At 43.2% G+C, this 72,089-nt stretch overlaps 1 protein-coding gene across 2 annotated transcripts; it reads right to left on the bottom strand.

The window, feature by feature from the left end:
- Positions 1 to 32,214: 32,214 nt before the first annotated feature.
- On the bottom strand, positions 32,215 to 69,648 carry NABP1 (nucleic acid binding protein 1). 2 transcript variants are annotated; one of them, XM_073633095.1, is made up of 6 exons: positions 69,285 to 69,648; positions 69,001 to 69,139; positions 59,274 to 59,345; positions 34,917 to 35,010; positions 34,316 to 34,355; positions 32,215 to 33,757 (listed from the first exon to the last, which is right to left on the bottom strand). In XM_073633095.1, exons 1-6 carry the CDS (start codon positions 69,373 to 69,375, stop codon positions 33,579 to 33,581), a joined length of 615 nt encoding a protein of 204 aa, XP_073489196.1. In that variant the 5' UTR covers positions 69,376 to 69,648; the 3' UTR covers positions 32,215 to 33,578. The 2 variants fall into 2 exon arrangements, with proteins under 2 accessions (XP_073489196.1, XP_073489197.1); XM_073633096.1 differs by having other exon boundaries at positions 32,216 to 33,757; positions 34,340 to 34,355.
- Between the last annotated feature and the right edge of the window lie 2,441 nt (positions 69,649 to 72,089).

The raw sequence follows: 72,089 nt of genomic DNA, 5'->3' as shown, positions 1-72,089 counted from the left end.
AATTCCTGTTCCTGCTGTTCAGGGAGCACCTTGAGTACCTGTTTCAAATGGTCTCTCAAGGACTGACATACCCCAATTGCCGCCACTGCAGGTTGAGCCACTGAACCTGCCAGGGAGAAAATGTTTTTTAGCAGGAATTACAATTTTTTATCAGTTGGATCCCTAAGCATTTGCGCATTGTCAACCGGACAAGTCAAACTTTTATTCACAGAGGATATAGCAGCGTTAATTGCTGGTATACTCCACGTCTTAGTGAATTTTTCCTCCATAGGATAAAGTGTTGAAAACTTCTTAGGAGGAAAAAAGTGCTTATCTGGGTGATTCCACTCAAAATACATATGGATGGACTGGAAAGGCACGCAAGGCTTGCGGGGGCTTTAGTGAACCCAAACAGGAAGTGGGCTCTTCAACCGACTCCGTTAAGGGTAGCTTAAATGTGGCGCGGACCATTTCAGTAAGAGTATGCACCAGCAACTTCTCAGCATGTGAAGCTGAAGAAGGTCCTTCCCCACCTGATTCCTCGGAAGAGGAATCATCAGCCTATTCACTGTCCCCTGAGGGGGATTCATCTTCCCCCTCCCACAGTTCCTCCGTTTGGAGATCCTGGGTGGTAGAAGGGGACCTAATGCTTTTTCTTCCACTCCGTGAAGAGGCAATTAAAGCCACTAATCTTTCCTCTAACCCACTCATAGCTGAGGAGAAAACCTGCTCAGTTATATAGACAGGGGCTGAAGTGTCACAAGCAATTGCAGCCCCTGATGACCCTGATGGCTCACTCTGACCAGCCTCCTTAGTACGGGATGGTGTTGCAGAGGGAGGGTCCTTAGGAGCTGAGGGCGACCTCTTTGTGTCCTTGGTCTTTGTGGCATTTGAACCACCTCCTCTGGTCATAGTGCCAAGCACAAACGCAGAGGTACCACCAAAAAATGCACCCACTACTGAGCAATAGTCCAGCAACTGTCGCTGCTATTAAGCTCAGCCTGATGCTTAAAGTAAATGTGCCTGGGAATGCCTGTTACTCACTCAGCCTGATGCTTAAAGTAAATGTGCCTGGGAATGCCTGTTACTCACTCACAAGCCACCCATCCGCTCTGTGTCCCTCCTAGCTGTATGCACCTGAAAAAAGGTGCATTTTATAGCTATGCAGCCCGCATTGTGGACGCTAAATCATGCCAGCGCTGCTAAGCCCCGCCCCCTTCCTCCGACCACCCATCGCGTCCCCCTCCCTCATCTATTTTAAAATAGAACGTTTTCCCGTGGGAGTGGGCTCCGATCCTGACCGGAACACATGGAGGAGGGTTGGGGGAGGAGAGCTGCCGAAGGGAACCGCCGTAATGGCGGCAGGAGCGGCGCAGCATACCGCCATCTGATGCCATGCTCCCACTGCCTGGAGGAAGGCTATCCAGGTGGGGGAAAATTCCTAGGAGAAGAAAACCCCCTCTCCTACGACTTTACCTGGAGCCTGGGCTAGAGGAAGTGTGCAGCTTGTACACAGAGGCGAGACTAACGAGCATGGAACAGGTACGTGCTCTTGACGGCCCCCGGGGGTGACTATAGGCATAGCAACATTTACTTTAAAGGAGAAATACCCACAAGAATTAGAAAAATTCCTTAGGAATCTCCCTTACCTTATCCAGCTGCAGGGTTCTGTGGTAACAGACCCAATCTTCACCTTTCACGGTGGGCTCCATTTAGAAAACCTTCAGGGACTGGGGTCCCCTTTTTTATCGGGGATCCACAGGCCTGGGCCTGTAAAAAGCACCCCGCCAGGAATATGGCTGAAAAAAACAAATACTGGATCCCCGGGGTCCAGCTCTCTAAAAAGAGAAGCAGTACAGGAAAAACCTTGTTTCTTCAGACATGCGTGGAAAAGACACTTTGAATGGATCCGGTTGCATTGCTTGCCCCAGTAAGGAATATTTCAGCGGAGCTCAGCACAGCATATCTTTACTCGTGACCAACACCTAAGACACTGGCAAAAAAACTGAGGCACTCCCAGTAAGGGAAGGGGTTATATGGGGAATTGAACTTCCTGTTTAGGGTATGCCAGTGTCCATCATCTGAAGGTGCTATATAACCCATACAGTTAATACTGTGGCTCTGTGTCCCGTGATGTACAATAAATAAAATTGTTATGTTCAAGGGCAAACTTTATAATATTAAACAAGAATTGGGCTTGTTTATAATTAAATAACTGATCCTTAGAAAGTATTCAATAGCCCTTAATCCAAACTCGTGTTTGATTGATGTATACAGTGAAGCTATATCAAGAGAAAGCCATCTGTAACTCTGTTGCTATGAATAATGTGACAGGTTTTCCAGCATGTGGCCGGAATCCTTGACCTAGGAAGGGGGAGGTGCGAAACTAGGTCCTGTAAAAATAGTCAATATAGCAACCCAAGTTGCTGGTGAGACTATCCATGCCTGCTATAATGGGGCATCCCAGAAGGTTGGTAGGGTCTTTATGGATCTTAGGGATGTATGGGGTGGCTGGATGTTTTTTTAAATAAAAAGAAATATTAATCTTTGGTTAAAATGCCATCTACTAACGCCATATCCAGTAGACTCTTAAGATATTTCTTGTATTGTAAAACTTGGTCACATGGAAGCACCCCATAGCTGTCCCGATCTCCCAGGAGTCTCAGAGTCTCACTGATATAAGCATCCCTATCCTACGTGACCAAGCTTCCTCTCCCTTATCGGCTTGTCTAATAATGACCTCTGTATTGTTATGTAGTGTATTTATGCACTGTGCCGCAGTACAGAGTGGAATGTACCCTGTTGAAGTGTTTGTTTTTGGTATATTTTCTTGCAAAAGAAAGTATACATTTTCAACCAGAAATAATGGCCTCTGTATTTTGTTTAATGTTATGAAGAGGGGCCAAGAAGAGGATCAGAGTCAGGTGGAATTTGGTTATTTTTGATGTACATGTTCTTAAGTTGGTTAAATACCACTTCGTAAAAGGCAGGGATGTGATTGCCTTTCACCCAATGGGTAAAATGTGGAAACTGGTTTGTATGGAGTATGTCTTACATGCTTTTGAAATAGTCCTGAAAAAATGTCACTGGACATGGACTCTATGTCAATGTCCTCACAGAAACCCTCAGAATACAACTCCTCAAAGGTTTTCAGAATGGAGTGATCAGCATTGGACAGAGAAAGGTTGCAGGTGGTGGATCTTGTAGGATTGTCGTCTGTATGGGTCTTAAGTAAATAGAATCTTTGGACTGTAAGGTTTCATATAAATTTGTTCAGGTTGATAAACAGTTCGAAGAGGTTAGGTGGATTGAGGGGTGAAAGTTCAGACCTTTCCTCAACAAAACGAGCTCGGTGTCAGTGAACACTGAGCCGGAGAGGTTAAAGATCTTGATGGTACTATGTGAGGGAGTGGTCATCTTCTCCTTCTTTTGTGTAGCCTTGCCTCCTCTTCTGCCTTTTCTCAAACGTTTTCTCTTTTCTTTTGGTTAGTGGAAGTGTATGTCTGGGTCTGTATCAATTTTTTAGTCCCCAAGGCTTCAGGCGTTCAGACGGCTGCAGCCTTGGGGACTAAAAAGTTGACATCATCTGTACCATTAGTAGGGGAAGGCTAAGCAGAATTAATCACGGACCATGATTCCGTGGAAATAGGGTTGGAAATAGTGTTTTTAGTACTCTTAGATTGTGTTCCAGATGTGGATGCTGTAAGTGTCGGAGTTGTGGTAATGGAGGTCACCCCTTCATTTAGATGTTCTTTGGGGATATTGTTGATTTGCTCCTGCCTGGGAATGGGGGGATTATTTGGAAGCTCTTTATTAGGCCTGATGTGCATGGGAAGATGACTATCATACGTGGTTGATATATTACTATAGGGAGGATTGGTGTTCTTGCGATATTGCTTATGGGGGGGGCGATCATGAGTTCCTGTGTGATTTGTTATTCTTATTGGAGTGTTAATAATTCCATTTATTGTGATTAGAGTAATTATTCAATGTGTCGATTATGATTCTTATTATACTGTATGATCTTCCTTTATTCAGTGTCAGACCCACAGGGTGTTTGGGAGAGAAATATTGCAGTCTCTTGTGTGTTATCAGAGTGTTGCAGTCTATTGGATTTATTTTTTAGTTTCCAATTAAGTTCCCGCCCATGCAAATAGTCAAGCCTATCCCTCTCAAATTTGTCTGATTTTTTGTTGATGAGTTCTGTTTCAAAATTCATAAATTGTTTGTTCACTCTATTATCCCAATCATCAAAATTATTGATGTCTGTATAGAAACTTAATTCATCTTGTATGTTCTGGATCTCTGCTAGAATAATAAGCATTCTTTCTCTCTGTTGGATAATAAGGTTAAGCCATGATCGATTGCATTTCCTTAGGTTATCCAACCATTCTGCTTTCGGGTCTTCCTCGAAGAAATCACAGTTTGGTGATCCTGAGCTCTCTCGGGACCCTGTTCACCTCTAAATATTTCTGTAGAACTAAAATATCCCACCATTGTACTAATTTTCTAATCCATGTTTTAGTTTGTAAAATAAGGACACCATTTCATGCTCTTGGCAATGTAAATTGGAGGTGCTGTTCTGAGTCTCATTGGTGAGCATTGTGCTTTGTTGCTCAAAAGAGTCAATACTATTTGCAAATCCTTTGGCCAAAGAAGTTCTCCTTAATTGTCTCTCCTCAATGGACAAAACCATAGTGGAACAATGCTAAATCAAGATCCTGCCACTATTCAAAAAGGAGAAAGCATTCACACACTCTCATCTGCTGGAGCCCCACAAAGAAAAAATCACAGTCAAACAAAATATCCTGCGTTCAATAGTAGTGCGATAGCAATGGAAGAAGCCTGGAATTCCTATGGCTCCCAGTACATGCACAGGCCTTTCTGCCCCCAAGGGTCAGGGGATACCCAACAGGAACGCTGTAAAATAATGAAGAGAGGGCGCACCAACCTTGCGCATTACCCAAGTAATATTTATTAAAATCAAAAAGAAGGAAACATACTCTCAAACAAGGGGATAGTAAAAGCATATCAAAGTCCACAATGGGCAAAAAGCAACCAGGTAACCAGGACTGTGTCTGACACGCCGGAGGACCTTCCAGATGGTTGACGTGTTTCGAGGGGAGATCCCCTCTTCCTCAGGGCTCTGCTTCATCAAGCCCCATCCTAGCAGTTTCCTTTGTTGCCCCGATTCTGAAGGAGTGAGACGTGAAGCAAAACTGACTTAAGCCAATTTGCTTGACCACACTTCTTCCACTTCTTCAACTGTAATTAATTTAATACATTTATTTTGTTACCCAGTGGCCGCATGCCCATGCATGCGTGACCGAATACTGGTCACGCTTTGATCGTTCTTTTTTTTTTTTTTTTTTACAACTTTTCTGTAATACAAGTTAACATGAGGGGAAAAAAAGGACAATGACAATACTAATCTAGAACTACAACTAAGCTAGAAATGTCATGAACAGCAGCAGTTATCACCAGATCAGCATCCCCTCTCCCTACTGAAACTGGGACCCCCTGACACCAGTATGGATGTCTGCATTAGCCATTCTTTGCTTGACCTGGTGATCATCAACGGCTTTGATCAACAAAGCCATATTACACAGCTATCAGATTTTATTAAAGCTAGCACTCCTCCCTCCTATCGTTGCTTTAGGCTGGGTTCACACTGTCTTTGCAAGCGGCTCGCTGTAGGGGTCCATTGCGTCCCTGTTCTTCATTTCAGGGACGAATCGGGCCTGAATTCGGACCTGAAAACTGAGCCAAAGATGCACAGGACCCCTTTGCAATTCGCTCCACAGCCACCACAGAGATGTGTGAACCGGCTCCATTGAGAGCTGGTCACAATCTCTTGACATGCAAATTGGATGCGGAGAAACCCACATCCTATTTGCACTAGTGTGAATCCAGCCTCAAAAAGTAAATGAATAAAGGAAGATGAAAGAGGACTCCCCATGGCCCATAAATCAAAGTGACACTAAACTCATACATTGTTTTACATTGATCATTATTGAACATGAAGTATAGCTTGGTGTGTTTTTTTCCCAAGTCACTTACTGTTTTCACAATGAATTTGTGTCCTGTGCACACATATGATCCACGGCTGATGGGCCTCTCCACTGGCAGCATAGATGGAACAGTCTATCATATGCTCTGCTACTTTCTTACTACATTTCCCATGGTTTTCTGCTATAGACTACTCCTGTGCAGAAACAAAAACACATGCCAGCTCAGCCCACCCTACTCCCCCTGAGTTCAGAGGCAGTGGGAGCAAGAGATAAATGTGTATGCTGTATTTGCCTCTATGTCTGTCAATCTGGAGCCCTGGAAAAAGAGAAACGTGGGAGATGATAAGTGAAAACAAGGGACCTTGAGGACTTTATGTGCCACTGCTGAATGTGTCGGCACATAAAGGAGTTAAAGTGGTTGTAAACCCTTACATATACCCAGTGAAGTGACTAGCCTCAGGTGATACACAGATGAAACAAATCCGCCTACATAAGTTGTACCCATTTATCTTCAGCCTCTCTTCTCTACATCCGTTCAAAGTTCATCATTTATAAAACTTGTTTGAGAGTTCAGAAAAAAGGGGGCAGAGAGCTGAAGTTACACTCTGCAGAGCTCAGTGAGGAGAGCTGATTGGAAGGAAGAGAAACACCCCACTTCACACAGCTCACAGAAACAGAGCTGAGGCTGTCAATCAGATGGAGGTCCCTCCCATGTCACATTTTTTCTCTTGGTGTCAGGAAAACTTGTCAAAGGCGATTCATGCTGATAAGAGGAATAAAACAGCAGACAGAAATGACACTTACAACGGTGCAATTTGACTGTTCCAAATCGCATGACAAGTCACACCCTATTGCCAGCAAAGGAACTATTTATGTTGCAGCGATTATGAAAAAGGTACCTGCACTACAATTTACCCATTTCATTGCGACATGCATAGACTACTGTTAAATGAAGTCGCAATGAAATCGGCAGTGCAAATCGCACTGATGTGTGGCTTTGAAATCTCGCTGAAGCAGCGCAATTTCAAAGCCGCACTGGTGTGAACCAGGGCTTAGAGCTCTTAATTGAGACAAGTACACTACAGAAAGATGTTCATTTGTTCATATTTCATGTCTGAGCCAGCAGGAGTGGAAATTTGCCTGGCATCGGTGGGAGTAAACAGTATAGTATTAGGTGGAGGAATAGTAACCCAGCTATGGCATCATTGGGAGGAATAGTGCCCCATTGCTGGTGCCAATAGGAGAAATGGAGCCCCATTGTTGGTGGCAGTTGGCAGAATAGTGTCTCGTGTTAGTGGGAATATTGCCCCAGGGGGCGGATAAAAGCAAGCAAAGGGCTGCAGTTTGGAGACCTTTGTACTACATGAATAATTGCTTTTGGGTGTAAAGCTAGAGGTACATAAGCACTTTTCTAACAGGACTGAAAAGAGGGGAAAAAATTGCAACAAAAGAACATTCCAAACGTAAAAACAAGAGGAAGAATTATACTTCTATACATCGATCCTAATCACCCCATTGAGGTAAATACCTCTGGATCAGGCAGTCAAAGATGGCGGATCACTCCTCCCCACACATACATTGAGAGCCACCCAGGATTAGACAGGCGGGAACACTGAGGCCAAAGAAATGGGGGGCCAGTCTAAATGCAAAAGAATAGCAAGAGAAAGTATTTATATAATAGTATATATTATTTACATTTTTTTAAATTTCTTTAATTTTTTTCAAAAACCCCTTATTGGGAAATATACTTGTTTGTGTAGCAAACAGATGCCATCAAAGTAAGTACCCGATTGAAGTATTTGAAGTGTTAAGCCACATTAAGGACTTATATAGTCATCTGGGTCATACACAAGTTCACAAGTTCAGTACAGGCGGTCCCCGGGTTATAAACAAGATAGGGTCTGTAGGTTTGTTCTTAAGTTGAATCTGTTTGTAAGTCGGAACAGGTAAATTTTTTAAGTGTCGCTCCAGCCAAAGAAATAATTTTTTAAGCGTTTTGGATAATATACACTGCTGCCATCTTGATATCCAGCGTTTGGCGATTCATCTCAGACTTCGGTAAGTATGAGGTCTCTGCATCAGGCCTCTCTTGTCAATCATTCCATCTGCCCCCATTTACCAACCACATACATTTATTGATCTTATTACTTACATTGCAGATACAACATTCATGCATCCGCCCCTGAAGAAGCGAGCAGGGTCTCGCGAAATGCATAGGGCTTCATTGATGCTTGTTTTATGCCGGTACATGCTGGGTATTATTGATGTCTGCATTATGTTTACATACTTCCCTGTCCACATGTATGTACATTTTATCATCTTATTTTGTATGTGTACTTACTGACCCAGCAACTTTCAAGTTTTATTGTTGCTCATTGATGTATAACATTTGTAATAAATCTTTGTATATTTACGTTCATCTGTGTTGTGTACATTGGCTATTATGCCTGGTAACTCACAATCATTGTTGTTACCGCTCCGTTACATAACATTTGGAAATGAATAAATTGATTTTGTCTCAGTGTTCACTGTGGACATTGGCTAAACCTCTCTCACCTCATCTAAAGTCCCAGGGCTATTTTTCTTGTTTTTTTGTGCACTATTAGGGATGGAGGTGTCAGAGGGGTCACACCAGACCTTAATCTTCCTTTTTTTGGATAATATAGGGAAGGGTTAACACCCCTGTAACATTTGTTTTGTTGTCTGTGCCTCTGTTCAGAAGATTTTACCTCACTTTCTGTCCCAATGACAATTGGATTTTGAAAATTTTGTGTTGTTGTGGAAACAAGCCTTGGTGATAAAGCATCAGTGAAGGTACCTTTTTCCCCCATAATAATGCCCTGTACACACAGGTGGACTTTTCGGTAACAAAGGTCCGACAGTCTTTCCGACTGATTTTTGACGGACTTCCAAAGGACTTTCTAACGAACGGACTTGCCTACACACGATCACACCAAAGTCTGATGGATTTGTACGTGATGACGTATGACCGGACTAAAATAAGGAAGTTGATAGCCAGTAGCCAATAGCTGCCCTAGCGCCGGTTTTCGTCTGCCGGACTAGCATACAGACGAATGGATTTTTCGACTGGACTCGAGTCCATCGGACAAATTTGAAACATGTTCCAAATCTAAAGTCCGTCAGATTTTCGACCGAAAAAGTCTGCTGCAGGTCCGATGGAGCCCACACACGGTCGGATTGTCCGCCTGATTCGGTCCATCGGACCAGTCCTGTCAAAAAGTCCGCTCGTGTGTACACGGCATTACAGGAGTGAATTTCCCTTCCTAGGGGTACATTTCCTCTCACTTCCTGTTGTCTCCCTCTGTTTGTAAGTAGGAGTCGTTTGTAACTAGGGGACCGCCTGTATCTATATAATAGAAACCATTAATTATATTTAACCCTGCCTAGATAAATAAAGTATTTAAAATGTACAAGATGTTGAGAAAGTATCAATGTGGCATAAAAGGTTTTTAAAAATAAATAAATTGTTTACCTTCAACCAAAATATGGGCTGTCAGTGAAAATGCTAGTAAAATGGTTGACAAAACTTTAAAACCTTTTGTGTCCTCATTACCATCATACCATCATAAAATTCATCCTTGAACACAACATTTTTACATTTAATGGGTCCCACTACCTCCAGATACAGGGGGTAGCGATTGAGACATGTTGTGCCCTGTCCTATGCCAACCTGTATCTGGGGGAGTGGGAACAAATGCTCTTTACAGACGATTCCTTGATGTATGCGAGCCACATTTGTGCGTGGTATCGTTACATCAACGACATTTTCGTTATGTGGAATGGACCCATCAAAACACTTGAACAATCTTTATTAAGATTAAATAAAAATGATTTCAATTTAAGATTTACTATGTCTCACAATGAGAACAGTATTGCTTTCCTCGACATTTCAATCTATCGGGGACCTGGGGGGTCCCTCTGCAGCAGCCTGTATAGAAAACCAACAGCGGGAAACAATCTTGCATGCCTCTAGTTTCCATCCGAAACCTCTTATAAATTCGATACCGTATGGTCAGTACTTGAGATTAAGACGCAACTGCTCTGAAGATCAAGCATTTACTACAGAGGCAAACTATCTCCAAGACAGGCTGCTGCAGAGGGGCTACTCACGCCTCCCTTAAAAGGGCTTCTAAAAAGGCAATGGCTAAAACTAGAACACATGTACTTGATTCTCAGAAAACGATTAAAGACACTGAACCTGTAAGAATAATCACTAAATTTACTAATCAACAGGATAAAATCAAATCAATCGTGTCCAAATATTGGCACATGTTAATCATGGACCCCATACTTAGATAACTGGTCCCTGAATTTCCATCATTCACATTTAGAAGACCAATTAAGGACCATTAAGGACCAACTCATTTGCAGCGAATTTAGGGGTGAATTTCACAAAGATCCTTGCAAAACTTTTCAAAATTTACAAAATAATTTTGCAAAATTACCTTTATATGTGGGGCATGCAATTATTGTAAATAGATGCTTACCCAGAAGGACCCAATTCAACCTAATGGAAGAATTTTTCGACCTAAGCACTTTGCCAAGTGCAAAACCCTTGGGGTAATTTACCTCCTGTCTTGCAAATGCGGGTGCTTTTATGTGGGAAAAACCAAGTTACAATTTTGGAGACGTGCATATAGTCACGTTAGAAGTATGTAAGTCGCTAATCCAGACTTGCCATTTGGTTGGCATACCCAGTTAGTACATGGAGGCAAATTTCCAAAAATTTAATTTCTGATTTTGGATCGTATCCATCCTGATCCAAGAGGGGGGGACTGGAACAAAGCCCTTCTCCAACTGGAATTAAGATGTATATACAATTTAAAAACCACATGCTTACCAGGTCTAAATGAAGCAATATGCTTCAAACCTTTTTTGGAAGGTTTTTCTTCAGGGGGGAATGGAAAAATAGAAATTTGATAATCCTCTGATCTGCCCCGTTTTGACTAGCCTTTATGAATGAATGAATGATATGTATAGCGCTGCAAATGCGAACTGAATCGCCTCAAGGCGCTAGATCCGTCCTGTGTTATCCAGCTTCTTAGAAGAGGTAGGTCTTGAGTTTCTTTCTGAAGGCCTGATGGTTTTCTTCCATGCGAATGTGAGTAGGTAAAGCGTTCCATAGCCGTGGTCCTTGGACTGCAAATCTTCGTTCTCCCTTTGTTTTGTAGCGGGTTTTTGGAATAAGGAGGAGGTTTTGGTTAGATGATCGAAGACTGCGATTGGGTGTGTAGCGCTTTATTTTGTCGCATATGTATTGAGGAGCGTTTCCTGGTATACATTTGTGAGTGAGGCAGAGGGTCTTGAAAGTGATTAGATTTTTTACGGTTAGCCAGTCAGTGTAGGTTCCTCAGGGAGGGGGAGATGGATTCCCAGGGTTTTTTTCTTGTTAACAGTCTTGCCGCCGTGTTTTGGATGAGTTGCAAGCGTGCAAGCTGATATTGGGGTAGTCCTATGTAGAGGGAGTTTGCGTAGTCGAGTCTGGAATTGATGATTGTTCCAACTACCGCTGCTTTGTCCTCTCCTGGGATGAAGGGGATGAGTCTACGTAGCAGGCGGAGGAGATGGTGAGATCCGCTGACTACTGATCCTATTTGTGCATCCATTGACATTTCTGAGTCAAAAATGACTCCGAGACTCTTGGCTTTGGTGCTTGGAGAGATGGTGTGTCAAAAGATGGTGGGCGGTGTCCATGGGGTCTTAGTCTTTGAATTTTGGTTTGCGTGTAGGAGAAGAAGCTCTGTTTTTGATCCGTTGAGTTTGAGAGAGCTAGTGGTCATCCAGTCGTCTATCAAAGTGAGGCATTTTTCCAGTCGCTGATGATGGTCTTTTTGTCTGGTGATGTGAAAGTAGATTTGGGTATCATCAGCGTATGAGTGGAAGCAGAGGTCCGATTTTCTGATGATTTTGAGGAGTGGGCAAATGTAGATGTTGAAGAGCACTGGTGACAAGGGTGAACCTTGAGGGACTCCACAAGAGATTGCACGGGTTTCAGAGGTGAAAGGTCCTAGTTTCACTGTCTGAGAGCGATTTCCTAAGAAGGATGCAAACCATTGTAGGTCTGAATCTGTGACTCCTGCTACTTCTGTGAGGCAGATGAGTAGAGTATTGTGGTCCACTGTATCAAACGCTGCACTGAGGTCCAACAGTACCAGGAGACATGATTCTCCATCATCAGCTGCTTCAAGGGCGTCGTCCCATATTTTGAGAAGTGCCGTTTCTGTGCCATGGCCTGGGCGGAAGCTTGATTGCAGAGGGTCCAGGAGTTTGTGTGTGTCTAGGTGGTGTTGTAGCTGTTGTACTACTGCTTTCTCAATAATCTTGGAGATGGTGTTAAGGCTTGTTATCGGTCTGCGATAGTTAGGGTCCTTAGGGTCGAGGTTGGGTCTCTTTAGGAGGGGTTTGACGATGCCATGTTTGAGGGCGATTGGAACAGTCCTTTCTTTGAATGACTGGTTAATGAGGTGTGTTATAGTAGGAGCCAAGATGTCGGAACATTCTTTCAGGAGTTTTATAGGAATGATGTCGTTTGGTGATGTGCGTTTCTTCTCCAGGCTCTTTCAGCTCTTCTGCTTTCCTGCTTTAGTAAAGTAAGAGTGCCATTAAACCATCCAGAGTTTATCTTGTGGATGTGTGTTCTACGTTTTGGAGCCACTGAGTCCGCTGTTTGTAGTAATGCCTTGTTTAAGGAGTTGAGTGTTTGTTCGGTTGAGTGGTTTAAGTTTGGCATTGCTATTTTGTTTGATAATGTGGTTTTGAAGAGTTCGGAGTGTAGTTTCCTCTGAGATCTTGTCCAGCGTGTTGTAATCGCCTGTTTCCGTTTTTGGAGGGTGGTGTTGGTAGCGATTTTAAATTTGATAGCGTGGTGATCCGTCCATGGTAGCGGTAGGTTGTCGAATATGTTGACGTCCATATTTTGTTTGAAGATGAGGTCCAGAATGTGTCCTGAACCATGCGTAGGAGCATTTATCAGTTGCTGAAGACCTAATTCTTCCAGTTGGTTAATGCAGGCGGTGGCGATAGGGTCTTGGGTGGAGTTTGCCCAGAGGTTGAAATCTCCACGTGCCAAAAAGTTTTTGGTTTTCAGGGTGTGAGTTGACATGAATTCTGTGAAGGGTGTAAGGAGATTGGTCCTCGGTCCTGGTGGTCTGTAACATAGAAGTATGTGGATAGTGTCTTGGGGTGTTGTTTGAAGATGTAGGGTGAGTGTCTCCATGAAAGGTACTGAGTTCTGTACCATTGGTTTGGTGAGCGCGAGGTGAGATTTGAAGATCACTGCTAGGCCTCCTCCTTTTTTTCCTGTTCTGTGCTCCGTTAAGATCCTGTAGTTCTCAGGTACTAATTCGGTTAGGATGGCGTTGCAGTCGGGTGTTAGCCAGCTTTCCGTAATGAAGAGGCAATCTATGTTGTTTTGGGTGATGAAGTCGTGGACTTCCAGTCTGTGCTTGACTGCAGACCTGGTGTGGAATAGAGTGCATGCTAATTGTTGTGGTTGAATTGTTGTCTTCCTATATTTGAAGGTTGATTGTAGGTTGGTCTTTAGTAGTTGTTCTTTCTGTAGTATTTTATAAACGGGAGTTGTTAATGTTGAGGTGGTATTTCTTAGCCTGCGGAGAGCGTCCGCTGAGTACTTGAAGTTGCACATGGCGAGAAAAATTGCTGAAGGTAGGATGATGCGGTGATGAAACTGATGTAGCGATGGTGAGGTTGCTGAGGAAATGATGGTCCTGAAGGGTGCCGCTGCTTCTTTTGCAGAGAAGATGATGGTCTGAAGAATGCCGCTGCTTCAGGGGTGGCGTTGATGATGGTGCGAATGGACCTATGGGTGGTGGTGGAGGGGGGGGGCCACGCGGCCTGGTGGGTCCTGCTGTGGAGTCCGAGGATGCGCTCCGGGTGGCTGGGGAGTGCTGCTGCCACGTCTGGGTGTCCCAAGATGGCCGCCGGACTAGGCCCGAGCCGCGGTCTGTCCAGAGGTAAGGATCCCTGGAGCGAAAACGATCGCGTCAGCGGCTGGTGGGTAGGGTACGAAGGGGGGGAGGGTTGCGGGTATGCCGATTGGGTGTGGAGGCAGGGGGAGGAAGGTGACAGGCCGGGCTAGGGCGGAGTGCTAGGCCGGAGCCGCGGTCTGTCCTGGGAAGCTGTTGGGCTGGAACTAGGCGTTCAGAGGCAGCGGACGGCGCGATGGAGACTGGGGGCTGAGGTACTCGCTTCTGTTCCTGGATGTTGCTAGGGGCTGCTGGGGGACCCGGTCAGTCTACTAGTCTACTAGGAATCCACTGGGGAGCCTAGGAAGAATCCTGGATGGCCAGATGGCCGGTGCTTCTAGCATACACGTCTGTGTGTGTCATGCCCCTCTTCCTGCCTTAATGTCATTGCCTCTCCATTTAGGCATTAGTAATTACTTTATTCTTGTTTTGTTATTTATTAATATACAGCTTACTCTGTTATCCAATATAAAGTCTATATTTTAGCTTAATTGAGGCCATATTTAACTATTTTCTATGCTGTAGATGTTACTCTGCTATATTGTATTTTGTTTTGTAGTTCTATAATGTGCCCTCTAGGGGGCAATCACTTTGGCTCCGCTAACACATTGATACTAAAGTGAAAGTATTTGCTTCTATTTTACATATTCTGTCACCCCATTTTATTTCAGCTGTCAATTTTCCTCCTTTCCCCGAGTGCACTGACCTTGGGTCGATCGCCCTCCATCTTGCTACTCTGGCAGACATGCGTAGTCTGCCGGTGAAGCCTTGCGTGTCGGTGGGCGACGCGCGCAGCACTCCTCCCTGCCTCGCTGACATTGCGCATGCGCGGCTGGGGTGTGGAGTGGCCAGACTTGCTGATCAACACAGCTGACATTGCTAATTGCTGAATCAACACAGCTGAATAATCAGATATAAAGCACACAGCAGTCCCACAATGGCACCCACTCCATTGCAGATGGATGTCAGGACGCTGTGTGCTTTATGTTTTTGGTTGAAGGTAAACAATTTATTTATTTTTAAAAACCTTTTATGCCACATTGATACACTTTCTCAACATTATTTATACTTTATTTATCTAGGCAGGGTTAAATATAATTAATGGTTTCTATTATATAGATACTGAACTTGTGTATGACCCAGATGACTATATAAGTCTCCACTATGGCTTAACACTTCAAATACTTCAATCAGGTACTAACTTTGATGGCATCTGTTTGCTACACAAACCTGTATATTTCCCAATAAGGGTTTTTGAAAAAAAATGAAAGAAATTAAAAAATTGTAAATAATATATATTATTATATAAATACTTTCTCTTGCTATTCTTTTGCATTTAGGCTGGCCCCCCATTTCTTTGGCCTCAGTGTTCCCGCCTGTCTAATCCTGGGCGGCTCTCAATGTATTATATACAGTAGAAGAGGAGGTCCCCCCTCCTGCTCATATTACTCTAACAATACACCTGTAACCAGAAACAGAATTAACATGAACTAATTAACTAATCCCTTAAAGCAGCCAATGTGACTCTGTGCCCTCCGGAGCATCGTTATGATTAATCAGGATTTCACTACAGGTCAGACTTGTTGTCACCGAGCTTCACACATTAGTATAAACACAGGACACCTTCTCACAATAACAGGAGCTAATTACAATTAACAATACAAACAGTGATCTCCCCCCCTCCTCAGCCAAGTAGGCAACAAACTATAGCAGGAGTAGACTGTCCGGCTCCTACCCAGTTCTAGAGGCCAATGTGATCAGCTCTCTCAACTAACATGAGTTCAGAATCAAACAAACCAAGAGAAGTCTTTACATATATCCTGGGAGATATTGTGGATAAATATTACTGTCCCATTTTAAGTAATCCAAGATATATTTTCTCAGTCACCCTGTGCCAGGATGACACAGGGTGACTTAGATATGAGAGGTGCATGGGGAGCTGAAACACGTGTGTCCCAACTTTTCCAAGGGATTCTTGGTCCCTCCCGTCACACTCCCCATTTTCAGTCAGTGGAATGAAGTCAAAACTCTAGGTTTCTTACCCTCCATTGAAAGGAAAAACACCTAAAGAAATGCACCCATGGGCATGTCCAGCAAAGTTTTGCCAGTGTCCAATCACCTGATGGTACCAGCCTATAACCCAGGTACTATGAATATCTAGCCCATGCCCTGTACTGTACTGTACTGTACAACCTGGATATGCCATTTTCCAGGGCCAGTGACAAAACACTGTAGGAGCTCTGCATTCATACTACATTTCAAATCTGCATGCTTGTTATAGGCTGGTGACTCAATTATTAAAGCCAGGCAACTAGCATTTTCAGAAGGAGTGATAGCAGATGCCATGCCCCTCTTCAGGTTTTCATCAAAATGCTAGCATGACAACCTGAAGCCACTCTCAATAAGATGACAAAGGACTAAGAAAGTTACACAGACATTCCAAAAGTACTGCTACAGTACTTTGTAGCACTCATGGCCTAAGCTGCCCTAACATTGCCATAAGTCTCCAGACAGGGGGTTGTGATTGAGCCCATCATAAGAGTAACAATGATTGCATCCAGTTTGATTTAGATAGGTGGCTCAAAGTGGAAGTCACATTATATCCGCGTGCACTGCCTTTATTTCTTCAGGAATGTGAAAAAAAGCTTCAATCTGAAACAGTTTTTTTATTTCCAATTTTCACATTCCTTGGAACGCTCCACATTTTGCATTTACAATCTGGACTTAAAGGGTAACTCCACTTTCATTGGGAATTAATGAGTAAATAACATAGCATATACAAATGTAACACAAGTCATTGTAATTAAATGCTATTAAAAAATTACCTTTCCTTTTCAATCTGTAGTGCTGTAATTTTCTGTAGAATTCAATACAATATGGCTACCTGGAGGTGTTCTGAACACAGATGATGTACAGAACGCCCCATAAAATGTAATTTCCTGCTTGTGTGATTGGCTTACTGATTTTTCCAGAAGTCTGTACTAAAAAGCAAAACATCTCCTGCCAGAAAAATCTAATTTTTGGTGTGATGCGCTCAAAGGGAAATCACGTCTAAAGGGATGCAGCCCCAATAGCTTTCCTCATTAGAACCCTGTAGATGCAGCAGCTGATAATTCTAAAACCTCTTCCATACAGACTTACCCAGCACATGGACAGACAAACAGCAATTTCTTTAGAATAAGAAAAGTAGGAATCTGCATCTTGTGTGGTGTTGATTGGTCTCCTAGTCTCACATCAGCGTCTTCACTAGCAGACGCTGATGTGAGACTAGGAGACCAATCAACACCACACAATATGGCTTTAAACCTGAGGTGCTAGCCTCTGTGAGCCTCCAGATCAATCTTTTACAATGCTTAAACAGACTCTATAATCAGAAGAACTGCTGGCTCTATCACCAGCACCTGTGCTTTTCTAGGTCTGTGTTTGGTGTTCATCTCTCCCTGGACATATCCATACAACATTGCTTACCAGCAATATACTACACTACTCTTTTTTGCGTCTGACAATTACACGACTGTCATGCTCCTGAAGAAGCGTATCTCTACGCGCAACATGTTGAGCAACTGAGTGAACTTTGTGCCCGGATACACACCTTGACCCACAGTATTCCTCACTTACATGGATAGTATTTTGGGAATTCTAATTGCTTTCCTTTTGAATGTATTACTGTACCTTGGTATTATAATAAGAGGTGTCAGAGTTTATGTGTAGGGCTTATAACATCAATTTCATGAATTTTACATGTATCTATATGTAATATCTATTTTTTTAATGAATTGTCTATAAAATAAACCAATTTATTACTTTTAGATGGTTTATCTGTGTGCCTATAAAGTCCACTCTTTTAGCTAGCTTTTTTCAAATGTCCACCATTGGGACGTTGGCACACTGCTATCAGTGTACTCAGTGTCACCCTGTGAAAGTACACACCAATCAGATTTTTCTTTCCAATTGATGGAAAGATAGATGGAGCCAAATACAGGGCAATCTTAGAAGAAAACCTGTTAGAGTCTGAAAAAAGACTTGAGACACGGGCAGATGTTCACCTTCCAACAGGACAACGACCCTAAACATACAGCCAGAGCTATAATGGAATTAATGTAATTTGAAAATAATCCATGCTCGGTTATGTAATATGAAGCTAGCAGCAGCGCTAAAGTAAATATATTTGAAAAAAAAATGTATTTAAAAGTGTGAATCGTGCAAACATCTCTTAAAAAAAAAAAAATACCATATAACAAATTGTAAAGTGCAGAGTGCAAAAAGTAAATATGTAAAAAAGGGCAAAAGTCCACAAATATATAGCTGTAGATAAAAAGCAGTGATTGTGTAAAAAAAAAAAAAAAAAAAGTCCAAGTACAGAGAGTTAGAGAAGATTCATTCCGATAGTAGTTATGAGAGACCACCAATATCCACTAAAGGAGTCACTATGGCACATGTATCAACCACTCAGGAAAGTAAACACTCTTACCAGAATATATGGACACAAATGCCAGCAGCAATGAGTCAAACAAGCATAAGGATAGCGTATTTCCAGGATGATGGTCAAAAAGGATATTCTCTGAGGATCGGACACCATCTGTCTCCAAACGACCAGCCCCCTTACTTGATCATGAAGTCCTTGCAAGTGGACCTGTAAACTAATACAGGCTTTGAAACAGAACAGCTTTGGAATGTCTTATGCAGCGTACACACAACCGGACTTTCTGGGAAACTAGGTCCGATGGTCTTCCCGGCGGACTTCCGACGGACTTTCTGATCGGACGCACTTGCCTACACACGACCGGACTTTCCGGCAGACTAGTTCCGCTGGCCTTCCCGACAGACTTACGGCGGACTTTCCGAATGAACAGACTTGCCCACACACGGACAAGTCCGTTTATTTTGAACGTGACTCGGGTACGACGGGACTAGGAAGGAAGTCAATCTAGCCACTTTTATCGGCGAGATTGACACCTTGCAAGCCCCGTCGCAGGGCATACCAGGCCGTTAGGTCTGGTATGGATTTTAAGAGGAACCCCCTACGCCGAAAAAACGGGTCCCCCCCAAAATCCATACCAGACCCCTATCCAAGCACGCAGCTCGGCCGGTTAGGAAAGGGGGTGGGGACGAGCAAGCACCCTGCAGCCCCCCACCCCAAAGCACCTTGTCCCCATGTTGATGAGTACAAGGGCCTCTTCCCGACAACCCTGGCCGTTGGTTGTCGGGGTCTGCGGGCGGGGGGCTTATCGGAATCCGGGAGCCCCCTTTAATAAGGGGGCTCCCAGATCCCAGCCCCCCACCCTATGTGAATGAGTATGGGGTACATGTATTTTCCGTTTTTTCGGCGTAGGGGGGTTCCCCTAAAAATCCATACCAGACCTAAGGGCCTGGTATGCCCCGCGCTCGCCGCAATAGGAATTTTTTTTTTTCCTATTGCAGCAAGTGCGAGATGCAGTACCCTGCCCTTGCGTCGTATCTGGTCCATCGGAGTTACGACGTAAAGATTTGAAGCAAGTTTCAAATCTAAGTCCGTCGGATTTCCGACCGAAGCGGTCCGTCGGAAGTCCGATGCAACCCACACACGGTCGGATTGTCCGCCGGATTCAGTCCATCAGAACAGTCCGGTCGGAAAGTCCGCCCGTGTGTACGCAGCATAACTCTTTACCTGGACTCCTCTGCTACACAGTTGCTGCTTTTTATCTACATATAAATATATTATATATACAATGGGGACGGAAAGTATTCAGACCCCCTTACATTTTTCACTTTCTTATATTGCAGCCATTTGCTAAAATCATTTAAGTTCATTTTTTTCCTCATTAATGTACACACAGCACCCCATATTGACAGAAAAACACAGAATTGTTGACATTTTTGCAGATTTATTAAAAAAGAAAAATGGTCCTAAGTATTCAGACCCTTTGTTGTGACACTCATATATTTAACTCAGGTGCTGTCCATTTCTTATGATCATCCTTGAGATGGTTCTACACCTTCATTTGAGTCCAGCTGTGTTTGATTATTCTGATTGGACTTGATTAGGAAAGCCACACACTTGTCTATATAAGACCTTACAGCTCACAGTGCATGTCAGAGCAAATGAGAATCATGAGGTCAAAGGAACTGCCTGAAGAGCTCAGAGACAGAATGGTGGCAAGGTACAGATCTGGCCAAGGTTACAAAAACATTTCTGCTGCACTTAAGGTTCCTAAGAGCACAGTGGCCTCCATAATCCTTAAATAGAAGACGTTTGGGACGACCAGAACCCTTCCTAGAGCTGGCCGTCTGCCCAAACTGAGCTATCGGGGGAGAAGAGGCTTGGTGAGAGAGGTAAAGAAGAACCCAAAGATCACTGAGGCTGAGCTCCAGAGATGAAGTCGGGAGATGGGAGAAAGTTGTAGAAAGTCAACCATCACTGCAGCCCTCCACCAGTCGGGGCTTTATGGCAGAGTGGCCCGACGGAAGCCTCTCCTCAGTGCAAGACACATGAAAGCCCACATGGATTTTTTTAAAAAAACACCTGAAGGACTTCAAGATGGTGAGAAATAAGATTCTCTGGTCTGATGAGACCAAGATAGAACTTTTTGGCCCTAATTCTAATGCCGCTTACACACGAGCGGACTTTTCGACCGGACTGGTCCGACGGTCTATCCGACGGACTTCCGACGTACTTTCCGAACAAATGGACTTGCCTACACACGATCACACCAAAGTCCGACGGATTTGTACGTGATGACATACGACCGGACTAAAATAAGGAAGTTGATAGCCAGTAGCCAATAGCTGCCCTAGCGTCGGTTTTCGTCCGTCCGGACTAGCATAAAGACGAGCAGACTTTTTGATAGGAACTGGGTCCAGCGGAGTTCCGACGTAAAGATTTAAAACATGTTCCAAATCTAAAGTCCGTCCGATTTTCGACCGAAAAAGTCCACTGCAGGTCTGATGAAGCCTACACACAGTCGAATTGTCCGCCGGACTCGGTCCGTCGGACTAGTCCGCTTGAAAAGTCTGCTCGTGTGTACGCGGCATAAGTGGTATGTGTGGAAAAAAACAGCCACTGCTCATCACCTGTCCAATACAGTCCCAACAGTGAAGCATGGTGGTGGCAGCATCATGCTGTGGGGGTGTTTTTCAGCTGCAGGGACAGGACGACTGGTTGCAATCAAGGGAAAGATGAACGCGACCAAGTACAGGGATATCCTGGATGAAAACCTTCTCCAAAGTGCTCAGGACCTCAGACTGGGCCGAAGGTTTACCTTCCAACAAGACAATGACCCTAAGCACACAGCTAAAATAATGAAGGAGTGGCTTCACAACAACTCCGTGACTGTTCTTGAATGGTCCACCCAGAGCCCTGACTTAAACCCAATTGAGCATCTCTGGAGAGACCTAAAAATGGCTGTCCACCAACGTTTACCAAACAACCTGACAGAACTGGAGAGGATCTGCAAGGAGGAATGGCAGAGGATCTCCAAATCCAGGTGTGAAAAACTTGTTGCATCTTTCCCAAAAAGACTCATGGCTGTATTAGATCAAAAGGGTGCTTCTACTAAATACTGAGCAAAGGGTCTGAATACTTAGGACCATGTAATATTTTATTATTTTTTTTTTTTTTAATAAATCTGCAAAAATGTCAACAATTCTGTGTTTTTCTGTCAATATGGGGTGCTGTGTGTACATTAATGAGGAAAAAAAAAATGAACTCAAATGATTTTAGCAAATGGCTGCAATATAACAAAGAGTGAAAAATTTAAGGGGTCTGAATACTTTCCGTCCCCACTGTAATATATATATATATATATATATATATATATATATATATATATATATATATATATACACACACACACATGTACATATACATACATACACACACACACATTGTCTATATATATATATATATATATAATGCCATATAACAAATTGTAAAGTGCGGAGTGCACACACACAGTTTGTGTCACATTTAGTGCAGCACTTATTTTATACTTTGATATACAATACCCTCTCAGGTTGTAGTGCTAGCAGCTGTCTTTGTAATATGACACCATTACAGTAATTTTATACGGATATCTCTTTAACCACTTGCTGACCGAATGGCACAGGCAGGTGAATCGCCGTTATGCTACGCCGGGCGCATGGCTGGCAGGGGGGCACGCCAGCCGCGCCGATCGGATTCGATCAGGAAACAATCAATCCCCAGGCCCAGACCAATGAAATCTGGCCTGGACCTGGTGATCGGACCTGACGAATGATATCCTTCCCCTGTCTGTGTAACTGTAAACACTGACAGGGGAAGTGATGTCATCTCTCCTCGTGTCGGTCTTTTCGTTCCAGACCGAGAGGAGAGAGCATCAAACAGTGAGTTGCACAACACTACACTGACACCAGGTCACGTAGGCACACATTCACCCCCCGATCACCCCCCCAATTAACCCCTCCACCACCTGTCACTGTGTCACCCAGTACAGCAATCAGATTATTTTTTGATTGCTGTACTAGTGTCATTAGTGATAAAAATCAGTGTTAGGGTAATTTGTTTTAGGCTCAGATAGGTCTAGGGACCCCCCTAACCCCCCCATTAAGGTTTAACCCCTTGATTACCCCCTGTCACCTGTAATCACAGTATAAGTGTCACGGGTGACGCAGTTTAGCTAGATTTTTTTTTATAGCGTCAGGGCACCCGCCATATTTTACCCAATAAAGGTTTAACCCCCTGATCACCCGGTGGGTGATCAAAGTTAGGTTTTAGCGTCAGATAGGGTCTGCATCGCCCCAGGCAGCGTCAGATCAGTGCCAGTACCGCTAACACCCAGGCATGCACCATACGCCTCCCTTAGTAGTATAGTATCTGAACAGATTGATATCTGATCAGATCTATATTAGCGTCCCCAACAGTTTAGGGTTCCCAAAAACGCAGTGTTAGCTGGATCAGCCCAGATACCTGCTAGCACCTGCGTTTAGCCCCTCCGCCCAGCCCACCCAAGTGCAGTATCAATCGATCACTGTCACTTACAAAACACAACACACATAACTGCAGCGTTCACAGAGTCAGGCCTGATCCCTGCAAACGCTAACAGTTTTTTTTGGTAGCGTTTGAATCAGTTGCTAACAGTCAGGAGCATGACAGATAGTGAAGAGGATGTCACTCATCTGTCAGAATACGAACCTGTAGACAGCAGCGGCACCCTGACAGATAGGTCTGACGACGGAGTTGTGGTCCCTGCCAAGGTCAGGCGTACCAGACCCCGATCTTCTGCTGTCGTTGAAGTGCAAGGACCGCAGGTCCCTCATATGGAGCAGAGAGCCAGTGCTAGCGCCGCTATTCCTTCTGGTGAACTGGCAAGCACTAGCGGCCTAGTACATCCTGGTCATACATCCAGCACTGCAGTAACACTTGGTGATGTGGCAAGTCCCATAAGTGCAGTTCAAGCTGGTGAGGTGGCAAGCACGAGTAGTGTCACGCTGCCACCAAGAAGACAAAGACAGGCCCGTCGAGCCCATAGTGCCCTTCCAGCTGCATTCGCCAATCCTAATTGGGAACCCACCACTTCTGCAGCACCCGTACTTCCCCCATTCACTGGCCAACCCGGAATTCAGGTGGAAAGTTGATTTTACGTCACTTGATTTTTATTCGCTGTCTTTCACCGAAGATCTCTATAGATCTATTGTGGACCAAAGCAATTTATATGCTGGTCAATTCATCGCCGCTAATCCCCAGCTGACCCTTGCCAGAGATTGGAGACCAATTACAGTCTCCAAATTTAAGACCTTCCTGGGCCTATCCCTCCTCATGGGCATAACTAAAAAGAGTGAGTTGCAGTCATATTGGTCCACTGACCCAATTCACCATATGCCCGTGTTCTCTGCCTCCATGACCAGGACACGATACAAGCAGATCTTGTGGTTCATGCATTTCAACAATAATGAACTCTGTCGTCCTCAGGGTGACCCTGAATTTGATCGGCTCTACAAAATTTGGCCCCTCATAAACCACTTCAACCAACGTTTTGCAGCCTTGTTTACTCCCCATCAAGTTGTCTGCGTTGATGAGTCCCTGATTAAGTTTTCTGTCCGCTTGTCATTCAAACAGTATCTTCCCAGCAAGCGTGCCAGATACGGGTCAAGATGTATAAGCTTTGTGACAGGGCCACAGGCTATACATATAGTTTTATGGTTTACGAGGGAAGAGATAGTTACGTAGAGCCGGGCCCTGACTACATAGGGAGCGCTGGTAAGATTGTGTGGGACTTGGTGTCACCCTTATTCAGAAAAGGGTACCACTTGTATGTGGTCAATTATTACACATGCGTGCCACTTTTTAGTCACTTGTTTGATCATCAAATTGGCACATGTGGCACCGTGCAATCCAATCGCCGGGGCTTACCCCAGTGGCTTGTAGAGTCCAGTCTTAGGCTGGGGGAGAGAGCCTGCTTGCGATGTAATAATTTGCTCGCTGTGAAGTGGAGGGATAATAAGAATATTTTCGTTCTTTCCTCCCTTCACGCAGACACGACAGTCCAAATTCCTATGGCAACCTTTTGTTCTAGAGAAACCCCTCTGTGTCCACGTATATTAACCTTAATATGGGAGGGGTGGACCTCAACGACCAGTTGTTGGAGCTGTATCTAATTGCCCGTAAGGCCAGATGCTGGTATAAAAAAAAGTGTCTGTATACTTATTTCAGTTGGCTTTGCTGAACGCTCATGTGCTATACAGAGCTTCAGGACAAACTGGATCCTTCCTTAAATTCCAGGAAGAGATCATCAGAGCCCTTGTTTCCAGACGGTGCTCTGGCCCAACTTCCCAACACAAATGCAGGAAGCCGGCTGCATGAGAGGCATTTTCCCCATGTCCTCTCTGGTACCCAAAGAAACCCCCAAAGAAGATGTTGTGTCTGTAGAAAGCGTGGATTTAGGCGTGACACCCGCTTTTATTGTCCCTCCTGTCCCGACCAACCTGGTCTTTGCTTTGGTGACTGTTTCGAATGCTATCACACACTAATTGATTATTAGGTACGCCATTCAGCTGCAGCGCGGATTTCATTATCTTGCTAGCAAGAGTGTTTGCTCCCACCATACATAAAGCAGTGATTCCAGCGCTGTAGGCGGTGATTTCACCACCACAGTAAAAAAAAAGAGCATATATGCCAAAGCATGAGGGCAGCAGGGGTGGAGGAGCGATTTTCCTAACTTTTGGGGCGGATGCCCCCATGCTTTGGCATATATATATTTTAGGCACAGATTGAGTTAAAAAATGTTTTTTTTTTGTATTTGCAGGTATGGTATGTCTTACTGTAATGTTACTTTGTTTTATTGTTAAACATCATTTGCTTAGCAGGTACGCCATTCAGTTGCAGCGTGGATTTATTTGACAGCAACAGCATTTGCTCCCACAATACATAAAGCCATGACTCCAGCGCTGTAGGAGGCGACTTCACCACCACAGTTAAAAACAAAATGGTGCATGTATGCCCATCATTAGAAGTGGGTGGATGAAGGGAGGTATTCTAATGGTGGGGATACTCACCGATCAATCTTTTTTTTGTTCAGCCCACAGGCTATACTGGTATGTTGCTGGACTTTGAGTGGTTATACCAGAATGATGCCTGCAGGTTTAGGTATCATTCTTTTCAGCCAGCGGTCAGCTTTCATGTAAAAGCAATCCTAGAGGCTAATTAGCCTCTAGACTGCTTTTGCAAGCAGTGGGAGGGAATGTCTTCCCCCCCCCACCGTCTTCCATGGTTTCAGAGACCAGAACAGCTCCAATCATCGCTATGGCCTAAGAAACCGGAAGCTACAAGAATTTCATGACTTCGATTTCCCCAGATCGAAACAGCACCATTGGGAAATCATCAGCGTCAGATGCTTTGAGGGCATAGGAGAGATCTAGGGTCTAATAGACCACAATTTTATCAAAAAAAGTACCTGTCACTACCTATTGCTATCATAGGGGATATTTACATTCCCTGAGATAACAAATAAAAATGATCTAAAAAAAAAAAAAAAAATGAAAGGAACAGTTTAAAAATAAAATAAAAAAGCAAAATAAATAAAAAAAAAAAAAAAAGCACCCCTGCTCTCAAGCAAAGGCGAACGCAAGCGTCGGTTTGGCATCAAAATGTAAACAGCAATTGCACCATGCATGTGAGGTATCACCGCGAAGGTCAGATCGAGGGCAGTAATTTTAACAGTAGACCTCCTCTGTAAATCTAAATTGGTAACCTGTACTACATGCATGTAGTTTGTTGCCGCTGCACGTTTGTGCGCAATTTTAAAGCATGTCATGTTTGGTACCCATGTACTCGGTCTAAGATCATCTTTTTTATTTCATCAAACATTTGGGCAATGTAGTGTGTTTTAGTGCATTACATTTTTTTTTTTAAAAAGTGTTTTTTCCCAAAAAAAATGCATTTGAAAAATCGCTGCACAAATACTGCGTGAGAAAAAGAAAAATGAAACACCCACCATTTTAATCTGTAGGGCTTTGCTTTAAAAAAATATATAATGTTTGGGGGTTCAAAGTAATTTTCTTGCAAAAAAAAATTATTTTTTCATGTAAACAAAAAGTGTCAGGCAGGGCTTTGTCTTCAAGTGGTTAGAAGAGTGGGTGATATATGACATAAGCTTCTAAAGGTTGTGCATAAAATGGAAAGTAGACACCTCAAGCTATTTGCTGGGAGGCATGTCGAGTCCATGCATTATTTTATATTTTGACACAAGTTACAGGGGAAAAGACAATTTTTTTTTTTTTTTTGCATAAAGTTGTCACTAAATGATATATTGCTCAAACATGCCATGGACATATGTGAAATTACACCCCAAAATACATTCTGTTGCTTCTCCTGAGTACGGGGACCACATGTGAGACTTATGGAGCCTAGCCGTGTACAGGACCCCGAAAACCAAGCACCGCCTTCAGGCTTTCTAAGGGTGTAAATTTTTGATTTCACTCCTCACTGCCTATCAGTTTTGGAGGCCATGCAATACCCAGATGGCACAACCCCCCCCCCCTCAAATGACCCCATTTTCGAAAGTAGTCAACCCAAGTCATTCATTTGCTGAGAGGTATGGCGAGTATTACGTAGACCTCGCTTTTTGTCACAAAGTTTTGAAAATTGAAAAAAAGATTTTTTTGTCCCATTTTCAAAAACAAATGAGATGCAAAATACTCACCATGCCTCTCAGCAAATAGCTTGGGGTGTCTGCTTTACAAAATGGGGTCATTTGGGGGGGGTTTGTGCCATCTTGGGATTTTATGGCCTTCAAAACTGTGGTAGTAAGAAGTGAAATATAAAATTTACACCCTTAGAAATGCTGAAGGTAGTGCTTGGTTTTTGGGGCCCCATACGCGGCTAGACTCACAAAAAGTCCCACACATGTGGTATCCTCGTACTCAGGAGAAGCAGCAAAATGTATTTTGGGGTGCAATTCCACATATAACTGTGGCATGTGTGAGCAATATATCATTTAGTGACAACTTTTTTTGTCATTATTCAATCACTTGGGACAAAAAAATTTAAATATTCAACATGCCTCTCAGCAATTTCCTTGGGGTGTCTACTTTCCAAAATTGGGTCATGGGGGGGGGGGGGGGGGGGTTGTACTGCCCTGCCATTTTAGCACCTCAAGAAATGATAGGCAGTCAAACTAAAAGCTCTGTAAATTCCAGAAAATGTACCCTAGTTTGTAGACGCTATAACTTTTGCACAAACCAATAAAAATATATACGCTTATTGAAATTTTTTTTACCAAAGACATGTGGCTGAATACATTTTGGCCTAAACGTATGACTAAAATTGAGTTTATTGGGGGTCTTTTTATAACAAAAAGGTAGAAAATATCTTTTTTTTTCAAAATTTTCGTTCTTTTCCGTTTATATCGCAAAAAAAAAAAAAAATCGCAATCAAATACCATCAAAAGAAAACTATTTATGGGGAAAAAAAAGGACGCAAATTTCGTTTGGGTACAACATTGCATGACCGCGCAATTATCAGTTAAAGCAGCACTGTGCCAAATTGTAAAAAGTCCCCTGGTCTTTAGTCAGCCAAATGGTCTGGGGCTGAAGAGGTTAAAAACCATAGGAGACATTAATCCATTATAAATAAATTGGAATTGTGCAAATGACCAACATATATGAATTATTGACCAAATGAATTGTGAAAGTCCATAATAGTGAACATTCCAAAGGTGAATAAATCAGTCCATCCACAGAAGTGCAATGTGAACCAGCAAAGCATGCCGTTTCCAAGCCATGTTAAGGTAATACTTGTCACTACTTTTAATAAAAAAAAGTTTCATCTTTTGATGGGCTTCACTGTGGGACTTTTTCTTTAACATTTGGAGAAACTAATTGCAAACCACTGCTGACATAATGACTGCTGCTCTCTGCTGGATGATCAGTTATTTATGCTTTGTCTTAAGCGTTTTTGACCATTATAATCTATGGTCCTGCTTATCTGGTAAAAGTATGTCAAGACTGTGCTTCTGGTGGCAGGTCCCCTTTGCTGGTGCACATTGCACTTCTGTGGATGGACTGATTTATTCACCTTTGGCATGCCAGGGTTAGCAAGTGTGCTTGGCCAACTACTTTTAGTATTTTCTACTCTACTCCCCTCTATATAGAGTGTGGTTTACTACATGTATATATTTTACAGGAATCTGTCACATCTGCTCCTGATGAGTGGAGAAAACAATCCACAAAACACATCAAACTAAACTTGATGCTACAGATTTATCCATTACACCTCAATGTTATTATTTTAATATTATTATATTATAATATTTATATATATATATAGATATATATATCTATATATATATATAGATATATATATATATCATGCGATTATACAGTTACCAGGCATGCCACTTTTGGCACCTGTAGGCCATATTGTTGTCTCGTACTAATACTACTCTGATTATTATTCATTCATTATCATCATGTATTTATTTGCATATACTCTTATCTATCATGCCTACACTTAGTGCCATTATATGTGTTTGTACATATATGGAATTTTTTCTACTATACCTGTTATGACCAATAAATATATACTTTTACTACACCCTCCGCATTTCAACTGCTTCATCTAAAGTCCCAATTTCCTGTTGTAAATGGGGCCTAATTAGCCATTTTCCCTCCCCGGTGGCATGTGACTCGTTAGTGTTACAAGGTCTCAGGTGTGTCAAATTTGGTGTTATCACTCTCATACTTGTCACTTGAAGTTCAACATGGCACCTCATGGCAAAGAACTCGCTGAGGATCTGAAAAAAAGAATTGTTGCTCCACATAAAGATGGCCTAGGCTATAAGAAGATTGCTAAGACCCTGAAACGGATTTGGAGCACGGTGGCCAAGACCAGACAGCAGTTTAACAGGACAGGGTCCACTCAGAACAGGCCTCGCCATGGGCGACCAAAGAAGTTGAGTGCACATGCTCAACGTCATACCCAAAGGTGGTCTTTGGGAAATAGACGTATGAGTGCTGCCAGCATTGCTGCAGAGGTTGAAGGGGTGGGGGGGGGTCAGCCTGTCAGTGCCTAGACCATACGCCACACACTGCATCAAATTGGTCTGCATGGCTGTCATGCCAGAAGGAAGCCTGTTCTATAGATGATGCACAAGAAAGCACGCAAACAGTTTTCTGAAGACAAGCATACTAAGGACATTACTGGAACCATGTCCTGTGGTCTGATGAAACCAAGATAAACTTATTTGGGTCAGATGGTGTCAAGCATGTGTGGGCTGCAGCCACGTGAAAAGTACAAAGACAAGGGTGTCTTGCCTACAGTCAAGCATGGTGGTGGGAGTGTCACGGTCTGGGGCTGCATGAGTACTGCCGGCACTGGGGACCTACAGTTCATTGAGGGAACCATGCATGCCAATGTGTACTGTGACATACTGAAGTAAAGCATGATCCTCTCCCTTTGGAGACTGGCCGCAAGGCAGTATACCAACATGATGACCCAAAACACAGCTCCGAAACAACCACTGCCTTGTTAAAGAAGCTGAGGGTAAAGGTGATGGACTGGCCAAGCATGTTTCCAGACCTAAACCCTATTGAGCATGTGAGGCATCCGTAAATGGAAGGTGAAGAAGAGCAAGGTCTCTAACATCCACCAGCTCCGTGATGTCATCATGGAGGAGTGGAAGAGGACTCCAGTGGCAACTTGTGAAGCTCTGGTGAACTTCATGCCCAAGAGGGTTAAGACAGTGCTGGAAAATAATGGTGGCCACACAAAATATTGACACTTTGGGTCCCGTTTGGACATTTTCACTTAGGAGTGTAAGTGAGTTTAGACATTAATGGCTGTGTTTTGAGTTATTTTGAGGGGACAGCAAATTTACACTGTTATACAAGCTGTACATTCACTACTTTACATTGTAGCAAAATGTAATTTCTTCAGTGTTGTCACCTGAAGATATGATAAAATATTTTCAAAAATGTGGGGGGGTGTACTCACTTTTGTGAGATACTGTATGTCCGTTAGGTTTGTACTTTTAAAGAATTTTTTTAAACATTTACTTAGTGCTGGTTATAATTTGTTTTATAATGGAATGGTTTAGTTTAAAGCATATTCATGTGTTAGAATGGCCCAGTCAAAGTTCAGACCTAAATCCAATTGAGAATCTGTGGCAAGACTTAAAATTGCTGTTCACAGATACTCTCCATCCAATCTGACAGAGCAAAAAGAAAAGAATGGGCAAAAATTTTACTCTAGCTGTGCAAAGCTGGTAAACACATATCCAAAAAAACTTGCAGCTGTAATTGCAGCGAAAGGTGGTCCTACAAAATATTGACTCGGGGGGCTGAACACAAATGCATGCCACACTTTTCAGATAGTTGTAAAACATTTGAAAACCATTTATCATTTTCTTTTCATTTAATGATGTGCCACTTTGTGTTGGTCTATCACATAAAATCAACAAAATACATTTATGGTTGTAACATGACAAAATGTAGAAAATTTCAAGCTGTATGAATACTTTTTCAAGGCACTGTACATTGAATGTTTTTTCTTAACATAAATGGAGTTTGTTTACACATTACATATTCAACCTAAATTTTTGTCATTTTCATTGTGGCTACTGTTGATCTCCCTCTGAAATTGTTAGTTGCCTAGCTTTGTGGCCTGAATAAGTGTACTCAAGTCCAAAATAGCCAGTAAAGTCAAATTTCCCCTTACCTGTATACTTTTTAAGGTCCGTGCTCCAAAAAGCATTCAAGCCACATAACCAGGCAATCAGCAAAATGACAGCCAACATAATAAAGTATACTTTCTTTAATGGAGAAAAGGCAAGTTGGTTGCACAATTCCCCCCCCATCCCCCCCCCCCCCCCAAGCTTGTATGGCAATGTCCCATAATTTTCCTCTTCCTTTTGGCCTAGTTCTTTAGGTTGGAAGGGAACCATTGGTAAGCAGCAATATTAAAGCCTCGCTATGGATTCTCTATTAGACTGTGGTCTTGGCTTTGGCTGGATCATTCAGGTTCTTTGATTTAACCATGTCATTACAGCTTTGACTATGTTTAGGGTCATTTGTATCCTGCTATAACGTGAAACTTCTCAAGTCTCTTGCACATTTAAACAGGGTTTCCTCCACAACTGTCTGATACTTTACTTCATCTATTTTGCTTTAAGGCCTCATTCCCCAAGCACCTCAAAAAAGCCACTTTTACAGGCGTTTGACTTTTTTCCCTGTGTCTAATAGCCCTCTATGTGAGCCTGTGTGTCCATGCACACACAGGAGTTTATAGGCTGAAAAATAAAAGCACTACCAGCACATTCAGGAGAAGATCATTTGGTCAGAAAAAAGAAAACAAACACCACATTCATACGTTAATGCATTTTAAAAGCCAGAATATTCTGGCCAATAGAATGCATTAATGTCAAATGCACATGCGAAATGCAGCATTAGACATGTTTTTTTCAGCTGTACCTTTGCTCCAGGCATGAGCCCTAGATCTTGGAGCAGTTTTCCAGCCATGGCTAATTAAAAGCAGATCTTTAATAGAATATTACACTACTTAGTTGGGTCTCAGGTTGATGAGTAGTGTTGGTTTCCCAACAAAGCACTTTGATCCAAATAAAAAAAAAAAAAAAAAAAAAAAAAAACTATGTGGCATCTTCAACATTACAGTTAAACTCTAAATTGGATTTGATTTTCTGCAAAAGGTTTTTCAATACTCTTCCATAAAGCTCAGCTTTGGTGAAAAATCTACTGTGGTGCTGCCCCCCCCCCCCCGAGCCCCCGTTTTACTTACCTTACCCCGATCTTTCTCCGGCCAGGAACGAGCACACCAGCACTAGCTGGTGTCTCGTGTCCTGATTGGATAGATTGATAGCAGCACAGCCATTGGTTCCCGCTGTTGTCAATCAAATCCAATGATGTGGAGCGAAAGGTGGGGCCGAGTCCTGAATTGTGTGAATGGACAGATGCAGGACTTGGAAGCGCGCCTGCACAGGTGTCCACCAAGGAGAGCGCTTCTCCAACGCGGACACTCAATGTGGAGAGGACCCCAGAACAGGAGGATCAGGGTTCACTATGTAAAATAAACTGCACAGTGGAGGTAAGAATGGCATGTTTGTTTTTTTAAAAAAACTAGGGTTTACAACCCCTTTAAGCATAGATTATAGCTGCTTGAAGACTATCACCTCGATCTAAGATGCGGAATGTTGAAGAGCCCTTAGTGTTTCCTTTGGCCTATTGGTTGCTTCTATTACTAATGCCCTGATTACCCAATCAGTTTTGATGAGCAAACTTCTCTAGACAGAAGGGCAGAGGTGTCAAAAAAAGGGGAGAAATATTCAACATCTGGGATTGTTATTTATGTCTTTAATCAAGCTACAACTTGCATGTTTTGATAGCACCAGGAAAAACAATGAGCTGTTTAGCTACATTTTAAAACTCTGGGCCTTTGAGAAACCAGTGTTATTTTAGATTGTAGGACACAACTGGATAATCAACTAATTATGGCTTCCGAAAGGCATGGGGTCCTCCAAAATGCATTTAAGCGTTTCACAGCATAAGCAGTGAATTATACATTCTATTTCTAAACTTGAAATTTGTTGATTTTACACTTAACGGTATAGACCCATTTTTAATCAAATACAAAAAGGTCAAAACATTGCAAAGTGTAAAAATCAAAGGGGATAATACTTACATAAAAAAGCAATTTATATGGGAGTGTACATGAAGCTAATGCAGAGCCCTAGTTTTTTTCAAGCAGAAATGTTTTACTTTTCAAAATAACCTGGACAGCAATTGGCAGATCTCTCATCTTACAAGCTTCATATGGGCAGGAGAAACCCATCCTTTTCTGGCAGCCAGGAGGCAGCCAAAAACTGAATGCATGTGTTGTGATAAGGACCACTTTATATGAACTATTTCAATTTCAGGGCAGAAAGAGAAATCAAACTTATTTGCCCCACTAAAGTATTGCATATAAATCTACCCTCAAGCTTTATAACTCAAAATTTGTTTTCAAAATGTTTCAAGCATCTAGGAGATTACAACTTCACATTTAACCACAAATAAAAGTGCAGTAAGCATTCAAGTACAGTCTTGTATGGAGTTCAAGATTTTGAGGAACATATGCATGTCATCTTTTGGCTCTTCTTGGGTCTCTTCCATTACTTATGGTGGCAACTGTTGGCTGTGTTGGAGCAGCTGGTGGAGTCCCTGGGTGCAGATTTCCAGGCCCACGTTCATTTACACGGCCACCAGTGATATGATTGGGGAAAGAATTATTGCATCCTGGTAAAAACAGTGACCCATTACCTGAAATGAAAGGAAAGTTTTTCCAGCATGAGACCCTTTTGTTATACCCCCATTACTTTCAATTGACTGAGCTGTATGGCAGACCCCAAAAGATAATTAAAGTGGAATTACTGGCAAAACTTATTTTTCTCATTTTGGACAGAGTAAGAGGGTTATAATTCTAAATATATTTTTGCCAGCTTTGTCCCATTGGAGAGATTTCCCTTCACTTCCTGTCCCATAGCCAAATAGCAAGTGAGAGGAAATTCCTGCAAATTAAAAGAATCTCTTGAGGACCCCCAGGTCACCAGAACTAGTGTCCCCAATTGGAAGATTTCCCCTCTATTACTTTTCTGGGGACAACCCAAAATAATAAAAATGGGATTTTCTTTTACTTTCATTGACAATAGTAAACAGGACAAATAGCGAAGGTGAATTTCTCAAATGAGGGCAGAGACAGCAATAAAAACTGACAGGTGTTCCAATTCATCTCCACTATCCAAAACTAAGGAAAAAAGTTTTGCCTTTAGTTGTACTTTAACCACCACTGCCGTTTTCATCCAACATACTTTATCCTACCTGTGTTTTGTGGAATGTGATTACCTTGATCTCCATGCACCTGCAGAAAACAAAATTAGACCCGTTAACATTCTGTATAGCATTATTGCCTTAAAAAAATGTCAAGCCTAGTTACATGGACATTTGCAGTAGCATAATTGGATCCTAAAACGGTTTAGGCTCACACGCCCCTGCCACACTGCATGGCCAGGATGGTGACTGCAGAGATAATAGCGTTCAGGCAATTACACTAGCAATATTGTAAGATTTCAGGTCTTTCCAAGGGTACATACTTAACTATATAAAAGATGAAGTCATCAGAACTGAGATCTTGATTTCAACAATTAAAAAAATCAGCATGCATGCCTGCCTTAGTTCTACAAAGCACCATCATTGCAAGCACCTTATTGAAACGGGAGAAGCACTGTAAAATGTGCAGCTCAAAACAAGCCTTAGTACGCTTTTTAAGCATGTTGCAGGTTTACCTGGGTTAAGCCAAGGAATGGTCCACTTTCAAGTCACCATCATTTAGCAATATTGTATCTATTAAATGTTTACTGAACACACTATTTCTAACATGGGGGGGGAAAAAAAAAAAAAAAAAAAACACACCACCACTTACATTCTTGGTTTGATTTGTCTTTGGTGGTGGCTGGCCAGCAATGTCTGGATTTGGGTCACTGAAGTTTGGCAACTCTGAATATACCATACAAAATCTAAAGGGAAAAAAAAAAACAGATGGATAAAAAAATATTTAACAAAGATGACCTGCCACCTCAAAGTTTACATGTAGTGTATGTAGTTTACATCCACAGTCATCTCCAGAGGCTTTAAGGCTATAAACACAAGCACATGCATTAGTTTTTATATTACTAAAAAAAAACACATTCAAAAATATGACTGGCAGAATTTAAATGCTGTAAATAATGGCCAAACGAGAAACTCACCACTGTTCTCTAAACATCAGTCAAAAACATTATACATCTAATTTACTAATGCAAAAGAGGCTGATCACTGTGCAAAGAATATTCACTTTGGGGCCTAACTCCAGCTTTCTGTCGCTTTAACATCGTTCAAACTACTACCTTCACTAACAGATGTGCCTGCTGTGCTGTCAGAGCTGTATAAGCTATGTAGCATCAGCTACATACAGTACACAGAGCAGTGTTCAGACATCAGGATGGGTACTTCCTGAATCGCTCGCAGAACAAAACTGAGTCAGTCTGAGCACTGCCCAGCCATTCAGAAAAAGTGCTTTATTTTCTGAACACAAGGTTTCTTCTGATTGGCAGAGGTGGAGAGGCAGGCAAGAATAAGTCACATTCTCTACTTCAGCCAATTAGAGAAAGCCTTATTCTCATTCAGAAAATACAAGGCTTCCTGTGAATGGCTGAACAGCACTCAGACTGACTTGCTTTTGTTCCGGGAATGGAAAGAGAAGCCCCACCCTGCTGCCAGAACATAGCACTGTATGCTGTATGTTGCTGATGCTACATAAAGTTTATATAAGGGGTCACAAACTGTTGACCCTCCAGCTGTTGTGAAACCAGTCCCATGAGGAATTGCAAGGCTGACAGTTACAAGCATGACTCCTACAGGCAGAGGCATGAGGGACGTGTAGTTTTACAACAGCTGGAGGGCCACCAGTTTGAGACCCCTGGTTTATATAATGCGTACAGCAGGCATATTGGTTAGTAAAAAGGTAATTGCTCATTTGGACCAAACTATTTTAAAAAGTGACAGAAAGCTGGAGTTTAGCTTTAAAAAGGGTGTACAATTTGGAAAATAAAGACAAGGCTGTGGTCACAAACAAACATGGCACAACTTCTAGGGCAAGAATTATCCTTAGAGAAGATGTAGGACCAATCTTACCGTTCGAAGAATCTAATTTTTATATGCTGGTTGGGCTGTACTATAGTTTGAAAAACAAAAAAACAAAAACCCAAGCTTAATTTAAAATCATTGGCAGGATACAGATCTGGTCACATGACTTGACCCTGAACACATGGTTTGGTATTTTAAAAATATGGCCACACCCCTATTCACAGGTATGTTATGTCTGTCTGGCAGCCAAGCAGTCCAAATCAAGACTGCAGGGACTACGTGTGTAGAAGCAGTCACTGTAAATCTGTTTCCATCTCAGGTGTTCAACATTCAAGAGCATTCAATATGTATGTAACGTTCAAAATTTATCTTGGCCCATTGTTTTCTGACTTGATAAATTGTGTCTTATTTTATTAGGATCCTTCCTTAGTGTTTCACAAGATAAAGATAAAGCAACTATGTATACAAGACTGGAAATAAAAATGTACATACACACATTCTCCATAATATGAAAAACTCAGCATGCACATCACTTAGGTATAGGTAAAGTATTTGAACTTTGCAAATTGATTGAACTAGGACAGGCCTAGCATGACATTTGTTACCTTTTCACAGCCCTAGAGGGGGGTCCCTCCGATCAGGGTAGTGTGTGGAAGCTCGCATTGCGGCTGCCTGCACCGTACCTGGCCTGTGAATAAATAGAGGACTTCAATTTTTCAAAATGTCAGTCCTTTAACATTACGTCATAACAATACTGTGCATTATACAAATGTGTGCAAAACAAAGATTCACACACAAAAGAATGTCTAGATGCCACCTAAAATAAATGTTTTGAATGCAGGAAAAAGACATCTACTTCCTACTGAAAAACTGCCATCCTTGACAAAGCGAATGCGTGCAAAATACTGTGAGCGCTGTTTGCATTTTTTTTTCTTGCATTACCATTACTCCATGGTTCTTATCCACAGTGGCCCAGAGCAATCCTCCATGTATTCCATCCACAGACCCACATATTTTGGATTTAGTGCTCGGTACGTAAATATTTTTAATCTACTTCCTACTGGACACGCTAAACTCTATGGAAAAGAACTAGAAATCCAAAGACAGCACCGTTTTCAAGCTGAATTAGGTTTCAAATTGAACTTCAGGCAGATATAAAAGACACAGATTAAAGTATGTGAAGGCATAACACCAAAAGTACATTGAAATAAATATTCATGTTTTAACAAATGCATCCACTTATCCTGAAAACGTATTTCATGTACCTTCATCGGGGCTTCCTTTAGATGTATTTCCATATAGTAGTGGATGTGTATGATTATTCAGTGGCTGGGCATGCAAGGACGTCACAAACAATTCTTTGTGTGTCCCATGCGTTCCAGAAATTATATTTCTGCGGTCCATGCTAGCACCAACTGGAACTACTTTTCTTTTGTCCAACTGAGATGCTAGAATAAAGACTGACTGTTCTCTAGCCAATCACAGCTGCAGCTAGGACCAGCGTGGAACACAAAAAAAACCTCAAGCACATATGATACACACAAGGGTAGAAACAGTAGCTGGTCAGGGGGGCATGACAGATAAACTGATTTTGGTAGATATAGGCACACTGTGCACGATTCTCAATGGAAGAAGCATAAAGACACAAACTCGCAACAGACCTGCTTCCGTGCTTAGTGTGGTCAGAATGAAAGGTTATAAAGGGAACTGGCAGGATCACCAGGTATTTCTATAAAAATGAAGCCATAAAAACATGAAGGATACATTTCCATACCACTACAGTAAAGAATATATACCTATATATTTCATATTTTTGTAGCACACACTTTAATGCAGCTGTATAGTCATTAATAAACCATTAAGGGCTGCTTCACACTAGCATCGTGCTACAATGCATGGCTGCTGATGTGTGTCGGATTCTCTGTGTTTTTTTTTTAACTTTGACGTGTCAAAATAACATTTTATTCATCTTTATGGCAAACCGCACATCGTGATGTGGTGTAGTGCATCATAAAAAAATAAATAGTGCATGTCCTACCACACCACCACAGCAGAGTGACATGGACGGAGTAGGACAAGGCAAATTGCCTGGGCAAGGCTGCCCAGCTCAACACACCTGGTGTGAATAAGTTCTAGTTCAAATGCAAGCAATGCAAGTACCTGAATGTGAATGCTATTAGCCTCTTGCAGTCTATTCTAGAGCTCTTAGGAGAGAGAAGCAACAAAAGGAGCCAATAAGGTGTGTAGCAGTGCAAGGAGCTTGCAGATAGAAAAAAGCAGATTTGACAGCATGACCATCTCATCGGTCTAATTTTCACTTCACAGTCCAGTCAGAGAGTGAAAAGGAGACCTTAATGTGTTACTAAACCCATAACAGTAAAAATCAGTCTGTATATGCAGTAAAGCATGATTGTTAAACTCACTGTGGAACCCAAGAGGTTAATCCTCTGCATTGTGTATAAAGGAAAGGCAAAGCGCAGCGGCTCCTTGTTCAATAGTTTTATGAAGTGATTAGACAACTAAAAACAGGATGCACTCACAAAAGGTGTGTATAAAACAGAGCATTCCTGTGGATAACTGAGACAAACATATGGAAAGTAATCCTGCAGACAGTGGGAGAGCAGGGGCTGAGGAGAGAATGGATCCAGCTTGCAGCAGCAAGCTGCGCACAAACCGCTCCTTCCGGCCAGCGAGTCCCAGTCCTCGGTGGGGCTGGTCCCGCCTTCACTATGACAACGTGTTTCAGAGGGCGTGAGCTCCTTTCCGTCTGCCTACTGCTCTCCTAGAGGTCTTTGTGTATTTTCTTGGTATTATGTATAGATTTTATATGCAACAAACCTTTGCGGGATATACCAAAAATATATACAAGATGTTCTATATATGGACGGATATAATAAACTTACAAAAAAGATTTAAAAAATGTGGTTAGTAACATTTCAAATGAATCTTATGGACTCCATGTGTGAAAATAAGTTTACATACACGCGATCAAGGGATTTTTCTTTGTATATTTTTTTTGTTATAGATGTCACCTTTATGTGTATTGTGCAAATAGTAAAAATCCTTGTAAAAGATATTGAGCATATCATTATAGGAAAGGTTTAATACAAATAGAGGGAAGGGACTCTGATGGTATAGGTGTATCCTATATGTGGAGCTATGCCCACTGCACCATACACATAAGGGACATTTCTTGTCAAACACCACCCCTTTTTACCACGATTGGGTCCACTGCAACATGTGAAAATCAACCATCAGTCCAATAAAGTGAATCGAGGGGTGTTGTGAATGTATGGGTCAATAGGAGACTGTGGAGGGGAACATATGTATCAGGGGTCAGATGGTACTAATCTCCAGTTTCTCCTTTAATCCTCCTGGACTCATGGAGTTTAAAGTGACTATCCAGGAGGTTTCTCTGACATAATTGGGAGAATCTTTGACCTTCTGAAAGACACATGAAAATGGCTTTAATGCCAAACCGTTCTAGGCCGTTGGTAGACCCGTGATGGTGCATGCTAAAATGACAGCACACTGGTTATACCCTCAATGAACCTCCCGGGATAGCCCCACATATAGGATACACCTATACCATCAGAGTCCCTTCCCTCTATTTGGATTAAATACACACGTGTATAGAATCATTTTTAAACCGGCACTTAGGCGACGCTTTAAAAATTTTTACTGGTTACATGTTTTGCGTTACAGAGGAGGTCTAGGACCAAAATTATTGCTCTCGCTCTAACGTTCGCAGCAACACCTCACGAGTGGTTTGAACACTGTTTTCATATGCGGGCAGGGCTTTTTTTTTTTTTTTTATTGTTAATTTTACTTTATTTTAGCTTGACACTTTCCAAAAAAAAAATGTGATCATTTTTATTTCTATTACAAGGAATGTAAACATCCCTTGTAATAGGAATAAGCATGACAGATGCTCTTTACAGTGAGATGTGGGGTCAATAAGACCCCACATCTCACCTCTAGGCTTAGAAGCCAAAAAAAAAAAAAAAAAAAAAAACCACCGCTTTCCAGTCAAAGCAGCGCCGTTTTTTTGAACATAGAGGCCGGGCATGATGTCATAACATCGCACCCGGCCTCTCTGAATGATCATAGAGACTCCGGCGACCATCTGGTCCGCCGGAAATCTCTATGCTAAACATCCGGGGCTGGCGAATCCTGTGATCGACTCACCGATCGTAGCGGTGAGTCGGTACAAGCACTGGAGGGGGGGACAAGACCCCTCTCGCCTCCTGTAAGAACGATCAAGCTGCGGAACAGCCGCTATGATCGTTCTTATGGTGCGCAGATTCACTGGCTCTAAAAGACTATATCTGGATGATGTCTGTAGCTACAGGCATCACTCAGATATCCCCGCTCAAAGCCAAGGACGTCATTTGGCGTACGGCGGGCAGGAAGCAGTTAAATATCATGCCTGGGGGGTGTCAATAGTATGCCTGTAAAGTAGCGCAGTTTTCCAATATTTAGAACAGTACCACAGCAACATGACATTTCTAAAGGAAAGAAAGTCATTTAAAACTGATTGCGGCTGTAATGAATTGTCAGGTCTAGGCAATATAGATAACTCATTGAAAAGGACAGCATGGGTCCCCCCCTCCCCATTACCAGGCCTTTTGGGTCTGGTATGAATATTAAGGGGATCCCCGAACCAAAATTTTTTTTTTTTAAATTGCGTGGGGGTCCCCCCCAAAATCTATACCAGGCCTTTCAGGTCTGGTATGGATTTTAAGGGGAACTTAAAGGGGACCGCTGTCATGTGAGTTGAAGCCCACCCCCCCAGTTAGAATCACTCTCTAGGACACACTTAACCCCTTCATCGCCCCCTAGTGGTTAACCCCTTCCCTGCCAGTGTCATTTACACGGTAATCAGTGCATTTTTATAGCACTGATCGCTGTATAAATGACAAAGGTCCCAAAATAGTGTCAAAAGTGTCCGCCATGTCGCAGGCACAATAAAAATCGCAGATTGCCCTCATTACTAGTAAAAAAAAAAAAAAGCCATAAAAAAAATCCCCATTTTGTAGAGGCTAAATTTTGCGCAAGCCAATCAATATACTCTTATTGCGATTTTTTTTTACTAAAACCATGTAGAAGAATAAATATCAGCCTAAACTGAGGAAAAAAAATGTTTTTATATATATTTTTGGGGGATATAGCAAAAAGTAAAAAATATTGCTTTTTTTCAAAATTGTCGCTTTTTTGTTTATAGCGCAAAAAATAAAAAATAAAAAACGCAGAGGTGATCAAATACCACCAAAAAAAAAAGCTCTATTTGTGGGGGGAAAAAACGTCAATTTTGTTTGGGTGCAACGTCACATGACCGTGCAATTGTCAGTTAGAGACGCAGGGACGAATCGCAAAAAGTGCGCTGGTCAGGAAGGGGGTAAAATCTTCCGGGGCTGAAGCGGTTAAAATCACTGCTCTTGAAAAAACTGACATTTTTAAAACTTTTTTTGCATTGATACATGTCCTCTGGGGCAGGACCTGGGTCCCCAAACACTTTATGACAACTTGCATATAAGCCTTTAAAATTAGCACTTGATTTTTCTTACTACTGTGTAGTCACAAGTCAGCCACCCAATGGTTATACAAACCTAAGGGGACTATGTAATGAACATGGTTTTTGATATCTGCTGCTTGTTGAATCATGCCTGTATATCCCATGATAGTCCATTGGTGGATGCCGTTAGGGTTAATAATCCCAGGGCCACCCACACCATATAAAAGGACCTCTGGGAGAGCAGTGGGCAGACCGGAAGGAAGCCATGCCCTCTGAAACGCACTGTCATAGCAACCACCAGAGCGTCTCTTGTCAGCTGGCACGTAGAGCTGCACGATTCTGGCTAAAATGAGAATCACAATTTTTTTGCTTAGATAGATCACGATTCTCGTGGCGCAATTTTACATTATACAAAAAAATTGGGCTAACTTTACTGTTTATTTTTTTTTAATTCATTAAAGTGTATTTTTCCCAAAAGAATTGCGTTTGAAAGACCGCTGCACCAATACAGTGTCAAAATATTGCAACACCGCCATTTTATTCTCTAGGGCAGGGGTCTTAAAGTACCGGCCCGCGGTTACAAACGGCCCGCAGGCAGGGCCGATCCTAGGCGGGTGGCAGCGGCTAGGAGTTTTCGCACTGTCTCCTCTCCCCCGCATGCTGCTGCAGCCCAGCTCACAACACAGGAGAGCAGACTGAAGGGAGGATCTGCCCATTGCCCCACCCACCTGTTCTGTCGAGAAATGCCCCCATCGAATAGTGCCCCAGGCTGAAGGGCGCATGCACTGTACGTAACACAACAGCTGATTTTACCATCAGCTGTTGTGACGCCGAGATGGCGCAGGCACACAATAGCTGACAGAATTTTTTTTTCTGTCAGATCACGCTCCCGCGGAGAGTTTATGTCCATGATGGGTGGATTTCTACACGTTGTGGGCAGATTTATGGGCACTTGGGGGCGGAATTACATGGCCAGTGTTGCAAAAAATAAAACTTTCTGATGGGTGGATTTCTACATTTCTTGTGAGAGGATTTTTGGGCACTTTGGGGCAGAATTAGAAGCCAGTGCTGCAAAAAAATAAAACACTTAAAACTTTTCTTTGAGGACATCATAGGACACAGAGTCAGGCTAATATTCATTACCTGCTGGGACATCCCAGAGCAATAGCCTTGAGGGGTGGGAGACATCCTGCCAAAAAATAGCCATCAGAACTTAAACGGCAGCCCGCAGTACACTCCGGCCAAAAGCCGAATCCTCGGCTGCTCAAACATCCACTTCATAAAATTTTGTGAACATATGCACTGAAGACCAGGTAGCAGCCTTACAAATCTGAGCCAGATACCTGACAGGTAGAATGAACCCTCACCCTAAAGGGAGGAGCTTTATGTTTCAGGCCATAGGCCTGAATGACCAATTGACGGACCCAATTGGTAATGAAAGCTTTGGAAGCTGCCTGCCCCTTCTTGGGTCCTTTTGGTAAAACAGTCTAATCCTCGGATCCCCACAGATCTAGACAAATAAACCTTGACTGCCCGGACGTCTCTTTTCCCGCCGAACGAGGCTGAGAGAAAAGGCAAAATAATGTCCTGATTTTGGCAAAAAGGATGGAACAAGTCGTAGCACGACTCATGGTGAAGGATCAAGTAGGTTCCCTGCATAAAAAGGGCAGCCAACTCCGACACCCTTTTAGCCGAGGTGATAGCCATTAGGAAGGCTAGCTTGCGTGACAGCAAGTCTAATGGAATTCCCTTAATAGGCTCAAATGGTTGTTTCTGTAACCAAGCACAGCACCAAGTTCAAGTCTCAAGGACACATAGGTGGCCTAATGGGGGGGAGTAAGCGAGTTGCCCCTTGCATAAAGACAAGGGGCAATAAAGATTCGAATCAGCTGACTGTAGAAAAGAGAATTCTCCCAATCACAAATTTCCAAGGATGCCATTTTCTGGCTTCACACCAAGCAATATAAGTCTTCCAGACCTAGCGACAGCTTTTCTAGCATTCAGTAGACAGCACTGGTCCCAAGTTGCCACGGTCCTAACGCCCTGGCTTCAATAGCCATGCGGTCAAATTTAGAGACTGTAAATTGGGGTGGAATATAGGACCTTGAGACAGTAGATCGGGATGACGTGGAAGCATCCATGGCCCGTCTATTGTCAGGCGCACAATCTCCGGGAACCAGGGCCTTCTGGGCCAGGCTGCTGCCACCAGAATGACTGGAACCCTCTCTCTCCGAATCCTGTGCAACAAATGTGGAAGGAGAGGGATCGGAGGGAAAGCATAAACCAGAAAGTACTGGCTCCATGGAGCATCTGCTCAAATTGCCAGAGGATCTCTTGTTCGAGACACAATCTGTTGTAGCTTGTTGTTGAACCTGGATGCCAGTAGGTCAACCTCTGGCCATCCCCAACGTTGGCAAATTTCCTGGAACACCTCTGGGTGTAGGGACCATTCCCGTGGCAGATCTGCTGGCGGCTGAGATACATTGCCTTCCAGTTCTATACTCCCGGGATATAGACTGCTGATATAATTGGCACATCCCTCTATCCAGGCTAGCATGTGGTTCACCTTCAGAACTGAACGACTCCTGGTACCGCCTTGGTGGTTTATATAGGCCACCGCCGTGGCATTGTCAGCCTGAACCCTGATAGGACAGTCCTGAAGCTCCACCATCCAGGACCGTAAGGCCAGACTTACTGCCCATAATTCTAGGACGTTGATGGGCAGGGTCTGCTCTATCCCTGACCATTGAGCGCATCTAGGGTCACTCCCCAGCCTGAGACTGGCATCTGTAGTAAGTACTCTAAGTTACTGGGAGAAAGGATTTTCTCTTTACGGGTTCTGATCCTGCAACCACAAGTTTAAGCTTAAGCATGCCTGAGGGGATAAGCACATTGAATAATCCAGGGCTTTTCTTCCTCTGTTCCAAGCCAACAAGATGTCTTGTTGTAAGGGCCTGGAATGGAACTGGGCATAGGGCACTGCCTCGGATAGCTTCCTCCCTAGAAGACTCATACAGAGCCAAATGGAGGGTTGTCTGGTGCCCCTTATCTGAAGCACCTGATCCTTCAGGGCACAGATCCTTTACAGGTGGCAAGAATACTCTTGCTTGGACAGTGTTTAGGATCAGACCTAAATATTTTAGACTTTGAGCTGGTCTCAAGGTTGACTTTTTGATATTTATGATCCAGCCTAAGCTTTTCAAATACTGCACTGTGTATATTATGCTCTGTTCTAGAGCCTGTACTGAGTGATCTTTGAGCAGGTCGTCCAGATACCCGAGCACCAGGATCCCTTGGGCCCTTAAAAGACCCAGTACTGGTGCCAAGTTCTTTTTGGAGGATCCGAAGGAACGCTGGATCTTAGAAACCTGAGGGGAACCCCCCCGCAATTCCAGCTTGTAACCGCGGGATATAATTGGAGCTGACCCACTCATCCTGAATTGTTTTCCAAATGTCCGCAAAGTGCAGCAGCCTTCCCCCCACCTGATGGAGTGGGGCCGTCCCCTCAAAAGGAGGGCTTGTGCTGGGCTTAGAAGTATTGTGAACCTAGGGCCTCTTCTGGCCCTGGCCTTGCCCCTGTTGGCGGCGAAACTGCCCTGACGCTGAGACATTTGAGGAAGCAGTCTCTAGGTTTTTTAAACGAGGGACGTCTGGTGCTTTTCTTCACAGGAAGTAGAGAACTCTTCCCTCCGGAAATCTTTGATAGATTTGTCCAAGTGATCGCCAAATAAACGTTCCCCATGAAATGGGAAACCTGCCATTAACTTTTTAAAAGGAAGCTCAGCTGACGAGTTATTAAGCCATTAAAGTCTGCGCATATGTACAGACAAGAGAGCCAGATGAGAATCCTGCTGTACTGAATCTTTTAAAGCATCAACGGCAAAACAGTGCTCGAGGAATATCTGTCTTATTTTTCAGGCAGATCATCCTCCTGGTTAGGCCTATCAGGCCGCTTGACCTGATCCTTTACGGACTGGCACATACCAATTGCTACAACAGCTGGTTGAATAGCTGAACCAAAGAAGGAAGCCTTTAATAACAACTCCAATTTCTTGTCAACAGGGTCTTTCAAGCCCTGTGCGTTATCTACCGGACAATTTGAGTTCTTGTTTAACCACTTCAGCCCCGGAAGGATTTACCCCCTTCCTGACCAGAGCACTTTTTACAATTCGGCACTGCGTCGCTTTAACTGCTAATTGCGCGGTCATGCAATGCTCTACCCAAACGAAATTTGCGTCCTTTTCTTCCCACAAATAGAGCTTTCTTTTGATGGTATTTGATCACCTCTGCCGTTTTTATTTTTTGCGCTATAAACGGAAAAAGACTGAAAATTTTGAAAAAAAATGATATTTTCTACTTTTTGTTATAAAAAAAATCCAATAAACTAAATTTTAGTCATACATTTAGGCCAAAATGTATTCGGCCACATGTCTTTGGTAAAAAAAATGTCAATAAGCGTATATTTATTGGTTTGCGCAAAAGTTATAGCGTCTACAAACTAGGGTACATTTTCTGGAATTTACACAGCTTTTAGTTTATGACTGCCTATGTCATTTCTTGAGGTGCTAAAATGGCAGGGCAGTACAAACCCCCCCCAAATGACCCCATTTTGGAAAGTAGACACCCCAAGGAAATTGCTGAGAGGCATGTTGAGCCCATTGAATATTTATTTTTTTTGTCCCAAGTGATTGAATAATGACAAAAAAAAAAAAAAAAAAAAAAATTTACAAAAAGTTGTCACTAAATGATATATTGCTCACATAGGCCATGGGCATATGTGGAATTGCACCCCAAAATACATTCAGCTGCTTCTCCTGAGTACGGGGATACCACATGTGTGGCACTTTTTGGGAGCCTAGCCACGTACGGGGCCCCGAAAACCCAGCACCACCTTCAGGATTTCTAAGGGCATACATTTTTGATTTCACTCCTCACTACCTATCACAGTTTTGAAGGCCATAAAATGCCAAGATGGCACAACCCCCCCCCAAATGACCCCATTTTGGAAAGTAGACACCCCAAGCTATTTGCTGAGAGGCATGGTGAGTATTTTGCAGCTCTCATTTGTTTTTGAAAATGAAGAAAGACCAGAAAAAAAATTTTTTTTTTTTCTTTTTTCAATTTTCAAAACCTTGTGACAAAAAGTGAGGTCTGCAAAATACTCACTATACCTCTCAGCAAATAGCTTGGGGTGTCTACTTTCCAAAATGGGGTCATTTGGGGGGGTTTTGTGCCACCTGGGCTTTCCATGGCCTCCGAAACTGTGATAGGCAGTGAAGAGTGAAATCAAAAATTTACGGCCTTAGAAAGCCTGAAGGCGGTTCTTGGTTTTCGGGGTCCCGTACGCGGCTAGGCTCCCAAAAAGTCCCACACATGTGGTATCCCCGTACTCAGGAGAAGCAACAGAATTTATTTTGGGGTGTAATTTCACAAATCCCCATGGCGTGTTTGAGCAATATAACATTTAGTGACAACTTTGTGCAAAAAAAAAAAAAAAAAAAAAAAATTTGTCTCTTTCCCGCAACTTGTGTCACAATATAAAATATTCCATGGACTCGACATGCCTCTCAGCAAATAGCTTGGGGTGTCTACTTTCCAAAATGGGGTCATTTGGGGGGGTTTGAACTGTCCTGGCATTTTATGCACAACATTTAGAAGCTTATGTCACACATCACCCACTCTTCTAACCACTTGAAGACAAAGCCCTTTCTGACACTTTTTGATTACATGAAAAAATTATTTTTTTTTGCAAGAAAATTACTTTGAACCCCCAAACATTATATATTATTTTAAAGCAAATGCCCTACAGATTAAAATGGTGGGTGTTTCATTTTTTTTTTTCACACAGTAATTGCGCAGCGATTTTTCAAACGCATTTTTTGTGGAAAAAACACACTTTTTTAAATTTTAATGCACTAAAACACACTATATTGCCCAAATGTTTGATGAAATAAAAAAGATGATCTTAGGCCGAGTACATGGATACCAAACATGACATGCTTTACAATTGCGCACAAACGTGCAGTGGCAACAAAATTAATACATTTTTAAAAGCCTTTAAAAGCCTTTACAGGTTACCACTTTAGATTTACAGAGGAGGTCTACTGCTAAAATTACTGCCCTCGATCTGACCTTCGCGGTGATACCTCACATGCATGGTGCAATTGCTGTTTACATTTGACGCCAGACCGACGCTTGCGTTCGCCTTAGCGCGAGAGCAGGGGGGACAGGGGTGCTTTTTTTTTTTTTTTTTTTTTTTTTTTTCCTTTATTATTTTTTTGCTTTTTTATCTTATTTTTAAACTGTTCCTTTCATATTTTTTTTTAAATCATTTTTATTGTTATCTCAGGGAATGTAAATATCCCCTATGATAGCAATAGGTAGTGACAGGTACTCTTTTTTGAAAAAATTGGGGTCTATTAGACCCTAGATTTCTCCTCTGCCCTCAAAGCATCTGACCACACCAAGATCGGTGTGATAAAATGCTTTCCCAATTTCCCAATGGCGCTGTTTACATCCGGCGAAATCTAAGTCATGAAATGCTCGTAGCTTCCGGTTTCTTAGGCCATAGAGATGTTTGGAGCCACTCTGGTCTCTGATCAGCTCTATGGTCAGCTGGCTGAATCACCGGCTGCATTCTCAGGTTCCCTGTTGAGACAGGAGAGCCAGAGAAAAACACGGAAGACGGTGGGGGGGGGGGGCATTCCCTCCCACTGCTTGTAAAAGCAGTCTAGAGGCTAATTAGCCACTAGGATTGCTTTTACATGAAAGCCGACCGCTGGCTGAAAAGAATGATACCAAGATGATACCTAAACCTGCAGGCATCATTCTGGTATAACCACTCAAAGTCGTGAATGGCGTACCTGAAGACAAAAAAATGGTTAACAATAAAGCACAGTAAACGGTAAAGTATAAAAAATTGCATACCTGAAAAGCAAACATGATAAAACATAATAACAATAAAACATTGCAGAATAGAATACAGTAAAAAAGAGCAGAACACCAGAGAGAGAATAGAGAGAGAGAGAACAATAAAACGACAACTATTTTTTTTTATTTTTGTTTGTGTTTTTTTTTTTTTTTTTTACACTTTTTTTTTGTAACTGTAACTTTTATAACTGTAACCGGTTCCAGGTTCGGGTCTCTCAAAATGCGATGGCATCTTGGGAGACCCTGTGAAAGTGTGCCTAGTCTGTGCAATGCTGTACCCTACGCTAATACTCAACTAGTGAATGGTAGCGTTCAAAACATTCACCAATGCAAAGACCAGGATTATCAGGACAGGAGGGACAATAATAGCGGGTGTCACGTCTATATACGCGCTTGCTGCAGACACATCTTTTTTGGGGGGGTTCGTTGGGTAGGGGTACTCGGGAGGACATATAAATGCCTCTCATGCAGCCGACTGCATTTGGTTGGGGATGTGAATGGGGGAAGTACGGGCGCTGCAGAAGTGGTGGGTTCCCAATTAGGATTGGCGAATGCAGCAGGAAGGGCATTATGGGCATGACGGGCCTGTGTTTGTCTTTTTGGTGGCAGCGGGACACTACTTGTGCTTGCCACCTCACCAGCTTGAACTGCACTTATGGGACTCGCCACGTCACCAAGTGTTACTGCAGTGCTGGTATGACTACGACCGGGGTGTACTAGGCCGCTGGCGCTTGCCAGTTCACCAAAACGCTACAAAAAAAAGTGACAGTGATCGATCGATACTGCACTTGGGTGGGCTGGGCTGGGCCGGGCGGAGGGGCAAAACGCAGGTGCTAGCAGGTATCTGGGCTGATCCCACTAACACTGCGTTTTTGGGAACCCTAAACTGCTGGGGACGCTAGTATAGATCTGATCGGATCAGATATTGATCCGATCAGATACTATACCACTAAGGGAGGTGTACGGTGCGTGCGTGGGTGTTAGTGGTACTGGCGCTAATCTGACGCTGCTTGGGGCTGGTGCTTGCCAGTTCACCAAAATGCTACCAAAAAAACTGTTAGCGATCGCAGGGATCAGGCCTGACTCTGCGAACGCTGCAGTTATGCGTTTAGTGTTTTGTAAGTGACAGTGATCGATCGATACTGCACTTGGGTGGGCTGGGCGGAGGGGCAAAACGCAGGTGCTAGCAGGTATCTGGGCTGATCCCGCTAACACTGCGTTTTTGGGAACCCTAAACTGCTGGGGACGCTAGTATAGATCTGATCGGATCAGATATTGATGTGTTCAGATACTATACCACTAAGGGAGGTGTACGGTGCGTGCGTGGGTGTTCGCGGTACTGGCGCTAATCTGACGCTGCCTGGGGCGACGCATATCACCGCCGGGCGACCGGGGGGCTAAACCTTTATTCGGTAATAAACGGCGGGTGCCCTGACACTAAAAAAAATAAACGAACTAACCAGCGTCACCCGTAACAGTTATACGGTGATCAGTGGTGAAAGGGTTAACTAGGGGGCAATCAAGGGGTTAAAACATTTATTCGGTAGTATATGGGGGTCCCTGTCGCTATAAAACGCTGACAGCGAACCTAAATATTTACGTTCCTAACTAGCGTCACCAGCGACACTAATACAGCGATCAGAAAAATGATCGCTTAGCGACACTGGTGACAGGGGGTGATCAAGGGGTTAAAACTTTATTAGGGGGGGTTAGGGGGGTACCCTAGACCTACAGGGGGCTAATACTAACTGTCCTACCACTGCTAACTGTCACAAACTGACACTATGCAGTAATCAGGAAAAAAACAAAACAAAACAAAAAAACCTGCTTGGTGTCAGTTTGTGACAGGGGGGGGGGTGATTGGGGGGGATCGGGGGGCGATCGGGGGGGGATCGGGGGTGTTTAGTGTGCCTGGCATGTTCTACTGTGTTGTGTGAGTGTTGGTGCACTTACATGTCTTCTCTCCTCGGCGCTGGAACGGAAACTGGCCAGCCGAGGAGAGATGACATCACATCCTCTGCCTCTGTGTACTATACAGAGGCAGGGGATGTTTCTCATTGGCTGGGAGCGATCGCGAGGGGGGGGCCACGATCGGATGGTCTCCCCCTCGTCTCTCAACTCTCCCAGCCAAACGCCGACCGCCGATGGCACCGGGGGGGGGTCCGATCGGACCCCCCGCCCGCGGGAAGGCAATCACGTACCAGGTACGTGATTTTGCCTGCCCGTGCCGCTCTGCTCACGTATATATGCGTGAGGCGGTCGGCAAGTGGTTAAGGAAGAGACTGCTGCATCTATGGCTGGCATGCTCAATTTTTAACAAACTTTTAATCCATGGGATATAAAAGGCAAAACCTCTTAGGAGGAACAAAAGTCCTGTCAGGATGTTCCCAATCAGCGTACAATGCCTGTTCCAACAGGGGATGTAGAGGGAAAATCTGTGCGACCTGAAGAGGCCTCAGACATCCCAAAGAGGACCAGGGGGCTCAGTCACCTCTGCAAGAGGCAACTTAAAGGCAGAACTTACCATTTCGGTCAGAGTCAGGATCAAAAGCCTCTGCCACTGAGGCAGACATCGACTGGATATCTTGTCCAGATTTCTTGGAAGCAGACTCTTATCTGCTGGGTACTCCACCGAATCCTGAGCTTTAAGCTCCTCCCCAACACATTCCTGCTCCAGACTAGGAGACTCCGGGGAGGGGGATCTGTCACGCTTCCTGCCACTCTGCAGGATGGAGGCAATCATGCCAGCAATCCTGTGCTCCAACCCGGCTAGGGCTGAGGACAGTTCATCCTTAGTGATAAAGGGTGAAGCAGCAGCGTTGACTGTAGGTGCTGCGGCTCAGATTGCCCGGAAGCCTCTGGTCCTTCAGGGGATACAACACTAGGGATACGACTAGGTTCATCAGGAACTGACGACATAGGTGTGCCCTTCCCTGTGGCATTAGTCCCACTCTTTTTGGAAGACATTTAATAGCCACAAAGTACTTGGGTGTAGTATTAAAACACCTCTGAAGGGAGACCCTTTGATAGGGCCCCCATAAGCCCCTATGCAACAATCCTGCTAAGCACCTTTAACCTGCCAAGCAACACCTGGTGACTCCCGTGACCTGGGTAAAGGAAAATAAATCACTGCAAGTGTCTGTTCAGATTCTGCTATGTCCCACAGCTGCCTTCTGGAAGCACCACATGGCTTTACCTACACAGCTTAAAATAAGCTGGGTGTGTGCCGGAGCGTTTTATGCGCGTGTGCGCGGTCCCAGCGAACGGGCGTGACTTTATTCAGCATAATTTCGAACAAGTTCTCAGACGTGATAAAACCAGCCTGAATTTTGTGTCAGGGTGGGTGCATTAGATTAGCAGAAAGCTGCTCTACTCACAGGACAGCTCTGAAAGTCACTGCCTAGGTGGGGGGGGGTGCCTTTCCTTCAATCAGCTGTATCCTAGTGTAATCCAACACTACACCGGTACTGCTGAATGAGGAAGTCAAAATTCTAACACTACATGCACTTTTTAAACAGGAAATAATGCTTAAGACAGCAGATGTACATGTAAAACTTATGTAGAAGAATTTGTTTTATCACTATCATCTGAGGCTGTTCACTTCACTGGGTATATGTAAGGGTTTACATCCACTTTAAAGAGGAGCGCTCCAGTCTCCTGTATAAAATTGTAAAGTCAGCAGCTACAAAAACTGTTTTTGATTCCAGTTCTATGCACACTTCTTCCTCTATGGGACTCCACACCAGTTCCTTCCATTTTAAGAGTAACAGATAGCTTGGAAGAGGTTTTAGGTCTTCCTATCCTAAATGTTCCTCAGATATCCACATTTTAATTGTGCAAAAGTAGGTCTCAAAGTCCTAAATTAAAATATGTAGCTCTTTTCTTGGCAGTATATAAGTTTGGAAACAGGCCCGTTGTATGGGGATATCAGGTCTAAAATATCCCTGATGTCTTTCATAGATCAGAGTCCCTAATCTACTCAACCAGCACAACCACTGAGCTTAAACTGATTTGATGTGATAGCAAGCCATACAATCTGCTGTCCATGGCTTCAACATTGTCCCAGTGACCAAATTATCACAAAAAGACCTGAAACTAAATCAATACCATTTGACCACTTATAATTTCTACTGTCTAGCTTGAAGTGGTTCTAAAGACTAAACATTTTTTTACCTTATTGCATTCCCTGCATCATTGTAAAAAAGGTTTGGGTAGCAGAATTGCCCTGTCGTGGTTGACAATTAATGGAAAGCTTCAGAACTGCCCACAAGGCTGAAAAATACTGTATACGGCCAGGAATTAAATTATCTCAATAGTAAATAAATATTATAACCAAGGGAATCCTAAGAAAACATATCCCAATAAAATAAAGGTTTTGTCACGGCTGATCTTTTCAGAAAAATGTCCTCAGTGGTATTTAGCCTGATATTTTAATACTTTTAAGTAGCATGATCTAAAACAAGTACACAGATTTGAAGAATTGAAAAAAGTCAGAAGTCCTCACCAGCTGCATATGGTTAGTGACATATAATCCAGAGGAACAGTATAACCGCCTCACAAATGGCATTCTCCAAAGAAACAGTTTGACAAATTACCCTTCATTAACATGCATGTTTTTGGTCCAAAGACATAATGCAAGCTCTAATTCATTTAATTTAAAAGTTACATGCTCATTAACCTTCATCAATAACTTTTGCAAAAGTAATCTAAAAATGTGGTTTGAAGCCATACCACAACATGGCATTTACATTGACTGCTACATTTGGCCATACACCAAAATTTTAAGGTGCAATTTTTAATCAGCTTTTGATTGGAAAAACAAAAAAAACCAAAGCAAGACAACTGACCACCAATAGTTGGTGGTAGGTTACCACAACTGGTTAATTGATGATTAAAAGCAGATTTTGGTCTCATTCACACTGGCACTGTCAAGTCTGCATATATGCATTTAGAGGACATTTCTAAAGGCATATAAATGCATGCAATGATTTTTCAAAGTTGCCAGGCACACTATGCATTAACTGGTGATTTAAGTGCTGTCAGTTTAGCAGTGTTTAGAGAAAATAGAATTCTGTGCATCCCAGGTCTGGGGCGTTTTTAGACACTCTAAATGCATTGTAAATAGAGGTTTACCGTTATAACGGACGATATTTAGCGTTTTTTACTTAATCGGCATCGGCCGATTGTGCTGATAAAAAGGGCCGATTATAACTTCAGCGCGACTTGCAAATGACTTCTGTAATAGAAGTCAATGCAAGTTTCCTGAAGTTTTCTGTGGAGGAGCAACTTCTCCCTGGGCAGCCTGCCAAATCTGATAAGAACCTGAAGAGATACAATGTTTACACTTATGAATGAACTAAACTCCTGTGTGTAGGAGTTCTCAGTTTAACCATTTAAAGACTAAATCTTTTCTGACACTTGCTGTTTACAAGTAAAAATCCTGTATTTTCTGCTAGAAATTCACTTAGAACCCCCAAACATTATATATACATATTTTTTTAGCAGAGATCCTAGGGAATAAAATAGCGGATGTTGCAATATTTTATGTCACACAGTATTTGCGCAGCAGTCTTTCAAACGCAATTTTTTTGGGAAAAAATACACTAATGAATAAAAAGAAAACTAAGCAGTAAAGTTAGCCCATTTTTTTTCGTCCAAAAGTTTTGATTACCTGTTTTTGTGTATTTGATATTTAAGATAGTTTTTTTTTAATCTAAATTATACATACAAGTGAACTGATTGGAGGTTTGTTTTGTTTAATAAATGTTTAAATGTAAAAAATTTTCTGTATCACTTATTACTTAAGGTTGCCAACACACTGGAGCGGGCATGCGTCGACGGTAAAATGCTGCTAGTTTTAGCGGCGCTTTACCGTCATTTTAGCAGCGCTATTCGGCTGCTAGCGGAGTGCTTATAACCCAGCTAGCAGCCGAGGAAGGGGTTAAATGTGCCCATGAAGCGCTGCTGCCGAAATGCTTTGCAGGTGCTTCGGCAGCGGTGCGCATTCATTTCAATGGGCAGGAGTGGTGGAGCAGCGGTATGCACCGCTCCAAAGATGCTGCTTGCAGGACTTTTTTTTAACATCCTGCCATCACATCGCCTCAGTGTGAAAGCACTCGGGCTTTCACACAGACTGCAGGGGAGCTGTTTTGCAGGCACTTTACAGGTGCTATTTTTAGCCCAAAAGCACCTGAAAAACGCCCCAGTGTGAAAGGGGTCTAACTGTTAGATTTTATGAGATGAAGGGAAAAAAAAAAATTGGCCTAATATATCAGCCCAAAAAAAAAAAAAAAAAAAAAATCGGCATCATATATCGGCCATCGCGATTTCTAAATATCGGCATCGGCCAGAGAAAAACCCATATCAATCGACTTCTAATTGTAAACACAGCTAAACCTTTCATCTAAATGCAGAAAAAGTGATCTAAGCATAAAAGTTTGTAAAGGAAAGGGACATTGAGGCCATGGGCTGGCCCCGGCACTTTTAACGGTGCTGGGATAAATAAGGTAAAAAAGATAGAATAAAAGGATCTTTTATTTGACAATCTTTAAAAAGGGGAAACAGACATAAGTCAAAAACACTAAAGTATGTTTACAAAGCAAATTAATCATTGATACAGAGGTTGATACCACTTTCTCAACATGTTTCGCTTTCTTAAGCTTCTTCAGGAGATATACTGTGGTATTTGATCAACTATAAAGGTAGAAAAAAACATAAGAATTTTATGTCTGCTAGTAAATTTACAATCAAAGTATATCGGTTAAGTCAAAAGGAGAAATATATAAACCATGCAAACAAAAAAATACAATATATAGATTTATATTCTAGCTTTGTATATAGAAAAAAAAAAAAAAAAAAACACCACACCACGTCACAAATTTCTGGTATATTGATGATGTGTTCCTGATTTGGACTGGCAGCAGAGAGGATCTCTCCCGTGTCTTTGACGGTCTGAAAACCAATCCCTACAACTTAACGTTTACTATGGAAGCGAATCAGTCCACCTTAACGTTCTTGGACATTACCATCCTGATCAACCCCGATAGAACCATAGGGACAACCCTTTTCCGTAAATCATCAGCAGGAAACTCTCTCCTGCATGCTACCAGTTCACATCCTTTACCACTCAAACAATGTTCCCTATGGACAGTATTTAAGATTAAGGAGAAATTGCAGTGAAAATGCTCACTTCGAATCCGAGGCCAGAGCACTGAGAGAGCGTCTCAAGGCACGTGGCTATAGTAATAAATGCCTTAAAAGAGCCTACCTCAGGGCCAAAAAAAGTGACCGCAGCCAACTCATTCATGGCCGCACAAATCCAAAATTAGACCCTGGCTTAAGACTAATTACAACCTTTTCTGGACAACATCAGCAAATGCGTGATCTGCTACAAAAGCATTGGTATTTGCTGATGGGTGATCCCAATGTATCCAAACACCTAAAGGATCATCCTGGGATCACCTACAGACGATCTCGGTCAATTAGGGATCACATTGTTCACAGCCACTATGCCCCACTGTCCGCAACTGATACTAAAAACAAGGGAACTAAACCCTGCCATAAGTGTGACTTTTGTAGGTACATCTATGCATCTCGCAATATCATCCTCCCAAATGGACAGCTTTATAATCCCAATTTTTTAGCCACATGCCAATCCATCGGCGTGGTTTATAGAATGATATGCGAATGCAATGCATTCTACGTGGGGAAAACCAAACGTCCTTTTTTCCATCGGATCAGAGACCATGTCTCCTTAGTGACTAAGAAAAAGATGGAAACCCCCATAAGCCGGCATATGGGTTTATGTCTCCAATTTGATGACAGTAAAATGCACTTTTCTGCCATGGAGTATGCACCCCCAAATGAAAGAGGGGGAGATTACGATAGGACTTTACTGCAACGCGAGACTAAGTGGATTTTTACTTTAAACGCTCTGAAACATCCGGGCCTGAATGATGTTTTGAGTTACAAACCCTTTCTTTAAATTTTGTTTCAAATATGTTTATTTCAGTAACTTTTTTTTTTTTTTTTTCTTCACACCACCATCTACAATTTTTTTTTTTTTTTTTTAATATATATTTTTTTATTCCATTTGCTATAAATAATTAAATATGAATGTTTTATTTTTTATGTTATTTAACATTTATAGTTTTTTCATTCATTTTGATTTTTATAGATTTTTTCTCCACATCAAGGTTTTTGTGCGGTATGAGTTTCTTTTCCAGCCCGTTACCTTCTCTCTCTTTGGCATGTACGGACACCCGGGGCACTCAGCAATTCAGCTCCTAATCAATGTTTTGACTGCTCTGTTGCCCCTTATTTGACAACCAGTGCTGTCTCTTTCCTCCCGGCTATCTATTTATGCGGAACATCACGCCTAAATACTTGTCTTCAGTCTTAGGGCTTCCGTAGTGCCACACTCAGGGCATCGGATATTTAAAGATGGCCGCGGGTCAGTCACATACATCTGACACTGCTGACGCTTGTCTCCGCACAGAAGCCGGGATACGTGCGCATGCGCGGTTGTTAGTCCGCAGCGTGACGGCGAGTCAGACGCTGTCACGCTGGAGAGGTTTAAAAAGCAGGGTTTTCTGTCATTCCCCTCCGATACGCTGGGCAGATAGACGTTCTCTACGCTAGTGCTGTCACAATTGGTTCTGACCACTACAAGTTCTTTTGTTGTTCTTTCACTTGCTTATGAAAAACTTACTATCTATCTTATGCATTCAAACCTAGCCCATTTTTTGCTTGCATTTATAGGCTCTTTGCGGTAGGCTGCAGGCGTTTCTCCAGGCTTGATTACCCACCACTTGTTTGTGGGTGCTCTAATCCTGTATGCTGCCCATTTTCCGTCTGTCATCCTGCTGCATGTAAAGAACCATTTATATGTATATACAGCAATCAGGCTTTCTACCATCCTTCAGATGTGGTTTCTGTTATCTGAGAATTGACTCTACTTACCACATTTAAGGTATTGAATTATATCCATATCCCGGATGCTCTCACCCCTCTTTATATTGTCAATGTTAGCCTACTTTATCCACTTAAGTTGATACCGATTTTTGTAACACCCCTGTATTTGATTTTTCTCCTTTTCAGAGAATTTCATCTACTCTGAATTTTTTATCCCTCTCTGCATGCTTTTTCAGTGAGGTGCAGACTGGAGGGCAAAACATCTGCCATGCACAAATCTATTTTTTAATATACATCTCCCTTTCCTTACGGGTAAGATCAAAAAAGAAAGGAAATTTGTGACGTGGTGTTTTTGTTTTTTTCTATATACAAAGCTAGAATATAAATCTATATATTGTATTTTTTGTTTGCATGGTTTATATATTTCTCCTTTTGACTTAACCGACATACTTATGATTGTAAATTTACTAGCAGACATAAAATTCTTATTATGTTTTTTCTACCTTATAGTTGATCAAATACCACAGTATATCTCCTGAAGAAGCTTAAGAAAGCGAAACATGTTGAGAAAGTGGTATCAACCTCTGTATCAATGAATTATTTGCTTTGTAAACATACTTTAGTGTTTTTGACTTATGTCTGTTTCCCGTTTTTAAAGATTGTCAAATAAAAGATCCTTTTATTCTATCTTTTTTACCTTATTTATCCCAGCACCGTTAAAAACGCCGGGGCCAGCCCATGGCCTCAATGTCCCTTTCCTTTACAAACGTATTTTCTGGGATGTGGTGCTCTTGATTTTTCCTCCTTTTAATTTTTTCTAAGCATAAAAGTTGCTTATACTTCCCAGATCACTTCTCCATTTAGAAAAGCTAAGCACAGGAGTGCTAGTGTGAATGAGGCCTATATGTGGCTAAAAAAAATGTTTAATGGCCATCATTACTGTTCCTTAAGTCATTTTTTTTTTTTAGACCAGATTCTAAAATCACAACAATGTAAAGTACAACACACATAACCAGAATAAACTAAGATGCATTTTTTTTACCAGGAGCAAATCACAGATTCACTGTATTAAAGGGGTTGTAAAGTCAGAAGGTTTTTTATCTTAATGCATTCTATGCATTAAGATAAAGCCTTCTGTGTGCAGCAGCCCTCCACATACTTACTGAGTCCCATCTGTCCACGAATGCCTCAGCCGTCTCTCTCCCCTGATTGGCTGAGACAACAGCAGTGTCATTGACTCCCGCTGCTGTCAAACTCGGTTAGCCAATCAGGAGAGAGAGGGGGTGGGGCTGAATGGAAGCTGTGTGTCTGAATGGATACACGGAGCTGTGGCTCGGCTACCCCTATAGCAAGCTGCTTGCTGTGGGGGTACTCAACAGGTGGGAGAGGCCAGGAGCTAGGGACACAAGAGAAGGATCTGGGCTGCCCTGTGCAAAACCACTGCACAGAGGAGGCAAATATAATATGTTTGTTATTTTAATGAAAAAAAAAAAAAAAAAAAAAAAAAAACACGAGACTTTACAATCACTAAGTATTTTTTGTAACAATTATACTATTTAATCTGTCAATGAAAAATTAAAGCATAAACTTATGAAGTCATTTTTGCAACAAGTTTGTTACACAAGACATTTCCTTAGTCTCATTAAACACCTGCTTTAATAAACAGGCCTCTTTACAAAGCTCAATAATTCAAGCTTCAATTTATTCAAAAGCAGGGACTCATGCATGTTGGTTGCAAAGGTTTTCTTTAATCAGATGTAGTACCAATCTTGGCATACAATAAAACAAAGTACTTACTCTCCTATCTTTTGAAGCTCGCCTCCTCTTCCACTGTACAGTGTTAGGCATCCTTTCCACAAAGAAGCATACCTTAAATGAGATGATTGCACTAGATTACATACATATACAACTTTGAATTTGAAACCTAAATAGTAGAACAAACATGCTGGAAACATGCAACATTCAAGCAGATTAGAAGAAGACAGTCTAAGGCTCCTTTCACACTTGTGCGACTTAAGATGCAACTTGTGAGACCCAAAATCGCAGGAAATGTCTTGTATTTTTATGAGAGCTGTCCCAATTGACACTACTTTTGATCCGACTGACACGATTTCAATGCCAGAGAGTGTAAAAGTCGCATCAAAGTCAGACTCCAAAGTTGCAGTACAAAATTGCACAACTTTGAAGTCAGCTAGTGTGAAAGGAGCCTAAGGCTGCATTCACATCTGCATGTTCTGGGAATGAGTGTTGTGCTTGCAGTGCCATTAATGGCACCCAAAAACGTGGCCAAATGCTCCAAAGCACAGTAAAGCGCATGCCAAGCTCTACTCCCAAAAAAGGCGCAGTAGCTTCTTTGAAGCATTTGCTACAAATTAATTGCCTGCCCTACATGTGTTGTGCAATAATCGCAGAGCCACGCGGTGGCGTGAATGGGGCCCCCAAGTCTTCCATAATTACTCATTCCTCCCCACCCTCCAAACATACTCTGCTTCCCAAACCCACTGAAAGCAGATGGATGCTGATACAGTAGTAGCACTGAAAAGATGGACTTTTTAAGCAGCTAATCAGCTAGAGTGTGAGCGGCACAAACACACCCTGGTTAGCAGCTCAGGTGTAGAATGTCAATAGGTTTCCCAGTAACAATACTGAAAAACACATGTAATGCAAAAGGCTTTTGGCAAACGGTCCTCCGAGCTTTGACTACACCATTTCAAACTTCTAGTGACTTCCTGTTGACAAGACAGCATACTTTGCAATTGAGTTATTTAAATTTAGGCAGTAAAAGGATTAAAGTGTATGTAACAAATGAACGTCATCTTTTTACAACCTTGGGGCATGCTAAATATACCACTGAAAAAGCATTCATACATCTGTTCGATAAAAAAAATTGTTGACCCAGTAGTGACAAACACATGGGACATACTGGCACACAAATAAAATAATGTAGCAGTTCATCCCATAGGATAACACAATACTCCCAACTGTGTGCGACTGACCACTACTACATGAATGGCTTATAACACAGGGAGCAATTTTTAGCATCCGATCAGTTTCTACACCCACTTACTGTGCTATTACACCTTTCAAGTAGCTTTGGGTCCCATTCACACTTGCTCATGGAGGCGTTTGCGATTACATGCAGGAGACCAAATGGGTTCCTGACGATTAGCTGCAGGCTAAGCTGCCACCGAAAGCAACGATAGGCTGACAGCTCCCGCAGCTAATCAAGGTCATTCTCATGGAGTAATTACCTGCAAATGATTATTCCTTGATGCAAACATAGCTGTCAGACTGCCATTGATTTCAAAGTTGCTGCCACCTGCAGGAGCCCCTACTGGGTCTTATGCTTGTAATCACTAACAGCCCAATTCACAAATGTGAACGGGGCCTCTGACAAACCTTCCCTATCTCTACCAAACACTGAAAGTTTGAATAGAGAGTTTCACCTTAAAGTGGATGTGTGCTTTATTCATACAAAAACAGGTTTAACTTCTGCCCTCCCCAGATCCCCTTGGTGGCAGAAAATATACCATACCTATTACTTACAAGTATGAAGAGCATTTAACTCAATGGCAACACTGGTACTTTCTTGCTAACCACTTATGAATTTAGCACCGTCATATGGGGTTAGGAAAGTATACACCCTCTGTGTAAGCAGAATGACAAGCAAATCTTTTCATGTAAAGTCATACATTTTGGATGTAGCATACAAGGGTTAAAACCCATCAAGTTTTTATGTCTGTGTCCCTGCTATGGGGATGTGCTTCCTCCTAGTAACCAATGTCAACAGGACCAAAAGTAAAGGAAAATAAGTTTTGAGTTGTCACCAGTACAGGAATAGAGGGGAATCTTCCACTGTGGACACTTGTTCTGATGACAACCTGTTGAAAGATGTCCAGACAGATTTCTTTAGCTTTTAATGAAAAACGCTGAGACTCCTCCATCCACACTAATAGCTCAGATGATCAATGTTCCCTGCCAAGCTACTGTATTCTGACAGGCCCCTTCAACAAAATTTTCAACAGGCTCTTTGCCAAATGGAGCGGCACCAGCAGGACCATACACTGCTCAATTTTCACATGATCAGAAATCAAACAAAATTCAAGCAGTGTATTGCCATCCTAAGAGTCAAAGTTCATATAAAAGCTGCAGTCGTCACAGTACTTAAATAACCAATGGAATCTCAAAGTGCTTGCCACAGATGTTGTCATTCCAGAATCAGATATGAAAATATGAAGTCACCAGCACTCCATATAAATGTGCTTCACATATTTATTATGAAGACTTCTTCACAATACAGACATTTTAAGGCCTTACGGGGTTCCTTCCTTAAGGCAACATAGTGACGTCACTATTTTCAAAACTTGTCCAAAGAAGAATTTACATCAGAGATATTTAATCTCAGACAATTGCAATGTCAGAAATGGGACACATATGGCATAAAAAACAATAGGCGTTTTAACCATTCCCTAATCATTTAAAATGAAAAAATGTTTTTACTTTAGATATGCCAGTTGTGCCATGCATGGGTAATACATAGATTTACTTTAAAATTCAAATAGGTGGTGTTCCTAAATTTACTGTAAGGGCTCACTCATACAGAGGGCTGTAAACTGCAAAAAGTGTATTTTGTGCCCAGAAGTCACAGGTGTTGTGTACAGCAACCAGAAAAAAAAAAAAAACAGACTGCAGCTGCACGCTGGTAACAGCACATCTAAGCATTTAATACTCATGTGTGATTACCATAAAACAGCAGCAGCCGGTCATTGATTTGTACAGACATCATCTATAACTCACTCACTGCCCAAGAGTTTGCCAAAGACAAGATTGATGCAATTTGTGAGGACACCTCCACTATGCGTACGTCTTCCCCACCCAACATACCCTGCCTAACAGCACATTCAACACTCTCCGCTTTTGCGTTGGCTATTACAGAAGAGGTTACAAAACTTCTCAGATGCCCACCTAACCAACTGTCCCTTGGATTCTGTTTCCTCACAACTACTCTTCTATCCTATGCTCCCTCACTCACATCTTCAATCTCTCCCTCTCTAGTGGCACCTTCCCTTCCCCTCTAAAACATGCGCAGATCACTCCCATACTTAAAAAGCCCTCACTGGACCCCACCAACCTGAACAACTTAAGACCCATTTCATGGCTCCCATTCACCTCTAAACTTCTAGAACACTTAGTCTACAATCGTCTTCGCGCTTACCTCAGTGAAAATAACCTTCTTGACCCCTTGCATTCTGGCTTTCGCTTGCATCACTCCACGGAAACTGCCTTACTAAAACTCACTAACGATTAACTGCTAAAACCAACAGCCAGTACTCCATACTCCTACTTGACCTCTCTGCGGCATTTGATACTGGTGACCACCTGCTCCTTCTCAATAAACTACATTCTCTTGGCCTCCGAGATTCTGCTCTATCCTGGTTCTCTGCCCATCTATCTCTGCCTATCACAGCGCTCCAGTGTCACCTACAACTCTGTCTCCTCTCCATTGCCCCTTTAAGTGGGGTCCCCCAAGGCTCTGTTCTTGGACCCCTTCTCTTCCATCTACACCTCCTCCCTTGGTCACTTGATAACCGCCCACGGCTTCCAATATCACTTATACGCCGATGACACCCAAATCTGTCTACTCCTCACCTCACTCCTTCAGTCTCCTCTCGCATTACTAATTTACTAACTGACATATCAGCATGGATGTCGCACCACTTCCTTAAACTAAATCTCTCTAAAACTGAGCTATTAATATTCCACCCCGCCCATGCCCCCCTCCATGACTTTTCCATCAAAATCAACAATGCAACTAGTCAGTCTCTCCCCTCACGCCAGGGTACTAGGTGTAATCCTAGACTGACTTGTCATTTCTGCCTCCAAGTCCAATCGTTGTCAAAAGTTTGTAGAATTCACCTCCGTAACATCTCTAAAAATCACCCCTTTTTAAACAAATGAAACCACTAAGCTCCTCATCCACTCCCTTGTTATCTCTCACCTTGACTATTGCAACTCCCTTCTCATTGGCCTGCCTCTTCATAGGCTATCCCCTCTTCAGTCTATCATGAATGCTGCTGCCAGACATACACCTTACCAACAACTCAGTGTCTGCCCACCCTCTCCTCCAATCACTACACTGGCTCCCAAACACCCAGTGAATTAAATTCAAAATACTAACATACAAAGCCATTCACAACTCTGCCCCAAGCTACATCACCAACCTTGTCTCCAAATATCACCCAAATTGTCCTTTCCGCTCTTCTCAAGACCTACTCATCTCCAGGATTTCTCAAGAGCCTCTCCCATCCTCTGGAACGCGCTACTTCAACCTGTCCGGCCTGCCTCTACTCTTGCTACATTCAGGCGATCCCTGAAAACTCATCTTTTCAGGAAAGCTGATCACGTCTCTAACTAATCTTTTACCACTTCCATCAGCTCATTCACCACAGTTACAACCTTTTGTACCACCTGCCCTACCCCATTAGATTGTAAGCTCTTCTGAGCAGGGCCCTCTTAATCCTCTTGTATTTTATTGTATTATAACTGTATTGTATCCCTTTTATATTGTAAAGCGCTGTGTAAACTGTTGGCGCCATATAAATCCTGTATAATAATGATAATAATAATCTATATGCAACGACTGACTCCCAGGAACAGTACTACTTTTTGCTGTGTATGGCCCTCTGTACCCATGTGAATGAACCTCAAGTGTAAACTCTAGCAGGACATTTAAGTCACTCAGCACCATCACAAAAATTGACTTTTCAAAATATACATTTCATTTTTTTTTTTTTATCTCTGTAGTATGCTTGCATCAACTTCCTGCATTTGCTCCAGCGGTGGCTGCATTGCATTTAGTGCAGGATCCTGTTGATCACAAACACAGAACATGCCTACGCGATCAGCATTGCCAATCACATAGGGGTTTATTTACTAAGGCCCCTTTCACACGAGGCAGACTCCGCCTCGGTCCACCGGCTCAGCGGGAGATCTCTCCGTTGATCTCCGCTGAGCCGGCGGATGACAGGTCCCTCTCTGCTCACTGAGCGGGGAGGGGCTTGTCAGGCGCCGCTGCCGCCTATGGAGGGATCGGATGAAAACGGACAGCATGTCCGTTTTCATCAGATCTCACCCGATGTGATAGCGACGGACCTGGATGTAGGGCCATCCGTCTGCTTTTAGCGGATCGGACCGGGTCGGATGTCAGCGGACATGTCTCCGCTGACATCCGTCGCTCCATAGGCTAACATGGAGCACCCGTTCAGGTCCGCCGTCAAAACTGACAGGCGGACCTGAACGGTCCGATCGTGTGAAAGGGGCCTAAAACTGGAGCACTCGGAATCTGGTGCAGCTGCACATGGTAGCCAATCAGCTTCTAACCTCAGGTTGTTCAATTAAGCTTTGGCAATAAAACCCAGAAGCTGACCAGTTTCTATGCAGAAGTGAGGCTGATTTTGCACTCGCCAGCTTTAGTAAATAAACCCCTTAAAGTCTTCATTGAAAGCACAAGTGACAGGTCGACAAGAGTAAAACTTAGGATATGAGGAAAGAGCATTGTTACCCTATAACAGACATGCCTGAACAAGGATAGTCATGGCAGGATGAACAGACATTTTAGAAAAGCTACAGAATGATGGGCTTTGAAAATTCAACTTGCAATTGGCTCCTGAAGTGAAATTAACATGTTACAGGAGAAGTTTATTTTTAGCGAACTTGTCCTTTAGTAAATCCCCCACCCAGGTGAGTGCAGAGTGCCAAGTTAAACCTTTAGGGCTCTTTCACACGGGATGGATCCATGTGGTTCCGCCCCGTGAACATCCGCTTGCTCAGCGGGGATCGCTCCGCCGATCCCCGCTGAGCAGGCAGATGGCAGGTCCATCGCTGCACTTGTCAGAGTGCCGCTCTCCCCTATGGGGGATCGGATGATGACGGAGAGTCCGTCACCCGATCCGATAACGGATGGAAAAGTAGGTTTTTCCTCCGTTACACGATCGGAGCGGGTCGGATGTCAGCGGACATGTCACTGCTGACATCCAACGCTCTATAGAGGTCTATGGAGGGTCCGTTCAGGTCCGCCTAAAAAACTGACAGGCGGGCCTGAACGGATCGTTCATGTGAAAGAGGCCTTACTGTGCACTCCTGCCTATTTGAAGATGTTCCTGTTGGTACTTCCTCTTAGCGTACACATGGCACGGGTCCATATAGGTGAGCTGTTCTCTAGCCATCCTGTGAAATACAGCTCACTCACTGGGCCATGGCACCTGGTGGCACCCAATGATGTGCCACCAAGTCATCCCTCCTCCAGCCACTGTCTGTAAGCTGATGCCTCCTGAGAGATATGATATTGATAGCTCAGGAGGCTGCGGGACCACTTTACATGTCATTGCCAGCTTTTCAGACTGGAAAATAGGTGGGAGGGTCACAAAGTGCTTTTTGAAGTGACGATCCACTGCAAGTGTCCTTCAGTTTAGTCGCAAAACAAGTCAAACAACAAAAATAAGAAAAAAAGGTCCCAACCTTTTCCATTTTTTTGGACCTAAACAGGACAGATCTGAGGTAGTCTGCGTGTGTCCATTTACATTCACGTGCCTATAGACCTAACATGGATCAGTTAAAGCAGTGGTAAATTCCGCTTTATGACTTGTACCCACAGGTAAGCATGTAATAAGGCTTGCCTGTAGGTACAGTGAATATCTCCCATACCGCTTAGGAGATATTCACATTTATAGTGGCCAGTGACACCACTGGCACATGCCCACTGCGTTCTGAATGGATGGCACACTCAAGTATGTGTCCATTGAAAGCGCTGTGCCGCAACCATGACTGGCTGTCATTGTGCCCAGATAAACAGCCAGAGAGCACAAACCCAGAAGACGACTGAGTGAAGATGGAAGCATTCAAACTAGCACATAATAACTTAAAATGCCCCGTCCACAGATCCCGTTGATTGGAACAGATACAGCCCCCGTAAAAGGGACTTAACATGACACTCTAGGTTTGGGGGGGAATATTTATTAAAGAACAAGCTCACTTACAGTAAACTTGTCCTTTAAATCCTTCACGCTGCCCTTTAAAGTATAACTAAAGGCAAACGTGTTTAGTTTTGGATAGAGTGGAGGGGGATTAGAACACTAGTCAGTTTTTATTGCTGTCTGTGCCCACATTAAGGAAATTCACCCTCTATTTGTCCTGTTTACCATTATCATTGAAAGTAAAAGAAAATCCCATATTTTTGGTTGTCCCCAGAACAGTAATAGAAAGGAAATCTTCTAATGGGGACACTAGTTCTGGCGGCCTGGGGGTCCCCAAGAGATTCCCTTAATTTGCAGGGATTTCCTCTCACTTCCTGTTTTGGCTATGGGACAGGAAGTGAAGGGAAATCTCCCCAATTGGACACAGATGGCCAAAAAAAAAAAAAAATAAACCAACATGGGTGGAGGGTTATTATAAAACTCCTTTACTGGAGGGTTATTATAAAACTCATTTACTTTAGCCAAAAAAGAAAAGTGTTGCCTGTAGCTCAATGCCAGGAGGCAGTGCAGAGTCCATCATGTGACCACTGTGATTGGCTCACATTACCAAGAGGCCATCCTGTTGGCTCCCGATCAGAAGATGTGACAGAGCTGTTGGAGACCACTGTTGGAAACATGCTGCAAGCACACAAACCTCAGACCACCATTAACACATGTGCTGCAGCTGAGCGTTAGACAGTTTTCCTGTCACCACATATATGCATTGAGCAGTCACCAACAGGAACCCCCGCATCTGCCTGTTATACGTAGTCACCTGAGCCCAGCTTGCACCAATGTACTATGTATATGACATACCTGGCCAATGCCTCTGAAAGCTGGAAAATAGACACCACTACTCCAACGATCCTCACTTGCTTCTAGGCATCATGCCGCACACCTGATCTCCTACATTCTGAACATAGGTGGTCATTTGCTGCTGAATGAATGCAAAGCGTTCTCTGATTTGTCAAAGTGGGATGATGCCATTGTACATTCCACATTTTCCAATAAAAGAATGCTTTGCATTCACTTAGAGTGCAAAGCATTCCCTGCATGGTGCCTATGCCAAGTGGTCAACCTTTGTTCACAATGCAGGAGAGCAGCCACTCAGCGCAGGATCTGGAAGCAAGTGGAGATCACTGGAGTAACGGTCTACTTTAGGGCCCATATACACTTGTGCGACTGGGCATGACAAGTCGCAGCCCACTGCTTGCAAAGGTACATGTTCAGATTGGTGCAACTTAGTTGTAGAGATTTTGAAAAGGTGCCTGTGCTACTTTGGTCCAATTGTTTAAAGTCAGATCAAAGTTGCACCAAAAATCATATCAAAGTCATGCTCCAAAGTCGCACTGGAAATAAATGCGACTTTGGAGACACTAATGTGAATGGAGCCTTAGTGATTTCTAGCAGCATCAACCAGGTATGGTAAATACATAGTTACACTGGGCCAATGTAGCCAAGTAGAACATGCCGATGCCTGGAATTATTCTTTCAGGCCTTGTTCACATCTAGGCATCCCAGATCACAGGCAGAATCGCCGCAATTCTGCCCACGATCCTGAATCGCAGCACGCCCATGTTATCCCCGTCACTTCCAACGACACCCTAATTGCGGTGTGATTGTCGCACGACAAAGCGTGCAAATATCACGGTACACTTGTCGCCCAAAAGCTCTTTCAGGGGACAGGTGTACGGTCATTCAATGGCAAAATTAGGCCGCGATTGGGGTACCATTGGAAGTGACGGGGATCACAAGGAAGTCCCACGATTTGCCGTGATTAGGGATCACGGGCAGAATTGTGCCAATTCTGCCTGCGATCAGGGACTCCTTACATGTGACGTCCATTCACACCAGGTGCGGTGGAACTACAGTAGGCAGGTATTCCAGCGCAGTCCCACTGCATGAGGCAAAATGCATCATCTCCGGTGTGGCTGGCTTACACCACTGCGTTGGTGCGTGCTAAAAAAAAAAAAAAAAAAAGTGTGCGGTACTCTTTTTCCAGTGTAGCACAGGCCATCGCACACGGGTGAGAGAAAGCTATGAAATGTGACATTTCAATTAAGTTGGTAAAAATTAAAATAAAGGGCACAGCATAGTACGCTGGTATTGGTGCATAAGGATGAGCGCAGGCGTGTTCGCAAACAGCACATGCAGAGCCCGCCAGGAAGTGAGCACTGGGGAGCGCTAATCACAAGCAGTACGACATCTCCAGATCTCTGCAGCCGCACATCGGGAAATGTCTCACTGCCTGTGATTAGCACTCCGCAGTGCCAACTTCCTGACGGGCTCTGCGTGTGCTGTTTACGAACACGCGTGAGCTCATCCTTATTGGTGCATCAATACTACGCTGGTCTAGCTGGACCACGCGCCAGCTACTGCAATGGTGCATCAGGTGTGAATGAACCCTAAGTGTTTGGTTGTAGATGTGGACCATACCACTACCCATCCTGTGGATCATACCAAGTGTAAGTAAAGTGGTGCGCACACCTTTCAGTACACATGTGAGCACATACCCTCTGGTTAACCGAATTATGTCTCCGGGCTGAATAAGGCTTCCAATTTCATCCCACACGGAGACTGTGATGCTCCCCGTTTTATCTGCCACCTTGCACGACCTCACTTCATGACCATCTTTAGTTTTTGTGACTCTTCCTGTATGAAGGTAGGAGAGGAAAACACAAGTTTAGTCATGCCAAGGACACCAGAGCCCTGGACTGGGCACAGCACATGATGGGGGGGGGGGGGGGGGGGGTCTCCTGCTGCATCCGGCTCACCTACCGTCCTCAGGGACACTTACCGATCTCCAGCACTATAAAGACGACATTTAAGTTTTTCTGCCCGGTCTTTATGTCTTTTATAGACACCAACGAGTCGTTTAGTAAGTTCATGGTGGTGAGAGAGGAGCGCCGGGCATTACTGGTCCCAATCCCCGCTTCACCCTCGTGTGTGGAGAGTGAGGAGGACGGACCCCGGGGGCTCCAATATCACAGGGCGCCGCTTACTTGGACACGGCGGCTACAGTACAGCACAGAGTGTGGGAAGTCACAGCTCTATCACTGGACACCTCGCTTTATACGACGCTTCATACAACACACCAATAAATACTCCTCCTCCCTACACTACACAATGTGTGCGAGCATGTGCAGGGTCACCTCTATATATAACAATAGAACATACCATTATCAAAGCTCCACGGGGAGCACCTAGTGCCATTCAAGTGACGTTCACTCCTAAATTACCGATTATTTCAGAATAGTTATCACATTATTTGAGATGGAACTGTACACCTAACTGTCTGAGGGCCAACCGCTACGAAATAAGGCGTAAAACTGCAATAGTAACGTCTAAACTCCCCGAGGATGTAAATGGTACAGCCTCTTGGATCAGCTCGTTCTTTTCTAACGAGTGTACAGAAAAGTATGACGGTGATTGGATGGCCGGAGAAGATGGGGGCGTGGCTCAGGCTTCTTTTGTCCTCTCTGACTTTACCACGTTCAATGATGGCCCGGGGCCGGAGCAGAGGGCGGCTGGATGCGGGTAGTGTTGGGTGTATACTATTGTCACAGGAGGTGAATAACAGCGCGGTGTACAGCTTATGTCCTGGCACTGAGTAATATATAATACAGTACAAGGAAACCCTACCCTTATTTGCCCAGCATCCTCTGTAGTCACAGCTTTGTACTTCTTGGCAGCAGCACATTTCTACCTCTTTACAATGGAAAACGTAGGCCTCATTCACACTGGCAGCATGGAACCTTTATGTATGTGTGGTAAGGCCTTATTCACACTGGCAGCATGAACCTTCATGTGTGGTAAGGCCTCATTCACACTGGCAGCATGAACCTTCATGTGTGGTAAGGCCTCATTCACACAGATATGCTGTTCCACACAGCCGTGCAAAGCGCCCAGAGCCACGATGACATCACTCCCATGCATGCGCGCGGGAGCACGTACATGCCATTGCTTCAGTGCGCATGTGCCGATGACGTCGGCACATGCAAATACAGGGGATATCTCCTAAACTGTGCAGGTTTAGGAGATATCCTGGGTAGCTACAGGTAAGCCTTATTATAGGCTTACGTGTAGCACAAAGTGGTCTGTAAGGGTTTACAACCACTTTAAGGGCATGTGGCCTGGTATGATTCGGGGGGGGGGGGTTACTCGTTCACCACCACCCCCCTTTCCTGTCCTGCCAGGCGGCAAGCTAAGATTGGGGGGACCCACGCCATTTTTTATTTTTTTTTTGGAGTGGGGGTTCCCCTCAAAATCTATACCAGACCTAAGGTCTGCTTGAATTGAATTAAATGATATTAAAAATTAATTTTCCTTTTTGGGGGGGACCCACGCCATTTTTTATTTTTTTTTGGAGTGGGGGTTCCCCTCAAAATCTAAACCAGACCTAAGGTCTGCTTGAATTGAATTAAATGTTATTAAAAATTAATTTTCCTTTTCAATCTGCAGCTCTGTCATTTTCTGTAAAATGCAATGCAATATGGCAACCTGGAGGTGTTCACAGATGGTGTACAGTACACCCCCCAGTTAGGTAATTTCCTGCTTCTTTGGCTTACTGATTTTCCCAGAAGTCTGCACCGTACTTTTGGCATCCCCTGCAACAAAAAGGTCATTTTTGGTGAGATACTCCCAAAGGGAAATCACATCTAAAGGGATGCAGACCCTGCCACTTTCCTCATTAGAGCCCTGCAGGTGCAGCAGCTGATTGATAATTATAAAACCACTCCCATACAGATTCGCATGAACACAGACATACATACACATGGTTATTTCTTCAGGATAACAAAAGGTAGGAATCTGCAGCAGAGTTTGTTAAAATCCCTGTAAACCCCCGGAGGGGAATGTTTTTTTCTTAACAAGTGGAGTTACTCTTTAACCACTTGCTGGCCAGCCACTGTCATTATACAGCGGCAGATCGGCTCTCCTGTGCGAATCGTTGTAGCTGTAGGGAGGCAGGCACAGTTGCGGGCACGTGCCTGCAGGTAAGGCAGACTCGATGTCCGCCGGCGACCCGCGATCGCCTAGTACAGAGGCAGAACGGGGATCTGGTAGTATAAACAAGCGGATCCCCATTCCTACAGGAGATATGACAGAGATCTATTGTTCTCAGTGATCGGGAACAGTGCGAAGCATTGTGGTCGCGGCATGTAAACACCTCTATCCGCTGCCTAATGCAGCTAAAGGGGGGTCTGTCGGCGGGCAGCAAAAACATGGCTCAACAGCACATTTTTGCCACCCTTCAAATGCAAGTAAAAACAAGGGCTAAAGGCAGCGCGTTTTGTTTTGGACAAAGTGGAGAGGGATTAGGACACTTGGTGGGGTTTATTGTGGTCTGTTCCCCTGTTAGAAGATTCAATCTTTCTATTTATCCTGTTTACCATTATCACCAAGAAAGTCCTACATTTTGAGATGTCACCAGAACAGGGTTCATTTACCACTAACCAGTCTGATGTTGGCTTTTGACTCTGAACCTCTGTTGTGTGCAGGTTATCTATATTTGTTCTCCCAGTAGCAGTGTAGTATCCATTCACCTAACCTGGTATGTCAGAGGGGCTGAGGTTCTTCTCAGAGTCGAGACAGAAGAACAGAG

Source organism: Aquarana catesbeiana, linkage group LG06, assembly GCF_042186555.1.
Source record: "Aquarana catesbeiana isolate 2022-GZ linkage group LG06, ASM4218655v1, whole genome shotgun sequence".
In the NCBI taxonomy this organism is placed as follows: Eukaryota; Metazoa; Chordata; class Amphibia; order Anura; family Ranidae; genus Aquarana; species Aquarana catesbeiana.
The sequence above is the reverse complement of the archived record's forward strand: the minus strand, read 5'-3'. Positions and strand labels throughout refer to the sequence as shown.

What these genes read in the sequence shown, in the direction of transcription:
- NABP1 (XM_073633095.1), bottom strand. Translation starts at nt 69,375, where the DNA reads ATGAACTTACTAAACGACTCGTTGGTGTCTATAAAAGACATAAAGACC. An exon ending in ATAATTCGGTTAACCAGAGG is followed by an intron (nt 59,346 to 69,000) that starts GTATGTGCTCAC and finishes ATCTCATTTAAG; the next exon opens with GTATGCTTCTTTGTGGAAAG. An exon ending in TCACATTCCACAAAACACAG is followed by an intron (nt 33,758 to 34,315) that starts GTAGGATAAAGT and finishes CTTTCATTTCAG; the next exon opens with GTAATGGGTCACTGTTTTTA.